At 47.4% G+C, this 71,856-nt stretch overlaps 3 long non-coding RNA genes across 18 annotated transcripts in view; all 3 read right to left on the bottom strand.

The window, feature by feature from the left end:
• Window positions 1–7,474, bottom strand: part of LOC147913648 (uncharacterized) — a 16,324-nt gene extending 8,850 nt beyond the window's left edge. For 2 of the 15 annotated variants that reach the window (XR_015548583.1, XR_015548584.1), the window contains exons 1-3: window positions 4,644–6,126; window positions 4,406–4,497; window positions 1–1,282 (exon numbers count right to left, since the gene is read on the bottom strand). The exon at window positions 1–1,282 is cut by the window's left edge and continues 1,994 nt beyond it. This is a non-coding gene — a long non-coding RNA (uncharacterized LOC147913648). The other 13 variants (XR_015548590.1, XR_015548587.1, XR_015548593.1 and 10 more) reach the window with 13 other exon arrangements.
• Window positions 7,475–37,387: 29,913 nt separating this feature from the next.
• On the bottom strand, window positions 37,388–68,826 carry LOC147913646 (uncharacterized). The gene is made up of 2 exons (XR_015548576.1): window positions 68,388–68,826; window positions 37,388–37,739 (listed from the first exon to the last, which is right to left on the bottom strand). It is a non-coding gene; the product is annotated as an uncharacterized LOC147913646 (long non-coding RNA).
• Window positions 37,777–52,846, bottom strand: LOC147913647 (uncharacterized). Of its 2 annotated transcripts, XR_015548577.1 has the most exons (4): window positions 49,777–52,846; window positions 47,984–48,110; window positions 47,620–47,660; window positions 37,777–38,018 (listed from the first exon to the last, which is right to left on the bottom strand). It is a non-coding gene; the product is annotated as an uncharacterized LOC147913647 (long non-coding RNA). The 2 variants fall into 2 exon arrangements; XR_015548578.1 differs by lacking the exon at window positions 47,984–48,110 and having other exon boundaries at window positions 49,777–52,828.
• Window positions 68,827–71,856: the final 3,030 nt, after the last annotated feature.

Here is a 71,856-nt window from a genome sequence, read left to right as displayed (position 1 = left end):
CCCACTGTGCACAGCTGTGCAGTCTCATGGGTCAGTCTGGGAGGAGGATGGCCACAGCCGGGCAGTGTGTGAGGACCTTCCCTGGCTACACAGCGTTCCCAGGACCACCCCCACTGGATGTCTCTGGGATTATTCTGGGCCTTGTGAGCTAAACCCACGGTCACAAACACCCCGTGTGTTACACGGGGGCTCCATTTAGAAGCGGCTCAGGCAAATACTCCTGCATGGCGGAGCCCTCCAGGTCCCCCCCTCTGCTCTGGCATTTGCAGAGGTGACCCTGGTCTCCCCTGCACCGTGTCCTGGTCACCTGTCCCCAGGGCCAGACTTTGCCACTTCAGGGGTGCCCAAGAACCAGTATCGCCTCAGCCCAGACAACCCCGATGTCTCCAGAAAGATCAGACCATGAGGTGCAAGCTGTGAGCCTGCTCAGCACTTTCCAGCTCCTGGAACCTCTCAGCCCGCTGTGAGCACAGACATGGAGCAGAGCAGGTCCAAGACCAGGAGGGCAGAGGGCTGTGGGCAGGGTGGGACGGCCCGGTGATGGCAGCCACAGTTCGGGTTCTGGAGAATGAGGATGATGAGACAGAAGGGACCATGTCACTGGCAAGGACCACCCTCCTAGCAACAGCTGAGAAGGGGGCTGTGATGAGTCGACCTTGATTAACCTCCACCGTGGATGTTTCTGGCAAGTTGGAAGGGAGCGGGGTGAGAAACATGTTGATTGCCTCCACCCCCCACTGAATCTACCCTGATGGAAGGAAGAGCCCTGGACAGGGAGAAAGGTCAGGAGGGGAGATGGGCCAGCGGGCAGGCGTGCAGATTCCCCACACAGGACCTCAGCAGGTCTGGCTCACTGCCATCGTCTGGACAGAGGAGCAGCCGGCACCCAGGGATGCACAGTCCCCTCTCCACTGAGGGAGCAGCTTCCAGGACAGGGAGAGAGCTCTGGAACCTCAAACTCATCCATGAGAGGCAGTAATGCCCCGGCCTGCGGGCTTTGGGAACGAGGCGCCCCTCCTCACTGGCAAGGGGCCGGGCAGGAGGGAGGATTCAGTCTCTGGCAATGAGAAAGCATAAACACACTTGCTTGTTGCTTCTCACTTGAAAAAACTCACTGTTTTAGCCTCATGCTGTTGGCTTCCAGCTTCTTCCCATTTCAACGGCCCCATTAACCTGTTGAACGGAGTCACCAGGCAGGTGTGGGAAAAGCTGAGGGCGTCTCTGCTCCCATCAGCGTCTTCTCGGAATGGACTGGAGAGTTTGGATTCACTTGCTGAAACGACTAGAAAAAAGAATTAACCAAATTATGGAAAGGTAGGTCACTGCCTGCCTCATATCACGAAGAAAGGCGTTTTCAGGGCAAAAATACTTGATCACTGAGAATGACTACCCCTCAGCCCCAGAGAACGCCTCCTGGAACAGAGCGCACATAGAGCAGAAGGTACACTGGCGGCGCTCAGCAGTGGCACCGGCGGTGGATCCCAACCTCGTGCGCATCCAGCTGGGGGGCCTGCTGGCAAGGGACACCTGTCACCTGTCCAGATGCAGAAAAGCTTTGATCTAAGGCTTCAAAAACAAAATTAGCTTACAAGCAGGCTTCAGGTTAATTGCACATTTTTAAAAAATGAAATACTTTTTGCTGGATTAAATAAGAGATACGGTTTTATCAATCCTGTTTATGTAAGTTTTATTTATGTAAACGGATGGGGTTGCTTTGTAACCTTGGTTACGCCTGTCTTGGGAATTCAGCCAGTCTGGCATGTTGTTTCGGCCACCCTGGCTTCTCTGTGAGTCCTCGGGGACCTGCCGTGACCCCACAGGTTCCTACCAGGGTCTGATCTCCCCCCGCCAAGGACGCACCCTGTGTCACCATGTGCTCAGCACAGACCACGGGGCCGTCTGCTGAGTAAATGAACAATTCGCCACAATTATAAGAGTTCAGCATAATCACTGAAAATCTCCAAAATCCATGCAAATCTGGGCACATCACAAAGTCAGTCTCCTTAGAAACCAGTTGAACACAACAATACCCAAACTTCTCATAATTACAGATATAAAAACTTCAAGAATTTGACATACCAAGATATGAAGGCTGAAGGAAGCAGCCGTCCCAGGGCAGACCCCCAAAGGTGGCCGTGACACGCAGTAAAGGAACAAACACATACATGTGTATATGTATGCGTAAGCTATTATAAATTTTAGTGAAATAAAGCACCCGTAGCACCGTTTACAAATAATAAAAAAATACACAATACTCTTAACTGTAAATTCCATATAACCGACGGATTCTCACAGACACTTCTGCTGATTTTTGGTGAATTCTTGAATCTATAGGGACCTGTGGCTGTAACTGACCAGGGAGGGTCGTTCCCACACAAATGTTGGTGGACGTTTTTATTTGCATTAATGGATAAAACAAAATGAAACCACAAAACCAAGTCTGCTCTTCTCTTGTTTGTCCATGACTTCTTCACTGAGTTGCGTTATAGTTTCCAATACTAGAAGACCACGTCCTCAATCTTTTTGTGCTATTCACAATGCCACGGCTTCGACACACTTCTACATTTAATCTGCGTGGCTAACATCTTCTCCAACACTTTCTGGAGTCAAAACACCCAACAAGGGGCCGGCCCCACGGCTTAGCGGTTAAGTGCGCGCACTCCGCTGCTGGTGGCCCGGGGTTGGATCCTGGGCTCACACTGAATGAACGCACCACTTCTCCGGCCATGCTGAGGCCGCGTCCCACATACAGCAGCTAGAAGGACGTGCAACTATGACATACAACTATCTACTGGGGCTTTGGGGGAAAAATAAATAAATAAATAAAATTATTAAAAAAAAAAAAACACCCAACAAAATGATAAACAAGCCCTGTTGTGTAGTGTTTGCCCCTACCTGGATGTAAACACACCTGCTGTGACCTGGTTCAAGCTGCCACCTTGACGTGACCGACAAGGAGCTGTCACCACAGCACACTGTGGGTGACAACTAAGAAAGGGGGACACAGTGTGGTTATCTTACGTTGACCCTCCAGACCTGCTCTGCCCCCTCCACCCTGCTCGGCGTGGGGGGCTGCCCTGTAGGGACTTTGTCAACGGGCTCCCAGTTCTGCTTTGCTGGTGGGACTCCTGGCAGGACATCGGCAGGAGGCGAGGGTGAGGTCTCGGTTTTATTCCCCTATAGGTCATCTTAGTTTCTCTCTGACTCTCAAAAGAAGAGTGACTCTCCATGGACCACGAATGCTCCCTCCTCACTCCTTCAGACCAGAGTGAGAACAACTCTGCCATCTTTAGACTGGGACGTTGGGCTTTGTTTTGTGGTCTTCCAGCGTTCTGCCAGTGTCTTTGTAAGAGCCCCCTCACTAAACCCTCCAGAAATGATGCTATGTGCCCTGTGCTTCCTGCGGGAACACTGACTCATAATGCAGAACCACAAAACAGCAGAATTCACCCAGGAGTCCCCAAACGAGGGCCATCTGGCAGGCAGAGTGAATGGCCAGTCCAGATGCTGCAAGAACCCGGAGGGGTCCTGGAGGGAGTTTTCCAGAAAAGGCAGTAACAGTAGAAACAACCCTACGTAGCTGCTTCCATAAGAGGAGCTGGATCCATGTGAGCATACGGGAAGGCACCTTATGCTTTCATCAGAAAGAACAGCAATTATAAATGTTAAGAAATAAAAGGTATTAGTATAAAGAAACTAAATGTGGCATGACTTTAAAGAAAAAATGGCACAAAAAGAAAGAGTGGCCTTAACACTGGGCGTATTTCCTTCCACTGGCTCAGGGGTGGCTCCGGGGCCTGCAGGGCGGGAAGTGCCATCCTGGCCCTTAGCACACTGTTCACACAGGCACCAGAGAGCAAGGGAGATTCAATTACATTTAGAGAACAGAACGCCTATCTTATCAGCTTCACATGTGAGAGGAGACAACGGGGAGGAGGCAGAGGGATGGGCCTGGCACGGACCTCCTCACATTGCAGGGTGGGCACCGCAGACACTGTCAGAAATGGACAGGACAAGAAATAGGCCTGTGCATACTGACTTAGTTACAAAGGAGCCTGAAGACCCACTGCGCGTGGGGTGTGGGGGGCTCTCTCCTTAGGAGGCACGGCACTCGCTGCGTGCTGTGGACGTGGGTTCACTGTTGTCTGGTTTTCAGCTGCCCCCTTGGCCCTGGGGCCACCTCCCTCATTTGTCAGTCTCCTCTCCAGTCCTCCTATTTGCCAAGCCCCTCTTATAATGCAGCACTCTGAAACGGCTTTTCTTTACCGAAATCCATTTATGCCAAAGCTCTTAGGCAGTGTTATAAACGTTGGTTTAAAACATTAGCCAGAGGATTAGTGATAAAATAGAAACTATTTCCCAAAGCAATGTCATCTAAAAATGCAGCACCGGCTCCCCCTCTCACCTTACTTTAGGGGAGCACATCAGAGGGACCGCTGGGACCCGCTTCCAGGTGAAGGTCATTTCTTACGCCTCTTCTATTATTCCCAGGAATTCCTCAAGAAAAGATGGAAAAAGAAGTCTATGACAACAGACGGGAGTTGTCTAAAAGGAAATGTGCATATAAACGGGTCTTCCCAGCTGGGGAAAAACAGTTTTCTGCATAAATAATTCAGATAAACCAGGACAAAAAGTGTACTGACCACGAGGGATGGGACCACGCCATGGGGTGGAAGTTATTGCTGATGGATCCTGAATAGAGATTCTGTAAGCTTCATTTACGTCTGCCATTATTCCCTCGGTCTCTGAGAGCCTTCCAGCCCGTGAGAACTGAGTTAGGGGCTTCTGGAGGAAGCTGCAGAGGCAGCTCGATCTGCTGGGTCTTCCTGCCCAGGTGGCTTCACTTAACTCCATTAAAGCTACTGATGACGAACAGATTGCGTTAGTGTCCCATGCACTCGTTTCATTCTCCATCTGCAACAGTGAAAATTGCATAATGGCACTGTTAAATATCCCAGAATTATAATTAATTCTGATTATCTGGTAAAATCTTAGTGCACTAGAATCTTGACTAACCAGAACTGAAATAGCCACAATTGCCACGCTGTATTCCATTTCTAAGAGAAAGAGACAGATCAAGCAGAAATATAATCGAAAACCAAATTATAATGCAAATTCCAGGCAACATTCTGGGATTGGAACTTACCTATTTATGTCTAGCATTGTCCTCATCTGTAATGGACACATACAAATGTGCCCATGGGGACTGGCTGGCCTGCCCACTCCATTCTGCCAGGCCCACACCCACTCTGGGGGTGCCAGGTCCTCCCTCCTCCTCCTGGAGGCCCTCCCCTCCAGACTACACTTCAGCCTGGGCCCAACCTCCTTCTTCTCATCTCAGACACTGGGTTGTGGGCCTGGCCATGACTCCTGGACTGTTGCTCATTGTCTTTCATGAAATACATCCCTCCTGCCTATGGAGAAATTAGGACAGGACATACCTCCTCTTACCCACCCTCCATCCCAATACTCATGCACCCCACAGCCACAACCCCCATATCTCAAGAAACACAACTGGTGACAGGCTTGGGTGTCTCAGGGGGTGTGTGGGAGCTAAGGGGCACCGCCAAGGTGGGCAAAGCCTGAACAGGTGAGGTCTGTCACCCCACAAGGCCCACCTCCCACCCAAGAGAGAAGGAGGCACACTCTGACCCTCAGCCCCAGAACTTATGGGCCTTGTGGCCATGGCTTCCTTCTCTGCCCATTACTGTGCTGGTTAACTTCGTCCCCCCAGGGGGGATGACATAGCCCCTCTGTACTGCACCCTGGCCTTGTCCTCTGCTTCTCCAGTCCGGCCTCTCCCATCCGTGCTCTGGCCTGTGGGTCACCAAGCGTCCACGCAGAAGGGAGGCCGCCGTACTGGGGACAACGGGGCGAGAACGGCCACTCCTCCAGGCTTACCCTGACCAGCAGGGACCCCTCCGACCCTCCTGGTTGATGCCCAGGGCAATTCCCCCAAAGTCCCTGCAGGTCTCTGCCATCAGTGACCTGTCCCCGCTAGGGCCACCCACTCCAGGCCCTGAGGGTCTCCGCCCAGTCCCCAGGTTCCTTTCCCAAACTCTCTCGTGGTGTCCCGACCCCACACTTCCCACAGAGTCCGAGGGCGAGCCCCCCCGCGAAGGACCCCCAAACAACACCCGCCAAGGCAGCAAGGACCCCCGCTGGCCCTGGGCCTTCAGATCCCAAATGAACCTCCGATGACCAGGGTTCCGAGGCCACAGGAGGACATTACAGTGATGACTGCTCCCAAGTGCGCACAAGAAAGATCACCGGTATTTACTTAGAAAAACGTAAGCTGATGACATTCTCGTTCGCGAAAACCTTACACTAAAAATGAAAAAACTACACGTATTTTGTGGCCGTGTGGGCAGTAACCGCACTACAGGATCAAACCGGGACGCTGGACGTGACCTGGCGCGGCCACCAGCTCCCGGAGCCCCGCGCACGCGCAGAACACAGTACGAGAGCACCGCACAACACCGCCGCCTAGTAGGCTGGGGAGGACAGGAGGGGCCCTGCGCACGCGCAGAGCGGAGTGCCGGAGCCCCGCGTGACGTGGCTCCCAGGAGATGTGAGGGGAGCGGCGAGCGAGGCCAGAGGGGGTTCCTGCGCCCTCAAGCGGAGACTTTGGGGGGAGCTCGTTAAGATGGTGGTCTGAGGAGCTAGCGCCTGGCCCTTTTGCCGGCGGAAACCCCGGATAGAGCGTATGCCTCCGAATTGGGCAGTCCGAGAAGGCCTCGACTTCAACTGCCTGGAGTGCGAGGCTGCTTAGTGCGACACTCGCGAGCGCCTGAGGGAAGAAGAGGAGACGACACTGCGCCGGCGCGGTGTGGCAGTCGGGCCTGCACAAGCGCAGTGTTGCGGCGGGCCCTGCGCACGCGCAGACCAGAGGCTCACAGCTGGCTCGCTATGGCTGCCAGGCGGGCTGTGGCGGCCTGTTGTCCTTTGCGTGTCTCGCCCATCTCCTGCGGGTCATTCCTCCTGCAGGTGGTCACTGGTGCCTGCTGTGTGCGGCCTATGACGCCATCAGAAGGCGACCGGAAGCCCCCGCCCCGACTCTCTCCCCGCGCCCCCCCGCCCTCCCCCGCCCTTCCAGGACACCTCGCGAGAAGGTGGCCCCCCTCCCCTCTCTGTCCCCTCCAGTGTCTCCTCTCCTCCCGTCCCCGCCCCTGTGAACGCAGCGCCCGGTGGTCCTGTGCCCCGTCCGACTGACTCCTCTCCCGTGTGGACGCGGAGCCTGCCCCGGTCTCGCCACACTCCCCCCTGCCGGGTGGTCCCGTCCTTGTCCCCGGCCGCGGAGGCCGCTCCGCGCTGAAGGCGTTTCCCGAAAGTACCGAGGTCTCTGTCGTCTCTCTCCGGGTGATTCGTCCATCCTCCGCCCGGGAACCGGTCTTGCGGTCACTGGTTGTTTCTCCCCAGTGCGGATAAGGGTGGCGAATAAGTGACACACTTGTGTCCCCGGAGCTGACGAATGTTAACGTATTGTCTTGCTGTTTAGAGCTGTCTTTGTGTTTTTAAAAGGAAAGCAGCAGCATCCCCCTCACACTCACTTGTGGTTGGTTTCACATAAATTTTGTGTGCTATAATAGGATTTGATGTAATTAATGTTCCCTAAAAGCAACTTGGTTGAGAAAAATACCTCCTGAATAGAAATGGAGGACTCGACGTATTTTCTAGTATATTCCAATTGTGAGCTTACATTCAGGTTTTAAGTAATAAATTTCTTAACCTTTTTACAATTATACCCATCCATTATTAAAACATCTTTCTTACAAATGATGTGGGGCTTCTCGGGGACTCTTGACCTGCCCCCCCTGCAGGGAAGAGCTGGTGTTATTGAGGAATCCAAAATCTTATTGCTCTCTTCAGGAATAAATGGAGTTGTCAGTAGGCAGATAAGCATGTTCAAGTATGTGAATGACTGGTTTTAAGGTGATAAAATTGTACTGGTTATTATAATAATGTTTATAAACAGAATTACTAAGTCATAGAAATCAGTATTTTTTTTTACTAAGTCATAGAAATCAGTATTATCAGAGAAAATACCCATGGACAAAAGTGACATATTTATGCATAGTGTGTGTGTGTAAATACTCTACCCATGCCTTGCTCCTACATTCTCTTTTCTTCCTTAGCCTAAGCTCACACTTGATTGGCTGGTTGTGACTTAGCTTCCTTCCTCCTTTCCTGCCTTCCATCCCCGCCCTCCTTTCCCTTCTCTCTATTTCTGCCAAGCCTCTGCCCCACTCCATGTATTCCAGTTTCAATGAACTGCTGTGATCCCCCTAATTACCATGTTCTTTAGTCCATTCTCCCATCTCCTAAGTGTCTCTTTGGAGGCCCTTTCATATGCTCCCTCATTCCTCCCTCTGCACTTTGTCTTTTGAGACGGCCCTCAGATGCCACCTCCTCTACACAGCCCATCCTAATCCTGGAGAATGCATCGTCCGTTCTTTGTGGTCATGTTACTGCACAAGGATGGGGTACTCTTCCCAATGCGCGTAAAAAGCCGATTATTACACCATCAGCTTTTGAGAAAAGAAAAGATTTTGTTCCAAGGTCGACTAGCCAGGAGACAGGAGGCAGAGCTCTCAAATATGCCTCCCTGATCCAGGGCTTGTGGCGCATAAATTGGGGATGAGGTGCAGGGCGGTCTGAAATGTGGAGATGGATGATTGGAAGAGAGGAGAAGGAAGGTAATTGATGACCTGTGCAAGCACAGTCAAGCTTCATGGCTCTTCGTAGGACACGTTCACAAATGGTGGCGTTAGCATGCTCTGAGGGTAGAGTTTTCAGCCCCATGACGTCAAAGGGTCACCAGTCGGGCATTTGCGCAGGCCCAGTTGATGGGCTGGTGGTCTCAACCGGCCTGAACTGGACAAACGGGGACTCTCAGTTCCTGAAAAACCACTCTTAGTCACTCTGTTGATAAGATCGGGTCAGTTGGTCCTAATGGGCTCGGGGTTACAGTCTCACTGAGCTCTGGTCACTGCGCCTGCAGAACCAGTTATTGATGCTGGTCTGTGCTTATTTCACTCTGTGTCTCTACCCCTTCTAAGATTCGGAGTGGACGCCGTGTCTTACTTGTACTTCCAGCTTCTCCTAAGACGGTGCCCGGGACTGGTAGACACACCGTGAATACTTGCTGCCTGACTGACTCATTGAAGGAATGGAAGTGCTGTGTCCTGAAGTTACTGTCTGTTCCGTGTAGGAGAGACAGCAAAGCTGCAGCTAGAGGATGAGGAGGACATTGGTGTCGTGGAGCCTGTGCTCCAGGCTGTAGACACGGCGAGGATGGGCCCTGGGTGGTGCTGACAAAAAAGAGGGGAATGAGTGAGTGCTGAGGGCTGTTATAAAAACCTAGTCGAAGATGTATTGACCCAGATACGATATTTATTTCTTTTTGAAGATCAACACTATTGGGGTATGACTTATACACGATAAAATGCAACCACATCGTGTGCATCATGACAAATTTCAGAAAATGTAAGCACCCATGTGGCCATGGCCCCCATCAGGATCTGGACCATCTCCTTCACCAGAGGGGTTGCTGTGCGCTCCCTCCCAGTCAGCCACTCACAGCCCGGTCCAAGCACCTCCAATCCTCTCTGTCCCCAGGGAGGGGGTTGTCTTTGCTGTAATTTCTTGTGGCTCTTCACTACATTGTGTGCGTGAGTGGCTGATCCCCTCTTACTGCTGAGTGCTATGTCTATGCAAGTTTTTTAGCCATTCATTTGTTGATGAACATCTGGGTATTTCAGATTTTTGTCTATTGTGAACAGAGCTGCAAGGAACGCTGAGATTCAAGCTTTAGTGTGGACATGTTCTCATTTCCCTTGGGTAAGACCCTGGGAGTGAAATGGCTGCGTCATATGGCGAGTGTATGTGTAATGTTAAGAAGCTACTAAATTGTTGGTGCTGTTGATAAATTGGACCTCACTGCAATCTGGATTAGGCTCACTCTAATAGGATACCACCCCTCACCAACCAAAATGGCCCACGACACCAGGCGTGGACAGAATGTGGAGCAGCCGATTCCTGCCTGGTCAGTGGGGGTGTAAAATGGCACAGCCACTCTGGGAAAAGTTCTGGCAGTGGCTAAGCTGTTTCACATCCATACAATGGACTTTTATTCAGCAGTAAAGGGAAATGAAACACTGATACGCGCAAGGACGTGTAAATCTCAAAGACGACTTGAGTGAATGCATCCTTCAAAGAGTACATGCCATATGATTCCATTTATAGAAGTCTGATCAAAAAAATCTGTGGTGGAGAAAATTCAGGAGAGGGATTGCCCCAAGGCTGAGGGCGGGGATCTACTTGGAAGTGTCCTGAGGGCCTGCGTGGTGATGTGTGGCCTCAGGTGTGCATTTGTCAAGATCCTGGACTCTGGTGCCTGTCACCGTCTGTGACTCTACCTCAAAGGAGACACTGTGAACAGCTCTTGGACTCTGGTTGAGTTGCGCACGCTGCAAGTTCAGAAGGAAGTGTACTGGTGTCAGCGACTGAGATTCATCCAAAGAAGAGACGGGGGATGGGTGCTTAGAGGGACGGAGAGAAGGAGAGTTATGTGACAGACGAGTGTGGTAAAGTATTGGTGCTGGAGTCTAGTGTCTGTGTGAACATCTTGCATGTCTGTGTGAAAATTGTCATAATGTGGAGAAAAATATGTTGTAACCCAAAGGTTTCCTCTTTTATCTGTTGGTTGTCTTAAGGCAGGCACTTCCAGTTTGGAGTTCCTCTACCTCTTGGGGAGGTGAAGAGGTTCACAGAGGGACGCAATGGGAAACACCTCAAGTGTTTCTTCCAATATCTTAAGAAGCCTCTGGGACTCCCGATGCTTGTGCATAGTTAGCCACACTTGCAGCCGCGGCCACGTGTTTTGGTTTTATTTCACCTGGTGGGAGTCACCTTGCTGATCTTGAGCACCAGATGTGCGCAGACTCCGTACGGCGGGTCGTCGTTGGGTAAAAGAGTGGAGACGGGCGTCATCTCTTTAGGACTGTTTGGTGGACATGGTGTTTTAAACTGTAGATGGGGTTCATGGATGAGAAGTAATGAAAGGAGGCCTAGTCCAGGGCATGAGACTAGGGGCTGATGCATGGATGCCTGTGTGACCCTGATGATGACCCTGATGACCCGGTAGTGACTGGGGCGGGCATCCGTGTGTGTGCGCGGGACCACTGGGCCACCTCTGCTCATTCAGATCCTTTGTGCAAGATAGAAAAAGGCCTCTGCTGGGAGACAGGCTGGAAAACGTGCACCCGCTCCAGGCAGGTGGGCCTCCCTGGGTCTGGTGGGCAGAGGCCTCTTGGTAGGAACGATTGTCCAGCTCCACCGGTGGCCCTGGGACAGGACAGGGTTAGTCCTCGTCCTCTTGTACCTTATATTTAGGGGCTGGGGCAGACCAATAAATGGACAAATGAAAGCGCGCTGTGATCTTGGGTATTGTTAAGAGCTGTGGGGGAAAATCAGGGTAAGGGTTGGGAGCGATTTCAGACCTGAGGAGGGGACCTGGTGACAAATGGCAGGTGCAGCATGATGCCGTGAATGGAAAGCTTAAAAGGGTGAAAACCAATTTCACACAGTGGGTAGTTGTTAATATTTTCAGTTCCTTCCCTTTTGGTTTTAGTTCATCCTGGCTTCTGTTGATTTTCTGTGGTTCTTTGACACGATAATTTTGAGCTAGTCAGGCCGAAGGCAATTAGTCCCACTGGGCAGTGTTCATCTGGGAGGGTGGGTGCAGGGCCGTGGGAATCCACCTCTGCACCGGGCTGAGAGCTGTCTCCGTGGACTGGGTCACAGCCCTGCATCCTAATGAAGGGGAATCTTGGCTGCAGAGCTTCGGGCCACGCCCACCAGCCTCCCCATCATGGCCCTGGACAGGCAGGGCCTTGGGCAGTGGGGACGGCGTGGTTCTGACACCGATGGGCTGTGGGTGTGAATACAGCATCTGAGGGGGCTGCAGATCCCTCCACAAACTTAAGGAGAAAGTTCTGAACAAAGCTCTCCAAGAATCGACAGAAATGGGGCGGGCGAGTTGGGGGGATACGTTGAGACTAAAATATGTGTAGAAGCACCCTGGTGTGCACACAGGGTGTTTGGAGGGACTTCAGGCAGCCTCTTCTAGCTGAGGTCAGGGCATCTGGTGAAGAAAGGAGAATGATCATGGTGGTCTTTGAGCTCGGGGTTGTGTCAGTCATGTGTAAAACCTCACGCTGGTTCATAGCCCTCTGTGAGGGGACGCCTGGTCCCCTTTCCCTCCTGTCCCCTGCCCTCTGATTTGGGGGCAGCTGGGACACCAGGGGATGGGGGCTGCAGTGTCTGGGAAAAGAGACCAGACCAGGCCCTGGGATGTGGGCCACCAGGGTGCCAGCAGCTGTCCTCAGTGACGTGAGGCCACCAGGCTGAAAATGAATGTCTATTGTTTTTTCCCCTGAAAGGCCCTCACCGTGTGAGGATTCAGAAACCTTGCAGGGGTGTGGCCTCCTGGTGCCCTGGGGTGCTGAAGGCTGAGATGCCCCTCTGCATGCCACAGAGGGTCCCACAAAGGTGGCCGGCACATTGCTGTACAGCCCGCCTCGCCCTGCCCCCTCACCCCTGCACGCACTCTGCCCTCGTCACCTACCTGCTGGCTTTCCTTCCACAGGCAGCTTCCACACGCTGAGCGTCACCCCAAGTTCTGGTCCCTTCTCCTGCTGATGGACACTGGGTTTAATTCCAGCTTTGGCCTGTTGTGGACTAGGCTGGTAAGGAGAAAGACTCTTTATGAGTCTTTTGCCAACTTGATTTTCATTTGTCTCGAGTGAAGTTGCTGGCCGTTGTCCCCAAAGCCGCTGGACTCCCTTGCTGTCCCAGCTGCAGCAAATGAGGGTTGTTGCCCCACGTCCTCAGCAACTTGTGGTGTCAGCTCTCCCCCTCTGTCTCCCTCTCTCTCCCTCCTTCCCTGTCTCCCTCTCTCTCTCTTCCTCCCTCCCTCCCTCTCTCTCCCTCCCTCTCTCTCTCTCTCTGTTAAGGCAGATTGCTAGTGAGTGTGAAACATACGCATTAACTTTCTTTTATTTTTGCAACTCAGTTCCTTTTTATCTTTTTCCTCTTAATCTGCCAGAATTGGCCTCTGTTTTCTGAAACTAAGTGAACGGCATTGGGCCCTCACCCCAAGGATGAACTGCAGTGGGGGGTTTCGAGCCACGAGTCTGGCCACGGAGGTGAGTGCTGTGGATCAGGTGAGTGGTGCACGTGTCAGGAAGTGAGGGGCGCACCTGTCTGCATTTTGTTTCCACTTCTAACTTAGAATGTTCATTTTAGTGCCGAGGCCTTAGGTCCTAAGGAAATATGTCGTCTGCGACTGACACTTTTAGTCACCATTTCACCGGACTCCTGAAATTCTTGTTCTGGAGCACCGTCCACCTACCCTGCCTCAGTGGGTCCGGTGCCTTGGGCTCCGGCCACCAGCTGGAGTTGGCTGCGAGCTGCAGTGGACACCAGTGGACACCAGGCTGGTCTTCCTTCAGTCACGGAGACCACCCTCTGGTCCAGACGTAGGGGCATGTGGCACTACTGTCCTCGTCACACCCTCGCCGACCTCACCTGGTGACCATAGCTGGTCCTGCCGCTGAGCGTGGGTCCTCCTGTTCTCAGGAGAGGCCCCAGCGATCCAGTCCCAGTGTATAAGGGTTGCCCCTCCACATGCACGCTTCTTCCGTGTCCAGACTCTCGAATGCTGGGACAGGACGCGCTGCAGTCCTGCCACATTCCTCTTCCCCCTCTAGTGCCAAGCTCGGCACTGAGCACAGCAGCGGGCATGTCCGGTCGTGGCCTTGATCTCAGCCATGCAGACTTACAGGCCGTGCACTTCCCTTCATGTGTCGTGTCACAGTTCTGCCAAGATCTTACATACTTATTCCAAATCGTTCCTCCAAACCAGAAGATTACCTTTAACACAGAGTGGTCACCAGCAGTTGGAAAGTCAGAGTTGATTTGGAAACTAGACAGAGGCCCGTCTGAAAGGCCGCGGTCCTGGGGTCCTCACATGCTTCCCGTGTTCGGAGATGCCAGCGATAGAGGACCTGGTGGGATGGAGTGGCTGCCGTCCCTCGGATGTCCACGGTGCACAGCCCCCTCCCTGGTGGGAGGAGTGCGTTACGGCCGGTGCTGGAACGAGGATGACAGTGGCCTCTGCCATATGATGTCCTCCAACAGTGGTCCCAGCTGTGCAAGTGCAAAGAGAACCCCAAGGAAGGGAGGCAGTCACCCCAAGATGAGGTGCTCGTGGTAGCTGCTCTCCTCTGGGATGGCCCCTGAGCAGGGGAGTCCCTGCATGGCAGATGTGGGGCTTGTGCCAAGTCACCACCCATAAGGCATTAGCATGAGAAGACGCCCTTTAGTCTGAGTGTCTGTGTTTTACCTCCATCTCCCCCCCACCTTACCAGCACACCCTGATCTGAATCTCCAAGGGGGCTTCTGGGGTCAGCTCCCTGTGGCCCCTCTCATGGCACAGTGGGTCTTGCTGTCTCCTGGTGTCTCAGTGCATACTCACCTCCATGCTTTCCCTGACCCTTGACCCCTGGATCCTGGATGTGTGGAGATGAACGCAGTGTGAGCCCTGGGCACAGAGCAGATGCAGAGGCACAGGACTGCAGGCCTGAGAGCTGAGCCTGGAGGGATCAGCAGAGGCTCAGGAGCAGGCAGAGCTATGCTGGGTCTACACTGAGCCCTGACCCAGAGAGGGAGGGGGTCCTACACCAGCCCAAGGGACCCCCACTCCTAAAGGGCGTGGGCCTGCTCCAGCACCTCTCAGCAAGTCACTCCTTTATCCCACTTCAGTAAAGTATCTGTGCACTGGGTTTGGTGAAGGCTTCTCTCTGTGGTTCCGGGGGATGTTTCCTCCAGGCACCCCTGAGTCCAGGGCGCGGCCGCAGCGAGGGCTCAGAATCACTCCAGCAGACAGGGCCGGCCTCTTAAACCAAAGTCAGTTGGTCAGTCTCTCCCTTGGGGAGCCTCCTTCAGGGGTCCTCTTGCCTCAGCTCACACAAAGAGGGCCGGTCCCATCAGATCTCCCAGATCTCCAATGGTGTCTAAACCCCAGGGTGGGCAGAGCCTCACACTGGCCAGAAACCCCGTCTCCGGGAAGAGCCCCGGGGAGAGCGTTGGCTCCAGCTGCCCGGGACACCAGCCGGCTCTGTCCACTGCTCCCTGTACCTTGGGCTCAGCCTGGGACTGCAGGCCCAGCTGCAGGCCAGCGTCCGGCCTGAGATGAACAAGGTTCCAGACAGGAGGGCCAACCCGCCCCCGGAGCAGCAGCCGTCTGCCCCTCGCCTCGTTGCTTCCCTTGCGGCTGGTCTCACCCTGTGCGTCGCACCTGGGCGTGCAGGGAAGACAGTGACCATCTCCATGTGTGCACACGCCTCCTTCCAGAACGCAGCACCACGCCCTTGAGCTTGACTGTATCCCAGGGAAGCCGTGAAAGCACAGCAGGGCCTCTGGCGCCCTCAGTAAGAGCTGCAGCCCTCCATCAGCTGGTATCGTGTCTCAGAAAAGGAACGCAGGTTGGGTCTCTCCGACCCACTGGGGTCCCGGGAGGTGGTTTCTGAGCCCAGGGGAGGATGAGAAGTGAAGTAGGAGGCAGATGAGAGAGGAACAGAGATCCCAGTCTGCCCATTTGCATCGATGATCAGCCTGCAGATGCTGTAATCAGGGCGCACGTCTGATGGGAGCAGGTGCAGGGGTGGACTTCTCTCTCAAATGAACAGTGTTTAATAACATTTTCACATGTATATTTAGCATGGCAGCCACCTCCCTGCCCAGCGAGGGGACCCGCCTGGGCGACCCCCTTCCAGGGGCATGGCCCTGGGTGTCCTGTGGGAGAGCTGGAGCTGGGCAGGCTCCTCCTCCTCCTGGGGTCCCCAGCACCCACCGCCCACCGAGAAGGGAGGGGCTGGAGAGGGTGGGTTCCTGGCCTGGCTTTCTCTGCCCTGTTAGAATTCCAAAGGACGGGGCATTTTCTGTGCCTTACGCTCCAGGACATTCATGGGCTGTCAACTGCAGTTAAATTTCTAATCAGAAAAGTTCTTACTCTAACATGGACAGCGTCTTCCTTTCATACAGGATCCCGGGCCCCCCAGGTGATGATGAAAATAATTAAATTTTATTTTATTTAAAATACATTTATTCCTTCATTATGAAAGTAACAGATAGAAGAAACATTTCTGAAGCCAACATGATCTGTTGGTTAATTTTAAAAGCTGGTGAAAATGATAATAAAAAAATAAGGAAGCAGACATAGTTTGCATATATTTTTAACTTAAAACATATAAATATGCATTAATTTTTAATAAGTTTATCAGGTCTACTTTTCATACAATGAAATCTTCAAGTTCTAACTGTACATGTTGATAAATTTTGACAAATGTATACAATCGATCAAGATGCATGACGTTTTCGTGACTCCTCACCCCTCTGGTCAATATCCCACCCAGGGCCACTGCACACCCAGTCTTGACTCTGGATATTTCCATGTAGAGTGGAGACTAGTCAGCCCCGGTCGGGGACTGGAGTTCTTAGTCTTCATTTTTGGCGTAAACCACACCCTTAATTCATCTTCTGAAGATACCCACTTTCAGTAGTTTTTTAAAGCAGACTGAGACTTGAATACGTTTGTGAAGCAATCTAAGACCAGCATTCTTCCAAATATTCACAAATTACTTTCTGCTTTTTGAGGTTTCTTGTCTGCACCTAATTCAGAAGCAATTTTTAAAGCGACTTCAGTTTGCCTTCATCTTGATTTCCCAAACCATTTATCACAGAAACGGCTCTCTCATTTTACACTGATGAGTAGTTGGTTTAGGTAATGTTTAGTTAAGTTACACAGTAAAGAGAACAAGAGCGAGTGGCGTGGACAGGTGTGGGAGCACACCTGACTGTCTGGTTGGTGTCACCTCTGCTGACGGAGTCACAGAGGTGGAGAGTAGCCTGTGTTTTACTGAGGCGCTGAGCCCCCGAGACCAAAATCATGTGAGCTAGTGGAGCAGAGGTTGGTGTGTGATAGGTTCTCACACACAAATAAATAAAAATAGATGAGAACACACACGTACATGGTCCTACACCCCAGAGGCATCTCTTTAAGACATTTGCCACGTAGTTCTCCGGTCTCACAAATGCTCATATGTACATAAAGTTAGCATCGCTGCAGGGTTGGAGAGAGCAGTGCATGTCCACGGAACTGCCCCCACTTCTGACGCTGTTACCACACAAAATTGGGGTTCTCTGCCTGATGCACATGAACAGCTGATTAAATACAGCATCAGCCTTTGGGAAAAGAGATCAGCTTTACTCTGCAACATCGATCTGCAGGGAGAATGGGACGTGTGCCCTCATCTGTCTCCCCAGTTCAGGATTTGGAGCAAAATTTAAGAAGTTAAGGAGAACAGGCTGGCACACGGAAACACTGGCAGGACAAGTTTTGATTGGCGGGCTTCAAGCGTTTATGGTAAAGTTCTAAACATTTATGGTAAGGTTCTAAACATTTATGGTGGGGTTCTAAACATTTTTGAGGTAGGGAAGGAATTTTAACACCGGGTCTTGCTGAATGAGGGACCCCTCACTTCTGGTAAGAGTCCGACTTTCAAGTTCCAGTCGTGTCCCCATCCTTGGGTTCCACGGGAAGGAGGTTCTTTGGTTCTGTGGTCATTTCAGGTCAAGATTTCTTCTTCTGCGCATGCTCTGGCTATGTGACTTTGCACATGTCCTGAAATGCAATTCTTAATCACTGTGTTGAGAAGAGATGGGGTCAGTTGAACTGGTCCTGGAGGGCCCATGGTTACACACCAACTGCAGGCTCGGGGTCCTCAAGACCACCCTCCATTTGACAGCTCTCTAGAAGGACCTCAGAGCTCACTGAGAGCCAACATACTCAGGGCTGTGGTTCAGTAGAGTGAAGGGACGCAGATGAAAACCAGCCCAGGAGAGGCATCTGGGCAGAGTCCGAGTCCCCAAACGCGGAGCCCCCGTTCTTCCCGGCATCCACGTGTGGTCACCCCACAGGCAACTCACTGGGATGGAACTCGGATACTGGCATGTGGATGGGGGTTGGTTCTCCATCAGGGGTTCCAGAAGCAGACTCTGAGATGAAGATTTGTGTAGACGGCATATAAAGGACGTGCTCTCAGGAAACCTGGCCTGGGATTGGGGAGATAGACAAGGACGGGGAGGAAGCTGTGTGCAGCTCCGTGGAAAGTGACCCGGGCTCCATCCCAGGAAGAAGTCTGGACGCTGCAGGTCACAGCTCACAGGAGTCCTTGTCTGGAGGCGAGGGGCTTGGGGTGTTCGTACCCCTGCCCATCAGTCCCTGGTTAAGTGTTGTAAGTCCCAACAATCCCAACCGCCCAGGAGCTCAGGGAAAGGGGATTCCTGTGGCCGGAGGGCAGCCGTCTGTCAGAGGGTCAGATAATCCCCGATGTTGGGAGTGAGAGACCTGGAGCTCAGGGCGTGAGGATGGTGGGTGGAGACAAGGACGTCTTGGCAGAGCACTGATGGCATCCGCTGCAGTTATGGTCCCCAGACCCAGCACCTAGAAGGGCCGTAATGGTCTTCTCCTCAAATAAGTGAAGGATCCTGGTGGAATTCCCTGACCTCATGTCCCATGGGGTCAGCACTAGACCAGGAGCAGAGGCTCAGCAGCCCCCCACCATCACCCCCACTCCGGACTGCATTCACTCGGTGTCACCACCACCCGGGCAGGGATGGGGCAAGTGTTTCCTCTCCTCAGATGCCACACAAGCTCGGACTTGCCCCCAGAGCCTGGGGACAGTGACAAAATGACTGCCGACTGCAGGAATGCCTGCCCATCTGCTCCACCTCATCTGGGTGGTTCCCTCCTCCTTTCTCATTTCTGGTTTGAGAAGCCTGCTTCCATCGTCTGACTCCCCCAGTGAGTCAGACCCTTTGCCCTGCTTTGGGCAAAGGCCAGTGGCTGCTTGGAGGGGTCTCGACCAACGGAAAAGGACCGGCAGATAAAGTGCGTGCCATCCCTCCCTCCCTCCCACCCACAGACATCTCGATGCAGTGGTTCCCTGTGGCCTCCCTGGAGACCTTCCTGAGCCGCCATCCCCTGCTTTCCTCCTAATCTGTAGCCAGCTCAAAACAAAATGAAAGGCACCACTTTGCATTTATTCTCCTTTCTTCTTGGTGTCAACCCCCTCGCCCCTGCTCCCCTGGATTGCAACCCCCACCCCACGCCCAATAATTGATCTCTGCTCAGTTTTCTAAAGGACCCCAGCCAGGACCCCAGGTCACCTCGTGCAGAGTGCTGGCCACACTCAGACATAACTTAGTGTTTGCTGTGAGCAACCTGTTAGAAAAACTGTGAAAGATGAAAATGGGGAAAACAAAAAACCACTGTCGCTGTGTCTAGCTGCCCCCGGTTTGGGATTCTATTGGGGCCTGTGCCTTTCACTGTCTTTGAGCTATTTTACAACTCTTAGGTTGTAGAAAACTTAAAATTATGCAGATAATTCTTGTCCATAGAAATGCAAATAAATTTTGTCTGTTGGAATGCAATTGATTGATGCCCTGTAGGCATGGGTCAATTTTGCATCTATTTGTAAATTTATTTCAGCATTTCTGATTGTCTATATGTGAATGTATCTGAATTCTGCTTTGAACTGGTCATACCATCTTACTGGTTCCCTCATTAAGTCGTGAGTTAAACAAAATATGTGACGTGTTCATTTTATATTTGTGTAAGTCATGATTTTACTTTGAAAAGAAATCATCCTTTTTCAGCCCCCACAACCTGTGCCTGGAGTCGCTCCTGAGAAGGTTTGGAAGGCTCCTCTTGGCTTATTCCTCTTTCACCCAGAAGGCAGCACATTTCAACTGTGGCCTCGTCTTCTGACTTGTCCTCTGGCAAAGGGTGGCAGGATGTGCCACCCCAAAAATGCCACTTGGGCATAAGATTACTTGAGCTAAAGGCACTTGAAAAACAGCAGGTACAAGAAGAGCGTCCTGACCTCCCCTTTCTTCCTGCGAGCAGGAGATGAACCCCATGTGGAAGGTGCGTCCCTGCGCAAGGAGGAAGGAGGCGTTCCTACCACCAGAGAGGGGAGTCGACCGACATAATTCTGTGCACACAGCCCTTGTTAGGATAACTCTCATCCTCCTTTCCCTCCCCAGGGATTTGGTTACTTTCCCACAATTTGCTCTCTTCATCCAGCCAGTAGAAAGCGTTTTGGTTTTGCCACTTCTCCAGGTCTTCATTATCCTTATGAGGACTCACACGACACTAAATCTTACATTAAATGAATGTGCACACTTTTGTCCTGTTACTCTCTGTGTCAGTTTAATTCTCAGGCCCAGCCAGGACCCTAGAGGGTGGAGATGAAGGTTTTCCTCCCCTACACCAGGTTCTAAGCCCGACCAGAGCAGGATCCCGTCTGTCCTGCCTTCCGCTGTCTCAGCCCCTGAACAGTTGGGACCTGGCGGGGACTCAGAGTGTCTCAGCTGAGTGAACAGTCAGTGCCCTCGGCTCCATCTTGTCCCCTAGTCAGCCCAACCCCGGGGGGCCTGCGAGTCTTCCCTTCTCCTCGTGGGCCAGTTCTGCCCATTTGTGTCATTCAGTCCACAGTTTGGGTTCTCAACACACCCGCACTCACGGGTCCCTGAATGTGGCCTTCACCTCAGAATGGGACCCAAAGGAGAAAACAGGAAGGATTCATAAATCTAACCTCACAGTAAAAATAGTGCACGAGCAATGAGCAGAACGCAGAGTAATGACTGATAGGACCATCTAGTCAACATTCACATAAGAAGTCTAGTACCCTCAATGAGTACAGAGCGTCAATAGACAAACAACAAAATGGACCAAAGTGCTTGGACGTGAGTGTCACAAACGAGGAAATTAAACGACCTCTCGACCTGGGGAAAGAACGCTCAGTGCACAAGCCATCAAATAAATACAAATTAAAACAAGTTCCTCTTCTCCCATCAGAGGGGTAGAGATTAAAAGGATCATGCTCGCCCTGCTGGCAGGAGGGCCTGGAAGATTTACGAGTGAGCGTCCTGTCTGCACCAGACCTCAAAGGCCGTCACCTGCATGGGTCTGGACCCTTGTCTTGCAGAGTCACGCAGAGGAACATCAACTCTCATCCAAAATAAGAGAAAAGCAACTCTAGCCCTGGCTACGGCCTTTCAGCCCGAGGGGAACTCCATTCCCGGAACTTCTTACATTTCTTCTGTGCCCTTCACTCTGCAGTCTCCGTCCCTGTCTCCTTCTGTGTCTGTCCGGCAGGCACGGAGGCTATCCCTCACTTCCCTCTTCTCCTGGCTCCTCAGTGAGTTCAGGTGTCTGGCTCATTTTCGCTGTGGGTTCAGCCTCTCTGACCTCTTCCCCTTCTCCAGTCAACCACGGGTGGTTCATCAGGAGAAAGGGCCCAGATCTGAGTTCTTCCTGGGCCCCGGGCAGCAGTGGGGCCTGAGTCAGAAGGGTGAGAAAGACTGAGGGCATCTGTGCAAAATAAACGTGTCAAAATGTTTAATTGCATGTGTTCGCTTTATATTTTTCCTTTCACCCTAATTTCAAGCCTATAGATTTTGCAATTATTTGTTTCAAGAATTCAGGTGAGTTGTAAATCAGAATTCCCCTGACGTTAATAGGCAGCCCGACTCAAAAGGAAAACCTAGGTTGGGGGCTGGGGGTGCAGGGACAGTGCTTTTGAGAAGCTCTGATCTAAAAATATATCCAGAGGACGGTTTCTTACCACCTCCCCGGGTAATTAATACAATCTGGGGAGAGGCCAATATCCTGTTTCTCCTCCGATTTTCTCAGCTGCCAGAAACAATTATTACCATGCTGTTTGCCCAGTGGGGATATTGTTTCCCTCACTCCTACGTTTATGAATAAGAATTTTTCTGTAAGAAAACACTGTTCCTTCTCCCACGTTTATTTATTTATTTGAATATTTATTTATATCAATATGGACTCAGACATTCTGGTCTCTGGGTGATGAGCCAAAAGTGTCATTATTTATTGTTTCCTCAAGTCACTCCAACTTTGGCCACTGGGAGCCCTTTCAGACTCCTTGATATTTACTCTGTGAAATCCTCAGAGCCACCCTTCTTCCTGGACGTCCCGTGGGCGAGGGAGACATGGGGTCAGTGTCCACAAGGAAGAGGGCATTATCCAGATTCTGGCCCCTGGAGAGGTGGTTTATGGCATAGACGCCAAAATCGAAAGATAAACACCGATGATAATAGTAACAGCAACGATTACCATTTACTGAGTCTATCATGTGGTGCACTAAGCACATTGGGCACGTTTCTCATTAAATCTCGCTTTATATAACCCTAAGGTCTTAGTTTCACTGTCCTGAATTTGCACGCGAGGGAACTGGGTCTGGGGGTTCCGGGACCTCAGCTGAGTTGGTTCGGCTGAAGAAGGGGCATCCAGGACGGCGTGTTCCTTCCTCATCTCTGGTGGTTCCCGCTCAGACCTGCATCCATGTCGTCGACAGCACCGCTGTGCCAGCCCCGTGCTTTAACATGCGCTCCACCCCTGGAGGGCTCGAACGTGATGTAAAGAGGACCTTTCTGTGTGCACGTTGGCACACGCAGCCACCCCATTCCCTGTGGACCTCCGGAGCTAAAAATAACCATGTTTTCTGTTTTATACAGAAAAGAGGAAATGTGCCATTTATTGCATAACATTTACTATTTTTGAAAACTTGAATTTTTTCCACATGTATTTAACAAATGTCCTTGGAGGAAAAGGCACAGTGTGGATTTCATGGAGGTCGCTCAGTTTGTAACCCAGATCTTCAGGAAATAACTCCTGGATCAGACGTGGTGTACAGAGACAGAAACCTTCCCCAGCACACATGGCCGAGGGAGGGACTTGCGGAAGGCTGCCCAGATACGCGTCACTGGGGACGCAGGAGCAGAGCCAGCTCTCGAGGGGCCCCGGGACTTCTCAGCCCAGGCCAGGGGAGAAGGGACCTGCCCAGGGTCTCTGCATGCCTATTCCCTGTGCAGGGGGAGGCGTTGTCCCACGGCTATGGCTGACTGTAAGAGAGCCCAGCCTCTGTGCTCCTGAGAGATGAGCAAGAGGCCAAAGTCAGGCTCAGCCTTTGCTGAGCTGGTTCTCCAAGGAAGGAGGGAAGGACTGGGCTTGGCCTTCACTGGCTCCTTAAGGGAGCGAACGCCACCGAGACACAGTGCATGGGGGTCTCAGCTGTTTTTAAGACTCCCCTGTGCGAGACAACCAGGGCTGGTGGTGTTCAGTGCTGTTCCCTGCCCTTCCTTCTCACAGAAACACTGGAAAGTTAAAAAATATATAAAGAACAAACAAATAAAGTCCAAAGAAAGAGACAGAAATCACCCACAGCACAGGAAGCTGGGACGTGGGTGAGGAATCATGAGACCACAGGGGCATGTCCGGTGAGCAAAGAGCAGGAGTGTAGGTGGGGGCATGGGTGCGGGCAGGACGAGGAAGAGGATTCCTGCCCCCCGGGGAAACTCAGGGGCAGGGCTGCCGGACATCATCCAGGGAGCTCTCTCCCAAGGGCGCCTTGGTGGCCCTTCCCATTGAGACCTCTCCTGCCGGATCCACCCCCACGTGCGGCATGGCAGGTGTTGGCAGATGGGAACAAAGGTTCTGGGACATAGAGAGAGTGGTGGGAAATAAGTGGTAGAAGTGAGAGAGTTTCCTGTAGAAAATCAGCAGTAATTTTGAAAATGTCATAGGGACAAACCGAGACCTGATCCCAACAGTAACAACCCAGGAATAAACTTGTTACTGCACAAAGGGCACGATCTGCTTGCCACGAGACAAAAGCCAGTTGTCTAAAGGCAAGATAGTGGCAGAGAAAGGGCAGTTTATTACAGCTTGCTAGCAAGAGGGAAGATGGCCGACTAATGTCCAAAAGAACCATCTTAACTGGGCACAGAATCTCGAAGCAGTTACATAGGCCCGTGGGTTACAGGTGAGGAGGTTAGGAATGTTGACCTTCTGGTGTTACAGACTGGGAGTGGCCAGACCAGATAGACTCTCTGTCTGGGGGTCATCACATTCCTAAGGAACTCAAAAGAGCAAAGTATCGTCTTATTGCAGCTGGGAGGTACATGCACAAGCAGGGGTCATAAAATCTACAGAGCAGTTAGATCTCCTGGAGGGTACATATCCAGCTGGGTTAGTTAGTCAGAGGTCATTCAAAGTTACAACAGGGTTTCTTTTCTACAATGTGGCTTCCCTTATGTCAGCCTTGTGTTGACCTGGTATCAAACTTACCTGGAATGGCAGAGGCCAATCACTGAGGGATGGAGACACTTCACTCTGGAGGCAGAGACAGAACAGAGACAGATGAACTCTTGGGTTTTAAAGATTTAATACAAGTCAAAGAAGAATCATTTCTGGCTCTTCTTAAACCTGCTGATGTGATTCAGAGCTTATCTGGAAGACTAAGCGAACGTGAAGAACCACAAGCATTTTGAGAGAAGACTATTGAGGTTGGAGGTTCTTTATTAGATATTCGACCACAGAGGGAAGCTGTGATCCTGCAAAGATCTGGTGCAGCCAGAACTGTCATCTGTGTCAGCAGAAAAGCACAGATCACTGCAGAGAGAATCAGAAGTTATGTAATAACTGTATGTGTTCACAAAATAGTTTATTAAATGCTAATAGTATCATCATTAATTAATAAAGACAGACTTATTCAGTCAATGATATGGGATCAAGAAATAAACTACATACAATAAAATTAGACCTTCCCATACCCCCTTAGAATATGATAAATTCTAGGCAGATTTGATTTTAAAATAAACCCACAAAAAACAAGAAGACAAAACAAAACAGGACAATGTTCATTGGCTCTAACGTAAAAATGACGTTTTTAGAAAAATATGTAAGAAAAATAGATTTGAGTTGACATGGAAGTTATAATTTAAGATAACCGCAAAAATAGAGATGAAACACCAAGTAGGAGGGTATTATAAACATTTATCACAGACCTACTCCCCTTATATATGAGAATATCTTAGAAATAATGATCATCATATCAATTGAGAAATGGGCATGACATGAGAGGATAAACACAAAAAAGATAGTCAATAAACATGGAAAATGTTTACATCATCATCGATCAAATAAAGCAAATTTAGACAGGAAATCGTTACAGATGTTTTTAAGGATTATATGTGATCTTGGTAATGGGCATTTCCAAGTTCTTTGGGTGGTGGACACATGGCCAGATTTTCTCCAGGTGCTGATTAATGAAAGAGGGCGAGATGGCTCCTCTTCTGCTTCCTCTGTCACTTCATTCTCCTCCTAAACAATTCAGGGCCAACCTCTTAGGTGGGCCGTGCAGGGTCAGTACCTGCCCAGGAACCAGAGCAGGAGCTGCAGTGGCCAGAGGAGCTGGATGTTAGAGCCTGAGCAGGACGAGGGCGTCTGCGTGGGAGCCTGGGCCATGCACGTGCGAGCCTTGACCACTCATGTGGGAGCCTGGACCACCCACAGAGGAGTCTGGGCCACCCACGTGGAAGCCTGGGCCACTCATATAGGAACTTAGGCCCGCACATTGAGTCAGAGGTCAGAGCTGCAGAGGGTGAATCGGGCGCCCTCTCTCTGGCTCTGTGCACTGAGGGCCCTCCGGGCAGGACCAGCCCCATAGCTATGAGCACACTTGCCCCTGAAGATTGGCATAAATACCATTTTAACTAAAAGAAACCAGGACTTTCTGGACCAATAGCTTATTTGAGTTCTGGATCAGGGAAAGATGTGTATGGCACATCTGACTGTTCGAGACAGCAAGGAACTCCTCAAAAAATGGACACATGAAGATTGTCACAGAAGCCAGCATGAAACGGATCCCACCAGCCAAATCTAGGACAATTTGAGCATCAACAAAAGTCAAAGTAGTAACATGCTGAATGTAATAGAAGTCATGCATTGAACCAATGGAAAGAAATACGTGAATAAATTCAAAGTTCGATGAGAAATAGAACATTTAAATGGGCTCAATATACCTCCTCTCAAAACAATTATTACCTGCAAAGGAAATAAGTCGAGAAGCTGGTGGACACCAGCTTAATGGAGTGATGCAAAGGGACGCCATCCGTAATGGGACAAGTTGCCACCTGGTGGGGAGGGATAAGGACACAGTCCTTTCTGCAACGTTCCTGCCAAAGGGCCATCTAACCCTGAGGGGGCATCAGATAAACCCACGTGGAGGGGTCTTCCTCAAAATGCCTGACCTGTAATCTCCAAATGTACCAGGATCGTGAGCCTCAGGACCAGACTAAGAACTGCTCCTGACTCAGAAGCAGGAGGCAAAGCAGCCGACAGACCGGTGGGCACGTGGTTCTGAGCCGGATCCTTGTGCCGTCACAGGCGGAGTCGGGGCACACGGCAGAACCCCGGGCGGAGCTGAGGGTTAGGATTGCAACACATCAGCGTCCGTTCCCTGATTTAATGCTGGTGGTTGACTGTCCTCGTACAGCGCAGTGTCCTGGTTTGTAGGGGAAAATGGAGCCTTCCAGTCAGCAGCTTCTTTTCAAAGCAGGCAGAAAACAATCCTTGCTCTGCACTGTCTGCTTCTCCATCGGTTTGAGATTGTCCCCCTCCTGACACACACGGCCTTTGGGGTAAACACTCATGCTCCGTGGCCCAGCAATTCCACTTGAGGAATCCATCCTGGAAACAACTAGAGTCCCTGCCCAAGCCGTACGCAGAAAGATGTTTAACTCATTATAGCAAAACATCCGAGACAACACGAGTACCTGCCAGTGAAGAGGCAGATCAGGAGACGGCCGTCTGGGGAGATCTCATTCTGTCCTTGAGTTGTGATGGTGAAGAATATTTAATGACAGTGGAATACGTCCAAGGCCACGTTCATGGGGACAAGCGCACGGAAGAGTATAGCGAGAATACTCCAGTTCAAAAAGAAGCACAGTGAACCTGGACGTCAGGGTTCAGGACAGCAGGCCGACTCTGTCGAAAGTGGGGCAGGCAGAGGAGGAGAAGGAATGGGAGCAGGAGGGACTAGAGCACAGTGAGGAGAGAAGATTCAGGAAGCAAGGCCACAGGGACCCTCGAGGACCCTTTGCAACTTTTTTCTGACCTTATTGTCCAGGGGCTGGGCCTTCTTCCCTCAGGACACCAGCCCAGGATTGGTTCAAATTCAGGAGCCCAGTAGCCTTTGGACCCCATGAGCCGCCCCAGCTTGGCTGACTTCCAGGGCAGAGTGAAGGGAAGTGAGCCTTCCCAGGGGTGGGCCGGGCTGCAGGGGGCTCTCAGAGCACATCACCCAGGCCAGGCCACAGGCTCCACCCACCCTCCCTCCGCACCTGCTCCTCCCCCATGCAGCCACTCTTGAAAGAACAGTTGTTCTCCCCAGACTCCCTCCACTGCTCTCTTGTCCTCAGAGTGGACCCCGTCCGCCCCGGAAGGGAGGTCCTTGCAGGAGAGCAGCCTCAGGCAGGCTGGGCCTCGGGGCCCCCCCCGGCGGCAGAGGGCTCTGTCTGAGAGGGAACGTACACGGACAGCCAGGGCCAGCCAGCAGCCGGCGCAGGGCCCTGCTGACAGCACGTGGACAGGTCCGCATCGCTGGGCACGTCCACCCTGATTAATATTTGGGTCACAGCCCTGTGTGTCTTGGGCCCTGTGCGCCCCAGCCTGTCACTTGCCAGGAACAGGAGATGTGGAGACTGTAATGAGAAGGCAGTTGTCAAGCTCCGTTACGCTCTAACACCAGGATCTCTTGACGCAGATTGTAATCGAAACCTAATTTATCTGGAAATCAACCCAAGCTCTGGGGGCTGTGCTGCTTCCTCTTGGGTCTCTGGGTTCAGTGTGTGGGGGGACTGGACAGACAATTTCAGGTGCAAGAGACACAGCCCCACGGAGTACCTGGCCTTCCACAGCCCCAAGTGTCAGGGCCATAGCAGGGCCACCCAGAGGGCCTGGGGTCAGGCTGCCAGGGTTCAGAGGCTGGCAGTCACTTAAGCTCTCTGTGACTCAGTTTCCCCATCTCTAAAATGGATATAATAACAGTACCTACTTCATAGACCTATTATGAGACTTTAGCAACTAAAATGTGTAGAAACACCTAGAACAGTGGGTGGCATGAAGGCAAGACCCAAAACGTCAGCTGGCTATAAAGACCGGCCTTTTGTTCTGATGACAGAAGCAGGACCAGGCGTGTGGCCCCAGGCACTCAGTGCAGGCAGGTGAAGGCTTTGGGGCTGGAGGTGTGTCACTGTCCATCAATGACACAGCCACCCTTCGACTGGTCACTTCCTAAAGGACAGACGGTTAGCAGTGTCCGGGGTCAGCCCCCGTGGACTCAGATGGCACCACCTGCCCTGGTGCACCAGCTGCCCTGTTGTTGGATCTAATCAACCCCGTCCCCGGGAGATAAGGGAGCTGGGAGGTTACCGAGTTTCTGCGGCTGAGGGTGGACGATGGACGTGCCCAGGGAGGGCTGACTAGTTGAGGAGCAGAGCTGGGGCCCAGACCCTCGGCAGCTCCCCTCAGTGGCTGTCCCTGAACCCTAGTCTGGGAACGAGGACAGGGTGGACCCACGGTCCTCACAACACGATTGTTTCCCCTTCCGTGGACTCGAGCAGTGGAGTTGGGTTGTGTCCCTTGATGGTGGCAAATGTGAGGGATCTCTGGGCTCCCACGAGAAAGCCAGGGCCGGGAGCCCCTGCTCCTCCCCACAAGAGTGTCACTGAGTGGACACAGTGTAAGCGGGACCCAGGATGGACATGCTTCCTCATCAGATCTCAGACCCAGGCTCCACGGGACCGGGCCCTCCGTGCACCCCGGGCAGCTTTCCCGGGTGGAGCCGAGCACTCAGAGTCTGGGATGGCAAGGCCGTAGCTGCAGGGAGTCTTTAACCTTCAGTGCAGAGGCTCCAACATGAGAAAACCCAACTGTGGGAATGCGTCAGGGAAATGAAAATTAAAGCTTTAATGTAACACCAATACACAACGAACCAAATGGCTAAAATGCAAAGATCGACAACACCAAGCACTGACAGGGCTGCGGGGCGCCTGGAACTCAGCACGGTCGGTGAGAGTGGCCATTCGTGAGTTCCTGGAACTGTTTTGGGAGACTGTTTATCATATCTATTAAAGCAGAGTGTACACCTACCCAACGGCCAGCACGAAGGTGTGTACCCAAGAAAGAAATCCATACACACATTCACCAGAAGACATGCAGGGACGCTCAGAGTGACACGTCGTGACAGCTCCCGACAGGACAGAACACAGACGTCCATCAGCATCCGATGGACAAATTGCGTCTGGTCACACAGCCCCGCACAACGGGGCACGAGCGCTATGAACACATCTCAGTAACTCAACGTTGAGTGAAGGAGCCAGACACGTACTGCAAACAGCGCCGTTCCCTGAAAAACTCGCAAATGACGCCCAGGACATCAGAAGTGAGGACGGTTGTCCTTCTTTGGGGACCAGTGACTAAAAGAGGCGTTTGAGGGCCTTCTAAGGTGCTAGGATCTTTTTATTTCTGTATCCGAGCGTGGATTACACAGGCGCTTTCAGCTTATAAATTTCCACACCGATCGTATCTGCACTTTTCTCTATGGATCTACACGTCACCCAAAATGTGCATTTAGAGAAAAGAAAATGGAAACATGCTGACAGAGGGCAGCAGTCCCAGTCTGCTCAAGGCCCCTTGTAGAGGGGCTGCAGTCCCCGTCTGCTCCAGGCCCCGTGCGACCTTGAATGGCCCCTTCTCGCTCTGGGCCTCAGGTTTCACAACTACAAAGTGAGGGGCTAGGTGCTGCCGAGGAGGCCACATAGACTTTTCCGTCTAACCTGGTGCAGTGAGGTGGCCCCCATTCACCAGTGTTTCTGTAAGATGACCGATCAACACACACTCTCCCAGGAAACTGGCAAGAGCAGGGCCTCTTCGCCCCTCACCTGGGACCACAGCCCACCTGGGTAATGGGAGATCCTGGTGGATGCCAGTACGTGGTGGAGGAGCCGGGGAGGCAGGCATCAGGGACGGGGGCCTCCAGGCTCTGGCCTGAGGGTGTTAACGTGAAAGCCAGTTCTGCACAGACAATGAGCGTCACACCTGGAGAACAGCGTGGCCTGGTTTCCTCCACGCTCTGGTCACATGGGAAGCTTCCCACACCACCAGTCTTGCAGAAATCTCTTCTCGTCAGTATCATCTCAACCTTCAATTTTCCTCGTTTTGTGCAAGGCGAGGGGAACTGTGTCAGAGGGACGCCCCCAGGAATAAGGTCTGCTCTTGCCAGGGCTCCCTTGGAGGGTCAAGACCCTCTCGGGCTCGTGTGTGTGTACACAGCAGCGTTTCTACCCTGTGTCCACTTCCATCTGGCCAGTGAGCAGTTGGAAGAAGATTCAGCATCTGTCTGCAGGCACCATCACAATGACCTTGACCTTGGGGCTCCCGGGACCCTCAGCCGCATGACTCAGGGTTGGGAAATCGCCAGGTGACTCATAGAGAGTCTTCAGTGGCCTTCCCACCTCCTTCAGCTTGTCTGGAGGGGGCAGGGCTCTGCCGGGCTGACCTCACTTTCTCCACCTGGAGGGAGCAGGGTGGGAGCAGAGCCTCCAAGTGAGTCCCCGCTGCTGGGCGGGTGGCTTTTGGGTGAGGCCATCCACCTGCCCCATTAGCTGCCCCACCTGACCCTCCTGCAGGACATCTGCGCCTCAGTCCCATCCCCTTAGGGCAGCTCCCTGGCCTTGAGGAGCCTCTGACCTCTGCAGAGACTCGCTATGCCAATGGTTCAGGACCCCTCTCAGTAATATATTAACACTCAGATAATGAAAGCAGCAATGGCTTTTAATGTCCTCTGTGTGTCAGGCTGTGCTGAAGACTCTGTTATCTCCTTCACCTTCCAAACGGCCCCATGGCAGGGTGCGTGTGTGTGTGATAATCTCTTAATTACACACGAGTAAACTGAGGTCCTGCTGGCTGAGGTGAGGTGCTCGGCCTCAGAGAGGGGACCTGGAACCTCCCGAAATCTCCAACACCCAACACCTAGAGGTGCTCACAGATCCTTTTCTTTTTCCGTTTTCATTGTATTTATTTATTTGTTCATTCATTCATTTTAAACAGCTTTATTGAGTTGTAATTCACACACCACACATTCACCATTGAAAGGGTGCCCTTTGATGGTTTTGGTTTATTCATAGATACATGCAACCATCACCACGGTCAGTCTCGGGGCATTTTCATCACCACAAAGAGAAACCTGGAACTTTAGCTAACTGTCCCCCAACAGTCGGTTTGACCATAACAGTTGGTGTAGTTTGCGATGTCCAGCGACAGTCACCTCTGGCTCGGCTTGCTGATGCCCCCGGGCCCCGAGCTGCCCCTGCCTCTGCTGCGGCTCTGTGCTGTGTCTTCCAGGCCTGCCCAGCTCTTCTTACAGACTGGCCACTTGGGGCAGGAGTGGGACAGGGGCTTCCTTAAAGTGGCCCAGACCGACCTGATGGAGTTACTGAAAACACGGATATAAAATAGGAGCAGATAGGTGGCCTCTCCTCACCTACTGGAATTCACCTAGATCCCCAAGGTCATGCACACTGTGCCCTAAAATGTCCCCCAGTGGCGGGGACAACTGACCCAGCATGGACCCCACAGGCCACACCCTCAGATGAGTCCACGTGGCCCGGGTTGCACGTGTTGCTGCTGCGGGTCTGGCTCGCTGGCTCTGTGCAGGGCCGACTCCCGCAGCCGTGGGCCTTCACCTGGCGGGCGTCTCCCACTGTGCTCACCGCTGTTTCTCTGCCCCCTGAGTGAAGCTGCAGGCCCGTGCACCCTGCTCCCTCCTTCCCAGAGTCACGCCCTCAACAGGCCGACAGACTGCAGGGCCTGGCGCTGGGTCTGGATTTGGGGGTGCGGGACTTACGGCTGCAGAGCCATCTCCTCTCCTTCATCCAGGGGCCCTGGCTGGGAGGGAGTGAAGGTGCAGAGAGACCGCTGGGCTTGGGCGGGTGGGGGCCCATGGGGCAGGGTGGGCAGAGGTCCAATCTCCATGCCCACCCATTCCCCACAGCCCTGAGCACCCCTTTCCCTCCTCACCTGATCTGCTGTGCACACAGCGGCCCCAGACACTGCAAACAGGGAGAATCCACCCCTAATTACTTGCTGTCCATCATGTTACCAGTCCCTGGTGACCCGTCACTTCCCAGGTGGCCTCCAGAAATGTAAAGAGTGGAGGGAGCTGTGATGGCCGATTCTGTGACCGGGAGGAGCCTCCCTGCGTCGTCGGTCACTTCACCTGGCAGGAACCGGAGTCTCTTCTCCCCAGACGCACGCACCTATCTCTCTGAGTTGGAACCCGGAGCGTCCCAGGATTGCTGACTTTCACCCGAGAGGAGCCGATGGCCTGGCTCCCAGGCCTGGCAGGCGCGAGGGGTCTGGCTGGGACAGGGCCCAGGAATCTGGGGGAGATTCTCGCGAGCTGGAGAGCAAAGTGTGCTCAGGGGCCTGGGAGCTTCTAATCAAGCTCTGGAAAAGTCCTCCAGGCCCCAGGGTGGAGGCAGAGCCGGCCCCCAGAACGGGTGGGCGTTCCAATGGCAGCCGGGTCACAGAGCTTCACTCAAGGGACGTCTCCGAGGGCGTCCCTCATCCAACCTGGGGCTCAGTGAGGTGTGGGCTTGTTCCCAGTCCAGGCCTAGTGCCTCTGGGAGGCAGGAAAGGAGGGAGGAGGGACGTGGGAGGAGGGAGAGGGAAGAAAGCACTTCCCTGGGTCTTTATGAGGCACCAGGCCACCAGGCTCCACCACCTTCTGGTTCACAGTGGTGCCTGAGGTGTAGGACCACCCTTCCTGGCCTGACAGTTACTCAGGAAGCCTTGGGTTCTCTGGGAAGACAACTGGCCTGGGAATGAGACCATCTGGGGTGGAGTTCAAGCTCAGTCATCACCATCCCTGTGGCCTCTTGACCTTCAGGTGAAGCCCCAGGTGAGCTCCAGGTGAGCCCTGCACAGGGTCCCCACCTGCAACTGTCTGTCCTCTGCACACCCCACGCTCTGCCCCGGGTGACGTGGGCAGAGGAGGGCCTCACAGCTCTGGCCAGGGAGGAGGCCTGCCCCCGAGTCTCAAGGTTACCATGGAAACAAACAGAAAGGGGACAGGGCTGAGCTCCTCCTCCCTGGCAGCTTGGAGACCACCACGAAGGCAGTGGCCCGTGTGTGCTGACATGCCACTGGCAAAGGGCAGAGGGCTGCCTCTTGTCACCCAGAGGGACAGGGCCCTGGGCTCCCACGACTGTCGCGCATGTTCTGGACGCTTCAGTGCTGCTGATGGGGAGAGCTTCTGGGGGGAGGTGTCAGACCGTGGACGTGTTGAAGGTCAGGGGTGTGAAATTACTGCACACGGATAAACCCTGGACACAGTTGCCGAGAAGGCTCTTTATGTTGGCAAATGTGCTTTGAGGTCATGAGTCAGGGTTTTATAGGCCATTTCTTAGCTGGGCCCCAGGAGGGCTGATGGCTTTGCAGAAAGGCGGCGTCATGTTTAATGAAAGACAGATGCTATCATCACCCGCCGCACTGTCGTTCTGGTGACAGGCCTGTGGCAGCCCCTGTGGACGTGGCCCCGGGTGGTACCTACAGGCAGAGCCTGGGGTCTGGCCTGGAGTGAGGATCCCTGGACAGTGCTCATGAAGTTTGTACCTCCCTCTGATGTTCCTGCTGTCAAGTCACCGCAGCGAGAGCATCCCTGGGGCCCCTGGTGTCTGGTGTGGCCCTGACATAGGCCGGCCTTGCAAGATTGGCTGTTCCTCAACGGGACCTGGAAGGGCATCTGTCCCAGGCCCTGGTCGTCCCTCCTCCCTCCTGTCTCCACAGGCGTCTGCAGGAACATCCTTGTCCAAATCCCATTCTCCTCGTCCATTCTTATCTTTTGTTTTTTCTCAGCCCCATAATCTGGGCCTGACATTTAGGGGCGAAGGCTGTACGTTCTGCTCTCTGCGGCTCACGCTGATCACGGCTCAGATCTGCCCCAGTCCTGCTTCGTTGCAACAGAATTATTTTTAATAAACAAATTTATTTCTCAATCTGGGAGAAATCACTGCATTTGGCCAAAACAGACATGATTTATGTTTTTAAGATCAGCTCTGCTCTGCTCAAAAAATGTTTAAAGGAAAGATGGGCAGAGACATCTGGGCTCTTAGGGTGAGACTCCAGGGAGAAGGCGGGGATGAGAGCCAACCCAGGACCAGAGGGTGGTTTCCGAGCGGGTCACAGGGTGATGAGTCAAGGAGCAGAGATGCGATGAGTCAAAGCCACAGCCTGAAAATCTAGCCTGCATCAGCTGCTGTGGTGCTGCTAGAGCCCGGCCCAAGGGGAGCAGGGGTCGGGGGTCAGGGGTCAGGGGTGTAGAGGGGTCAGGGGTGAGGGGGTGAGGGGGCAGGGGGGCAGAGGGGCAGGGGGTGGGGCTGCGTCTGTCTGTCAGGTGTGAGTCAGTGTCCTGTACGGAAGCCAGTGCCCAGGGCACCAGCAGGCCTGGCTTCTTCCCTGAGTCCTGGCCAGCAGGTGTGGGCAGGTGAATGAAGCTATGGGGACACTCCTGTCCTCTTCGTCTGGGTGGGAGAAGCACAGAGGAGTCTGTTCAGGCCAGGAGAGAGCTGCTTCAGCATTCTGGTTAGTTCCGTTTTTTTCCAGCACCCCGTGAGTCACACGGTCAGCACGGCATGGACCGCCTCTGACATCCTGCTCTGAGCCTCCCAGACCACCCCCCTAACAGCCTGGTGACATCTCCCGGCCCCTCTGAACAGGGCCTGCTCCAGGCCGCTGCCCCGCAGACAGGTCTCACCGTGGTCCTCGTGGGTGCCGTCCAGAGTGGTCTGTATTTTCTCAGTAGAGCCAGGGAGGGGGCCCTGGACAGGCTGTGGGGACCCCAAGTCCTCTGTAGAAAGTGACTTGGCCAAGCCCTCAGGGGACCCGAGAGGGCCCCAGCTTCTGCCTCAGAGACGGGGCGCTGTTCTCCTTGACACCTCCTGGAACAGGCAGTTTCTCCTCTCCTGGTTCTGTCCTCTTCTCTCTCCTTGTCTCAGCTCACGCCCTCCAGCTGCATGTCCGGGGTGACAGAGACCTGGACACCGGCCAGGGCTGGGCTGGCGTTCCCTCGGGAACACTTCTGGTGAAAGGGAGCTGTGAGTGTGCGTGCGTGCGTGTGTGTGTGCATGTGCGCACATGTATGTCACTTATAAGCATGCCTAAGCCAGCAGTGGCACACAACACACACACGTGCTCATTCTGAGGGTGGACCCAGTCCCCCTCACTATGCCCAGCGTTTCCCACCGCCTTGACTGTGTCTGCCAGCTTCAGACAAGTGCAGTCAAACTTCAAGAAGGAGAGAGAACTTGGGTCAAATAGCTGCTCTTGAGGGGACCAGGATGCAGACAGTTGGAGCAGAGGCTCTGCACGCATGTTCCAGGAGCGCCGGAGTGTGGCCAGTCTGGCTGCTCCCCACTCAGGAGCCACATGGCCGGACCAAGTTCTTGAGCGGCTCCAGTCATGGCGTCGCATCTGTATGGGGGGCAAGCACCCCCACGAAGCTCGTGTCCTGGCTCTGAGTCCTGGCTGTGGTGTGGCCAGCAGAGCCAGCAGCAACCCCCTCATCTCCTCCCACCGTGTCACCCTGTCAGCTCACCAGGACCATCAGACAACCCCATAGGGTCTACAGGGTCACAGTACTGTCAACCCTTTGTTGGAGATGGGGAAGCTGACCCTCTGAGGTCAGGGATGATGGAGGTGACTCTGCATCTAGGCTTCCCGTGGGCCCCATGTGTTCATCTCAAGCTGGACCCTGATGGCTGCCCCACACCAAAAACGGAGAGGAATCCCCACTTCCGGGAGGTGGTCAGAAGGGGAGGTGGTGCAGGTGAAGCACGGCAGGAGTGTGCGCTCGATGCACGGTGGCTGCTGTTACAAGATTTACTGTCTTAACAACAGTGTGTCAGGGTTCTGGGGCCCTGCCACCCCATCCACAGGAACTGAGTGTGCAGGTGAGAGCTCCAGCCCTTAAACCATCCCTGAACACCGAGCCCCCAGGACCATGAGCTGCACCCGCTTTCTTGTCCTGGTAATGTCCCTGGCTGGGCTCCCCGTCAATTCCCTGCTTACCCCCGCCCTCCCATGCTGGAGCTCTCCACCTCCTCTCAGCTCCAAACCCAAGACCACAGCCCTTCCCCTGGCACTCGGTAGGGAAATACTGCTGCCGGGATCCTTCTGGCTCGCGTCTGCCCCTCTCTGGAGACGCACTGGGCGTGCCAGGGGCGGAGGCTGGAGGGGAGCTTGTTAATGCTGAGTGAAACGCAGTCGGATCACAACGCTCCTAGCACAACACTCCTCGGTGCCCCAGCTCCTGCTGCCTGCAGAGTGAGGACCACCCTCCTTCCGTGGCACAAGGGGGCCCCCCAACTTCCCTCAGGGGTAACCTCCTCTGTCCTGACCCTCACCCATCTCCCTGTCACCTGGCATCTGTTAGCACGACTATCTCTGCTGAGCTGTGAGGCAGAGACCAGACTGCTCAGTGGTGTGTCCTTGGATCCTGGGCCCACTCTGACCAGTGGGCATGGTGTCAGGATGACACTGAATGACTGGTGGGCGTGGTGTCAGGCTGACACTGAACAACTGGCGGGTTGGTGGGGATGAGGGGGGAGAAAAGGAGGTTGGCTTTATTTTTCCCTAAGGACATAGAAAGAAGGAGGGGAGGTGGCTTCTGGGCAGGAGCAGACAGCTGTGCTGAGACGGGGACTCTGAAAACAGAATAGGCTCCAGCTGTCCTCTCCTCCTCTCTCCTGTGGTAGCCAGCCCCAACCCTCGTCTAGTGCACCAGTGGCTATTCAGGGGTTCCATTCACTATGCTGCACTCATGTCCTCTGGAAGATGGTAATCTATTCAAGTCCCCTGCAGTGAAGCTATCTCGACCTTTGAAACAGATGAAACGTACACTTTTTCCAAATGTGACTCAAAGGATGTGAGGTTCGCGCACAAGGCAGTTCTAAAAGTGGACAGGTAATTGCTGGTTCTGCTTCCTGTAATGATTTTGTAAGATCACGCCACACTGCCTCCCCCACGGAGAACAACTAGAAAATCTGTACATAACGCAACCAGGAGCCGCTTGACGGCATTGGGGAGTGAACAGCAGCAGACAGATTGCGGGGGAGTGGTTTGAAGTGAATTCCTGTGGCTTCCAGTCTGGGGCCATGTGCAGTCAGAGCAGGGCATGGGAGGCAGTGGCTCTTGGAAAACCACAGTCTTCACAGCCCAAGAACAAGAAAAATGAAACTGGGGGGCTGTGGTTGTTACCGAACCATGTGGGCTTGTTACCAAACCAAGTGGGCTCACCTCCTGGTGAGTTAAATAAGACTATACCAGTGGAAGTTGTCTCACAAAGTAAACTGTATTTGCAGCAAATAGGAGGCCATGAGGAATCATTTCCAAAGTCATGGCGTCCCAGAACTAAGGGAAGCAGGAACTTTTATTTCAGATGGGGAATAATATTCAAAAGGGAGCAGTGGGTATTCACTTCCACAGGCTCAGTTCGAGAACATGCTTCCACATAATGAGGCCTAAGCTCCTCCTGGAGAGATCTTTGCATTAAAAATAAAGCAAAGGTCATGGGCATAGCTCTTGTGGTGTGGCTTGGTCAGTTTCAGGATGGCTGGTGGTTACATCTCCCTTGAGTGCCTCATTTGGTCAGTTTCAGGATGGCTGGTGGTTACATCTCCTTAACCTACAAAAGGAAAAGAAACAGCTTGGAAAAACAGTTAATTGCTTCCAAACCCACCTTTGAGTTTCTCCAGGCACCTAGTCCCGGACACGGTCACTGAAGAGGGAGGGGGATTGCAGGAGGGGAAGAAATGTGCAGGGGAAACTTCAGACTCTGCCCCCACATTTCTGACGGACTGAACCACCCGTGCGCAAGCCACCCGCTAACAACAGAAGATCTGAACTGAGGCTGGAGCTGCAGCCAGGAGCCAGTTTGCGGTTCAAGACCAGCTGAGATCACTACCTGCTGAACCAAGAGACACAGTCATTGGTGGAAAATAACAGAATCCAGAATTTCCACCACACCACATTCATAATGTCCAGGACACAGTGCAAAATCACCCAACATCCAAAAATCAAGTAAATGGGACACATTATTAAGAGAAAAGAGGATCAACTGAGATAGATCCCAAGATGACCCAGGTGTTGGAACTGGCAGATAAGGATTTTTCTTCATGTGCCATGAAGCTCGGTTATTAGGTGCATAAACAGTCTGTATTATGTCTTCTTGATAATGGACCCTTTTGGATTTCACAACGACCTCCTTTATTCCTGGTCATATTCACTGTGCCTGAAATCTGCTTTATCTAGTATTAGTATAGCTTCTCCAGCTTTCTTTCAACCTTTGTTAGCATGGCATGTTTTTTCAATCTCTTTATTTTAAATTTATTTGTGTTTTTATATTTAAAGTGGGTTTGGGGTAGGCAGCATATAGTTGAGTTTGCTTTCTTATTCAATCTGACAAATTATGCCTTTTAAATGGGGTTTTTAGACCACTGTCATCTAATGTTACTGCTGATAATAGTTAGATTTGAATATATCCTGCGATTTGTTTCTTATTTGACCAATCTGTTTTTTGTTTGCTTTTTCCTCTTAGACTGCTTTTTTTTGGATAATTTAAGTATTTTTTATGATTCCATTTAATCAGCTTTTTTGGCTTATTCTGGATAAGTCTTTGCTGTGTGTGTGCGTGTGTGTGCATGCCTTAGGGTTTACAGTACACATCTTTAACTTATCACAGTTTATCTTCCAATAATATCAGACCACTTCATGACGCCTGAACAACCTCACAACAGTACTCTCCCACCGACACTGCAGCCTCCGTGTCCATGTTGTCACACGTTTTATTCGACATGTTACATACCCCACAGAAAGAGCTCTCTATCCCTTTCTTCACATAAGGTTTCCATATTGTGTCATTTTCCTTCAGCATCTCTCAGCGCTGATCCGCTGGTGACCGTGAATTATCTCAGCTCTTGTGTGTCTGAGAAAGTTGATATTTTATCTTATTTGTACCCTTTGCTGCCAGGCATAGAATCATAAATTAGCAGCTTTTTTCCTCAATACTCTGAAGACCTTGCTCCACTCTGCTCTGGCCTCAGTTCCAGTAAGAGATCTGCCTTCATTCTAACCTTTGTTCCTCTGCACTCAGCAGGTCTTTTTATCTCCTGTCTGATTTCATTCATGATTATCTTGTTATCACCCTATTTAAGCAATTTAATTATGACGTGCCTTCTTCACACTTCTTAGACTTGGGGTTCATTAAGTATCTTGGATATGTGGGTTTACAGTTTTTTTTTTTTAATAAAATATGGAAAATTTTCAGTCATTATTTCCTCAAATTGTTTTTTCTGTTTTATTCTCTTTCTCTTTCTGGGACTCTGATTACATATATTTTAGGCCATTTGAAGTTGTCCTGCAGTTAACTTTCTGTTCATTTTCTTTGGTCTATTTTCTCTCTGTATTTTATTTTGAATGGTTTCTATGATATGTCTTCAAGTTCATTAATCTTTTGACTGATTTGTTCTTAATCTCATCTAGTAAGTTTTTCATTACAGATGTTTAATTACAGACATTTCATCTCTAAAAGTTTTTGGGTCTTTTTCATATCTTCCATATTTCTACTTAACATCATCAGCCTTTTCTTTTTTTTAATGAAGTATTGACATACAATTTTATGATAGTTTCAGGTGCACAACATAGTGATTTGACATTTATATACATTATAAAGTGATCACCATGATAAATCTAGTTCCATCTGTCACCATACAATGTTATGACAATATTGTTGACTTTGTTCCCCATGATGTAATCCCATCCCCATGACTTATTCATTTTACGACTGGAAGTTTGTAACTCTTATCCCCTCACCTATTTCACCCACCCCTGACCCCCTACATTGTCAGTCTTGTCTCTAACTTCTTGAACATGTGGAATATGATGACAGTAATAACATCCCATCTTTGTCTATGAATTACGTCATCTGTGCTATTTGTGGTCAGTATCAATTGAGTGATTTGTCTCCTCATTGCACGATGTGTTTTCCTGCTTTTTTGCATACCAGGTAATTTTTGGTTGGCTGGTAGACATTGAGTATTTTTCCTTGTTGGAACCTGGATAGTTTGTACTCCTAAAAATATTCTTGAGCTGTTTCCTGGGACAGAGTTGTGTTACTTTGAAACAATTGGAAACATTCAGGCTTATTCTAAGCTTTGTTAAGTGGGATCTGAGTAACCTTTAGTCCAGGGCTGACTGTGTTCCACCACTGAGGCCACTCTGAATACTGGACACAATCTCCTGTGAGTTATGGGGCTTTCCTAAGCCATGTGTGGACTGGTTGAACCCAAACCATTCCTGTCTGTGTGAGCTCCAAGAATTATTTCCTCTAATTTTTTGGTGTTTGATTCTGTAGTGTTGGGTAGTTTCCTCACATGGGTGCACTGGTCATTACTCAGTGGAAGATGCACTGGGCCCACGGAGAATCTGTGAAGTTCTCTCTTGCTGCAGTTCTCACTTCTTGGGTGGTCTTCCGTATGTGCTCTAGTCACCTCAGCCTCCCAGGACACCCAGTGCCACCTCTTCAACTCAGGGAGAGCTCAGGGGTCCACCTGTGTTCTTCATCCCTGTGCTGGAGCCTGGAATTCTCTCTCCAGGCAGCAGGGCCATCACAGGGCCCACCTTGTCAGTTCCAGGTCTCTCAGGGTTCACTGAACTCTGCTGCCGGAGACCCACAGTGTGAAAACTACTGTTTCATATATGTTCCCCAAATTTTCAGTTGTTGTGGGAAGAAGGGTAAATTAGTTCCCTGTTATTTCATCTTGGCTGAAAGCATAAGTATTAAACAAAGATTTTAAAGTGATTGTCATAACTATCCTCCGTGAAGGTAAACAAACATGCTTGTAGCAAATGAAAGAGTAGGAAATCTCAGCAGCAAAATTTAAAAAAGAAAATTTTAGAATTGAAAAATACAATATTAGAAATAATAAATTCTTTACATGGAATTTAAGTAGAGCAATAGAAATTAACATGGAAAATAGAAAGAAAAAAGGGTGGAAAAATAACAGAGCCTCAGACACTCTTAGGTAAGATCAAACTTTAATATACATGTGGTCGGCTTCAAAGAAGGAATGGAGAGAGAGAATGTGCAGACAAAAATACTTGAAGAAATAGTGGCTGGAATTATCCAAGTGATGGAAGATAGACATTTGCAAATATGATGCTCAACTAACACCAAGCAGAATGAAGACAGTCCCACATAGAGACACATCAGATCAAGCAGCTGGATACCAAGGCCGAAAAGCAAATGTTGGAAGCAACAGAGAAAAATGACACTTCACACAGAGGGGAATAATGATTTGATTAATAGCTGACTTCTCATCAGAAACTATGGGGACCAGAAGAGAATGAGAAAAGAGATTTAAAGTGTTGAGGGAGAGAGAAAAAAAGACCTGTCAATCCAGAATCGTATATCCAGCAAAAATATCCTTCGAAAATCACTGTTGACAGACAGCATTTTCAGATTTAGAGAAACTAAGAGAAATTATTACCAGCAAATCTCTACAATAGAAGATGCTAAAGGAAATTCTTTAGGAGAAGGGAAATTATACCAGAAAAGGAATCTCAGATCCTCAGAATGGAATAAGTAGCTTCAGAAATGGTAAATATCTAGGTAAATGTCAAAGGCTACTCATTTTTTCTGCTTTCTCCTTCTAACTTTTGTATAATACACACAACTTAAAGTAAAAACTGGAATATTATGGGGAGGGTAGAAGGATGAATAGGTGAGCATAGAGGGATTTTAGGGCAGTGAAACTATTCTGTATGACACAGTAATGGTGGGTACATGTCATTAGACATCTGTCCAAACCCACAGAATGCACAACAGTGAGAGTGAACCTGGTGTAAACTGTGGACTTTGGGTGATGATGACATGTCAGTGCAGGTTCGTCATCTGTAACAAATACACCATCAGATGGGCAATGTTGATAGTGGGGGGGCTGTGCATATGGGAGCAGGGCAGATATGTACCAAACACTCAATTTTGTTGTGAAACAAAAACTGCTCTAAAAAAATAAAGTCTTTAAAAAATGATAATATTTTCTTCTGAGGTTCATAAGATATGTAGATGCAGTACATACAGTTACTACAGCATAAAGGATGGGCGGGGTGGCCCAATATGGCTGCAATATTTCCATATTTTACCTGAAGTACTAAAATGTTCATTGTAAGTGGAACAGGAAAAGTTAGAGATGGAGATTGTGAACCCTGGAGAAATGACTGAAAAAAAAATAGCCAATAGGACAAAAAATAAAACAATGTAATCCACCACATCACCAGAGTAAAGAAGAAAATCATGTGACATGCAGAAAATGCATTTGAAGAAATTCTACATCCATTTATAAAAGTCCAGGAAAGTAGAAGTAGAGGGAACTTCTCTAACTTGATACAAGGCATCCATGAGAACCTGCAGTTATCACAGACAGTAAGACTAAAGGCTTCCCCTCTAAGTCAGGATCAAGGCAGAGACATCCACTCTCATTGTCCCCAGTCAACACCACACTGGATTCTTAGTTGGTGTGAAATAGCAAGAAAATCACATAAAAGGCATACAGATTGGAAAGGAAGAAGTAAAACTGTCTTTTTTCACAGATGACATGACTGTCTACATAAAAAATCCTTAAGAATATAACAAAAAAAAAGGCTACTGGAATTCATAAATGAGTGTAACAAGGTCATAGGATACAAAGTCAACATACGAAAATCATTTGTATTTCTATACAGTGGCAATAAATGATTGGAAATTGACATGTTTTTTCTTTTGCTTGAGGAAGATGGTCCCTGAGCTCACACCTGTGCCAATCTTCTTCTACTTTGTATGGGATGCTGCCACAGCATGGCTTGATGAGCAGTGTGTAGATCCATGCCCAGGATCTGAACCCGAGAACCCAGGGCCGTGGAAGTGAAGTATGCGAGCTTAACAACTGCGCCACCAGGCCGGCCCCCAGAAATTGACATTTTTAAAGTGCAACTTACAATAGCAACAAAAATCATAACATATTTAGGAATAAATCCTATAATATGCCTGTAGAATCTCTATGCTGAAAACTACAAAACACTGATGGAAGAAGTAAAAGAAAACTTCAATAAGCAGGGAAATGGTCTTAGTCTATTCGGGCTGCTATAACAAAACCCACAGACTGGATAGCTTATAAACAACAGACATTTATTTCCCACAGTTCTGAAGGCTGAGAGTCCAAGATAAAGGCGCCAGCATGGTCACCTTCTGGTGACAGCCGCTTCCTGGTTCATAGCTGGTGCCTTCTTGCTGTGTCCTCACATGGTGGAGGGGACAAGGGCTCTCTCTGAAGCCTCTTTTGTTATAAAGGCACTAATCTTGTTCATGAGGGCTGGACCCACATGACACAAGCACCTCCCAGAGGCCCCACCTTCTAACACTCTCAACCTTGGGGGTTAGGATTTCAACATGTGAATTTTGGGAGGACATAAGCATTCAGACCCCAGCAGAAATATACAGTGTTTGTGGATTGCAAGACTCAGTATTTTAAATATTAATTCTCCTTAAGTTGATCTATACCAATTACAATTCCAGCATATTTTTGGTAGAAACTATGAAGTTGATTCTACAATTTATTTGAGTAGGCAAAGTAATTAGAATAGCCAAAACAATTTTGAAAAAGAAGAACAAAGTTGGAGGCCTTAAACTACCTGCTTTCCGGCGTATTATAACATTACGATAATCAATAGTGTGCTGGTGAACGAATAAACACACAGATCAGTGGAACACAGGAGAGAATCCAGAAACAGAACCACACATGTATGAGCAATTGATATTTGACAAAGTTGGAAAAATAACTTAATGGAGAAAGAATGGTATTTTCAAAAAGAGGCACTGGAAGAACCGAATATTCATATGCAAAAATATCCACCATAAAGTATAACTCAAAACAAAACAAAACCCCCGAATCCTTGGACCCATGTCTCACACCACATACAAAAATTAACTCAAAGTGAATCATAGCAGTAAGTGTAAAATCTAAAACTATAAATCTTCCAGGAGAAAATACTCATGACCTGGGATTAGGCAAAGATCTCTCAGGTGTGAAACCAAAAGCACACCCATAACCAACTGTGTTTAGTTAAACTTTATCGAAACTAAGAACTTCTTCTCTTCAAAAGACACTGTGGAGAGAAGGAAAACAAGTCAAAAACTGGGAGAAACCATTTCTGCAACACATATCTGTGAAGGCTTTTTATTCGGTGTATATGAAGAACTCTTCAATCTGAATAACAAAACTAACAACCTCGTAAAATATTGGCAAAAGATTTGAAGAGATACTTCAGCAAAAATGATACACAAATGGAATGAAAGTACAGGAAAAAATGCCCAACATCATCAGTCCTCAGAGAAATTCAAATTAAAACCACAATGAGATACATGTGTGCACCTTTCAGAATGGCTTAAAAAATTAGCAACAATATCAAGTGCTGGCAAGGATGCAGAGCAACCAGAATGCTCATACACTCCTGCTGGGAAAGCAGAATGTTTCAGCCATATTGGAAAACATTTTGAGAGTTGCTTGTAAAGTTAAAGAAATGTTGACCATGTAATCTTTCTGATCCAGTAATCTTATTCTTGGATATATGTCAAAGAGAATCAAAAAGTTACGTTCACACAAAAATCTGTATGTTGATGTTTATAGCAGACTTATTCACAATTTCCAAAAACTGGAAACAACCCAAACAGACAAACTGTAGTTATAAACGTTCTTCAGCTACTAAATAAGTGGCACATCCATCCAATGGAATATTATTCAGTAATGAAAAGGAATAAGCATTTTATATGTGAGACGAAATGGATGAATATCAAATACAATCTGCTAAGTAAAGAAGGTAAAGCTCAAAAAGTTGTTACATAGTGTGTGATCCCATCCCTGTGAGATTCAGGAAGAAGCAGAACTACTGATAGGGAGCAGATCAGTGTTGGCTAGTGGGGAGGAGGGGCTGCCACAAGGGGCAGACAGGGAATTTTGGGAGCAGCAGAGCTGTTTTCTGTCTTGATTTCTGTGGTGGTTTATGAATGTATGTGTTCATAACAAATAGTACTGTAAAATAAAAAAACGACTTTTATGGCATGTGAATCACGTCTCCATTACTTCCTTTGAAAAAACCAGTAGGAGTTTTAAAAAGACAAATAAAGGGGAAAAAACTGGAGGAAACGAATAGAAAAAAGAAATAAAGTTACAGACCCAAAACTATGTCAATAGCTATTTATTTTTAATTTTATATATTTTTAATAAAAATTATATATTTTAAAGTATCCAATGCTGATTTGATGTACATATACGTAGTGAAATAACTACTGCAGTCAAGCTAATTGACACCTCATCTCCTCACACAGTTACCATTTTTCTGTGATGAGAGCACCCAGCTACTCTTTTATCGGATCCCAAGTATCCAGCACTGTAGTATTAACTGTGGTCATCGTGCTGTACATTAGATCTCTGCAATTATTCAACCCACGTCACTGCAGCTTTGTACCCCTGACCACCATCTTCCCCCCCAACCCCAGGCCCTGAAACCGTTCTAATCTCTGCTTCTATGAGTTCCATGTGTTTTTTAGAGTCCACGTATAAGTGAGATTATACCATATTTGTCTTTCTCTGTCTGGCTTGTTTCGTTTAGCATAATGTCCTCCAGGCTCGTCCGTGTTGTCACAAATGGCGGGATTTCCTTATTTCTCCTGATTGAATAATATTCTGTTGTGTATATGTACCACATCTTCTTTATCCATTCATCTGTCAACGGACACTTGGGTTGTTTCCATATCTCGACTACTGTGATTAATGCTGCAGTGAACATGGGGGTGCAGATATCTCTTTGAAATACTGATTGCATTTCCTTTGGATATATCCCAGGAGTGGGATTGTTGGATCACGTGGTAGTTCTACTGTTAATTTTTTCCCTTACGTTCTTTTATTTATCATATATTTGCAGATCTGTTTTATGTACAATGATTGGTTCTATCAATCATACCAAGGTATTCTATTGATACTATTGCTAATTTTTTGAGGAACCTGCATACTGGTTTCCGCAGTGGCCACACCAATTTACATTTCCACCAATGGTGCACAAGGGTTCCCTTTTCTCCACATCCTCAACAAGACATGTTATTTTTTGTTTTTTTGATGATGGCCATTCTAACAGGTGTGAGGTGATATCTGATTGTGGTTTTGATTTGCATTTCCCTGATGACTAGTGATGTTGAGCACCTTTTCATGTATCTGTTGGCCATTCATATGTCTTCTTTTGAGAAATGTTTATTCATATCCTTTGCTCATTTTTCAGCTGAGTTACTTGTTTCTTGCTATTGAGTTGTATGAGTTCTTTATATATTTTAGATATTAACCCCTCATCAGATTACGGTTTGCAAATATTTTCTCCCATTCTGTAGGTTATCTCTTCACTATGTTGATGATTTCCTTTGCTGTGCAGAAGCTTTTTAGTTTGAATGAATCCCATTAGTCTACTTTTACTTTTGTTTCCTCTGCTTTTGGGGTCATGTCCAAAAAAAGCATTGCCCAGACCAATCTCAAGTTTTTCTCCTATATTTTCTTCTACTAGTTTTATGGTCTCAGGTCTTAAATTTAAGTCTTTAATCCATTTTGAGTTAATTTTTACATACGGAGTGAGGTAAGGGTTCAGTTCTTCCATGTGTGGAAAACCAGTTTCCCCAACACTATTTGTTGAAGAGACCATCCTTTCCCCGTTGTGTATTCTTAACAACTTTGTCAAAGATCAATTTACCATAAATGCATGGAGTAATTTCTGGGCTCTCTCTTCTGTTCCATTGGTCTGTGTGTCTGTTTTAATGCCAGTGCCATGCTGTTTTGATGTCTATGGCTTTGTAGTATATATATATATATATATTTTGGTGAGGAAGATTAGCCCTGAGTTAACATCTGTTCCCATATTCCTCTATTTTTGGTATGTGGGGCACGACCATAGCATGGCTTGATGAGCAGTGTGTAGGTCAGCACCCAGGATCTGAACCTGTGAACCCTGGGCCTCTGAAGTGGAGCAGGCGAACTTAACCACTATGCTACCGGGCTGGCCCCCATAGCTTTGTAGTATATTTTGAAGTCAGGAAGTGTGATGCCTCCAACTTTGTTCTTTTTGTTCAAGGCTGTTGCTGAACAACCTGTGCTTGGAACTCCTATCCCACCATCTTGTTTGCTCATCATTTTACACATTAGTGGACCGAAGAGTTCAGTTAAAGGCCGAGATTCTCGGGAGGGATATAAAAATAAGACCCAAATGTATACTATCTACAAAAATTGCACTTTAAATATAAAGGCACAGACAGTTTGAAATAAAATAAAAATAAAAATCACAACAATTGGAAATGCAGTAGAGTTGCCTCTTTATGCCTCTTTATGCAGATAGAATCATACATGAGGAAAAATCCGAAGAAACCCACAAACAGTTAGTACAGGTGCTGGAACAACTGGACACCCACATGCAAAAGCGTGAAGCTGGACCCTTACCTCACACCATCCACAAAATGAGTTCAAAATGGATCCAAGGCCTACATATAAGAGCCAAAATTATAAAACTCATAGAAGAAAACATAGGAGTAAATCTTTGTGACTTGAATTTGGCAATGATTTCTTAGATATAACACCAAAAGCACAAGCAACAAAAGAAAAATTAGACAAATTGGACTTCTTCAAAATGAAAAAATTCTGTGCATAAAAGGAGAATATTAAGAAGAAAAAAAGATAATCCACAATCCAAAATGGCAGAAAATCTTTGCAAATCCCACATCTGATAAAGGTCTAGTGGCCACCAGGCCAGCCCCCTCTGCCTGGCAGGATGCCCTGAGTGATAGAGGTCTCAACCCCACAGCACCTGGACACTGGTCATCTTCCGCATTGCCAAGGAGTGAGTGCTGGACTGTTCTGACTTATTCAGAAACAGTGACGGAGCCCAGATTCCTTTCACAATCACCCTAGAGGTCAACGGCTTCAGTCTGCTCCTAAAGAACACACGGTGGGGGCCGGCTCCGTGGCTTAGCGGTTAAGTGTGCGCGCTCTGATGCTGGCGGCCCGGGTTCGGATCCCGGGAGCGCCCCGAGGCACCACTTCTCCGTCCAACGTGAAGCCGAGTCCCACGTACAGCAACTAGAAGGATGTGAACCTATGACATACAACTATCTACTGGGGCTTTGGGGGGAAAAAACTGAATAAATAAAATCTTTAAAAAAAAAAAAAAAGAACACACGGTGTTTGCGAGTCTGAGAACCAAAAGAATTGTCTTCACTTTTCAGAAAAGTATGTCTTATTATTTCATATTAGTGATCGTTTTCAAACTGGCTCCCAGTGGTGCCCTCCCACTTTGTTTATTTCTCTGAAAGTGGCCGTGGCGACTTGGCTGTTCCCTGTTCCCAACCCCCACGGTGTGACAAGGTCGATGACATCCGATTCCTGGGATCCTGACCCAGGTGGAGATTAACTCAGCCTCAGCCTGTGATGGGAAGTGATAGATCCAGCTCTTCCTCCTCTCCCTCCCCTGTTCTCATCCTCCTGCTCTGCACAGTCTCAGAGTTGCCTGACATCACCACTGACAAGCCCTGCAGAGCCCAGAGATTTCTCTTTGAAGAAAAGAAAAACTCTGGAGAAATCAGAGGGATAAATAAGGAATGTACCCAATTCCTGCCTTGTCCTTCTCCCAGACTAATCCTGCTGATGGCCAAGAGGATGAACAATGAGAGAGAGTGGTTTCTCTCATTAGAATTTTAAAATCCTCCAAGTAATGGATCGTTTTGGAGCATCCTGTGTTTTCCTGCTTGTCCCAATAATATGTTATTACTAAACTTGAATAATTTTAATGGGGGAAATTCTTTATCTCATAAAAATGCTGAGCAGGGGATCCATTTAAAAAAATGTTATCAAGGTAACTCCAGGGGTTTACAAGGAACAAGGAGCCTACACTCCTGTGTTCCAGACATCAGCTGAGACCTTCTTGCCAGGAGCCAGGGCCCTTGGAGGGAGGGGTGCCCATGACCCTCCTCCAGCAGGGCGGACCTTCTCAGGTGCGTCCCCCAACATGGGCTCACACACCACAGGATCCTAGGTTGGCCAGTGGCAGGCAGCTGGCTAGGGATATGGGGACAGCACAAACTGCTCACTCGGACTGGGACACCCCTGGGCTAAACTCAGGAGCAAGGTGTGATCCAGGCCTGTAGACCCACAAACCTCAACATGAGTTCTTTCCATCTGGATATGGCAGTGGAAAGGAGAAGGTGCTGTGCGGGGAAAAGCATTACGCTGAAAAGAGCTCCTGCCTCTGCCACCCGCCTGGAGTTTGGTCTCCAACAAGCATGGGTTTTCTCACCTTTAGAGAAACGAGGGGTGGAAGCCATCGAGTTTCCTCGAGTGCTTGAGGGGCCTCGTTTTCAGAGCTGCTCAGCTCCCTTCCCTGCCCGCAGTGCATCCACGGGACCCCAGCCCACGGCCCCTCCCTTCCGATCTTTCCCATTGAAGCTTCAGATGTGCCCACTCAGGCACCTAGTGGTTTGGGGTCCTGAGCTGATGCAATTTTGAGTTTCCATCATTTTCAAAGGGAGAAATGGGAGGGAGGTGGCTTGTTACTGAGACAGATCGCAGTGCACCTGGAAGGACAGGACATTCATTTCCATTTACCTCGTCTGATGACCCTCCAGTTCCATCAGTGGTTGAGTGAACACGGCCTGTTCTTCCCAATCACGGTGCAAGTGTGTAATTTCTCCCAGTGGAATTTGATTTTAACGAGAGGCTAGCTCATAGGAGAGAGTCATTATTTAGATAGCATGCACGCATCAGGTTAATTTTAAATCAGCTTTAAGGTCAATCTGTCTTAATTATTCCATTAACTGTTTTCGACTAGCAATTTCAATAATTGTTTTAGCATAATACTTGGCAGTGTAATTGCTTTTTGGAATCTGTTCATTGTGATGTCAGAGTCAGATCTGGGGCTCCCTCCCTGTGCCCGAGTTTGTGTGTATGTGTGTGTGTGTGCATGTACAAGCATGTGGGGGGTGCTTCCGCTGTTTATTAATGAATGCATTTTCATAAGGCTTATTGATATCAGGGTGCCCTGCCTTTATTTTTAAAAAATTGTTAAATAAAATTTTAATGTTAGAATAGTTTCAGATTTACAGAAAATTGTGATGATAATACAGAGTTCCCATATACTTCACACCAAATTTTCCCTGTGATTAGCACCTTACATTAGTATGGCCCCTTTGTCACCATTAAAAAACAGTAGAAAAGATCAATGAAACAAAGAGCTGGTTCTTTGAGAAGATAAACAAAATTGACAAACCTTTAGCCAGACTTACTAAGGAAAAAGGAGACAAGGCTCAAATAAATAAAATTAGAAATGAAAGAGGAGAAATTACAATGGACACCACAGAAATACAAAGGATTATAAGAGAATACTATGAAAAACCATATGCCAACAAATTGGACATCTAGAAGAAATGGATAAATTCTTAGACTCATACAACCTTCCAAAACTGAATCAAGAAGAAATAGAGAAACTGAACAGACAAATCACATGTAAAGAGATTGAAACAGTAATCAAAAACCTCCCAAAAAATAAAAGTCCAGGACCAGATGGCTTCTCTGGAGAATTTTACCAAACATTCAAAGAAGATTTAAAACCTATCCTTCTCAAACTATTCCAAAAAATAGAGGAAGATGGAACACTTCCTAACTCATTCTATGAGGCCAACATCACTCTGATACCAAAGCCAGGCAAGGACAATACAAAGAAGGAAAATTACAGGCCAATATCATTGAGGAACATAGATGCAAAAATCCTCAACAAAACATTGGCAAACCGAATCCAGCAATACATTAAAAAGATCATACACCATGATCGAGTGGGATTTATACCAGGGACACAGGGATGGTTCAACATCCGCAAATCAATCAACGTGATACACCACATTAACAAAACGAGGAATAAAAACCATATGATCATCTCACTAGATGCAGAGAAGGCTTTTGACAATATCCAACATCCATTTATGATAAAAAGTCTCAACAAAATGGGTATAGAAGGAAAGTATCTCAACATAATAAAGGCCATATATGACAAACCCACAGCCAACATCATACTCAATGGGGAAAAACTGAAAGCCATCCTTCTGAGAACAGGGACAAGACAAGGGTGCCAATCTCACCACTCTTATTCAACACAGTACTGGAGGTTCTGGCCAGAGCAATTAGGCAAGAAAAAGGAATAAAAGGAATCCAAATAGGCAATGAAGAAGTGAAACTCTCGCTGTTTGCAGATGACATGATTTTATACATAGAAAACCTTAAAGAATCCATCAGAAAACTATTAGAAATAATCAACAACGACAGCAAAGTTGCAAGGTACTAAATCAGCTTACAAAAATCAGTTGCATTTCTGTACTCTAATAACAACTGACAGAAAGAGAACTCAGGAATACAATCTCATTTACAATCGCAACAAAAAGAATAAAATATCTAGGAATAAAATTAACCAAGGAGGTGAAAGACCTATAGAATGAAAACTATAAGGCATTGTTGAAAGAAATCGATGGTGACATAAAGAAATGGAAAGATATCCCATACACTTGGATTGGAAGAATAAACATAGTTAAAATGTCCATACTACCTAAGGCCATCTGCAGATTCAATGTAATTCCAATCAGAATTCCAATGACATTCTTCACAGAAATAGAACAAAGAATACTAAAATTCATTGGGGCAACAAAAGACCCCAAATAGCTAAAGCAATCCTGAGAAAAAGAACAAAGCAGGAGGCATCACAATCCCTAACTTCAAAATATACTGCAAAGGTATAATAATCAAAACAGCATGGTACTGGTACAAAAACAGATGTACAGATCAATGAAACAGAATTGAATGTCCAGAAATAAAACCACACATATATGGACAGCTAATCTTCAACAAAGGAGCTAAAAATATAGAATGGAGAAAGGAAAGTCTCTGCAACAAACGGTGTTGGGAAAATTGGACAGTCACATGCAAAAGAATGAAAGTAGACCATTATCTTTTGCCATACACAAAAATCAACTCAAAATGGATCAAACACTTAAAAGTAAGACCTGAAACTATAAAACTCCTAGAAGAAAATATAGGCAGAACTCTCTTTGAGATCGGTCTTGGAGGGAACTTTTCAAATTCCATGTCTACTCAGACAAGGGAAACAAAAGAAAAAATAGACAAGTGGGACTTCATCAGACTAAAGAGCTTCTGAAAGTCAAAAGAAATGAGGATCAAAATGAAAAGACAACCGAGTGATGTCAGCATCATGGCGGAGTGAGCTTCCCACATTGAATTCTCCCCCTCTAAGACACAACAAAAAGGGCATTCATATTCCAACAGAAGCTATTCACACAACACAGGGGACATCTGAGGCACTCAAGCAGCCATACACCTGAGGACGGAGGTGCTGGAATCCCCAGAGGAATTGAACGGAGGTTAGAGGAGCTCCTTTCCTTCCCCAAGGACTGTGTCTCAGAGACTGAGACCACGCGGCTCTCAGAGGAGGGGGAGGGGCGGCTCACCGCGTGAAAACCGGCACTCTCCAAGACCCCTCATGGCCTGAGGATATACCCCTACGGAGGGAGCTGAACTGTTGCGAGGGTAGTTTCAACCAACTAGCCCCTTAGGAGAGCAGAGAGTGACAGTGAGGCGAGAAACCTCTGAGATAGGGGAGGCGACAAAAGCGCCCCTCCCCCATGTGGCCCGCCTGATTGGCACTTCAGCACAGTGGTACTTCAGCTCAGCCCCCTCCCCAGAATCAGCAGCCCCCAAGAGCCCAGGCCCCACCAGCAGGGGCAGCGTGACCATGCCCCACTCCAACAGGCAGCGGTCCCTAGGTGCCCGGGCCAACCAGCAGCAAGGCGAGCCTGTGCCCCCACACCAGAGGCAGCGGCAGCTCAGGCCCCACAAGGCCACAGCCCCAGCTGCTCTGGCTGGACCAAGCCATGGCCCCAGCTTTCCCAGCTTCCCCGTGTCACAGCCCCAGCTCCTTAGGCTGGACCACCCCTGTTCCCTGGCTCCAGTGGCTTTGGCTTGGCCTGTGCTCGGGCTCCAGCTGACTTGGCACCAGCAACTTCAGCCCACAGCACTCCAGTTCCAGCTTCTTTGGCCCACTGGTGCCCCAGCTTCTCCTTCTTCGGCTCAGCGCACTCCAGGTCCAGCTTCTTTGGCCCAGTGCACTCCAGGTCCAGCTTCTTCGGCCCAGCGGCACTTCAGCTGCAGCTGCTTCAACCCACCTGCACCCAAGCCCCAGCTGCTTTGGCCTAGCTGCGCTCCAGTCTCAGCTGTTCCCATGCTCCAGCTCCAGCTGTTCCCACACTTACCCCCCAGCAGCCTCCACTCAGCCACGCCTCAGATCAGCCAGGGGCCCATGAGAGTGCCCGAGGATTGAGGCAGGGCAGAATACACGGCCCTTGACCCCCAACCAGCAGCAGCAAGAGGAAACTGAGACCATATATTTTCAGTATGAGGAAAAGTAAGCCAACACCGACAGGCACGATGCAAATATATATTAAATCTCCAGACCGAAAGGAAAATGACAAGCACACAGAAGTCAACCCAGAAAGCACAGAAATGTATAACCTTAATGGCAGAGAATTCAAAATAGCCATCTTAAAAAAGCTTAATGAAATACAAGAAAACACAGACCGGCAATTCAATGAAATCAGGAGTTTCTTCACAAAGGAGATTGAAACCGTAAAAAAAAAATCCAATCAGAAATCTTAGAGATGAAAAATACAATAGAGGAAATAAAGACAAATCTGGAAACCTTAAGCATCAGAGCCGACAATATAGAGGAAAGAATTAGCAATATTGAGAACAGCAATGCAGAAATGCTCCAGATGGAGGAGGAAAGAAAACTAAGACTAAAAAGAAATGAAGAAACTCTTCGAGAAATATCCAACTCTAGGAAATCCAACATAAGGATTATAGGTATTCCAAGGGAGAAGTGAGGGAAAAAGTAACAGAGAACTTGTTCAAAGAAATAATATCTGAGAACTTCCCAAACCTGGGAAAGGAGCTGGAAATAGCAGTGAATGAAATCAATAGATCTCCTAAATATATCAACACAAAAATACCCTCTCCAAGGCATATAGTAGAAAAGGTGGCAAAAGTCAATGACAAAGAAAAAATATTAAGGGCAGCCTGACGAAAAATAAATAAATAAATAAAATAACATACAAAGGATTTCCTATCAGGATCTCAGCTGATTTCTTGACAGAAACTTTACAGGCTAGGAGAGAGTGGAACGATATATTCAAAATTCTGAAGAACAAAAACTTTCAGCCAAGAATACTGTATCCATCAAAAATATCCTTCAGATATGATGGAGAAATAATAACTATCCCAGTTAAACAAAAGCTAAGGGAGTTCATTGCCACAACACCTCCACTACAAGAAGTGTTCAAGAAGGCCCTCATACCTGAGGAAAAAAAGAGAAAGGGGATTCAAAGTTTTGAACAAGGAGGAAAGTAGGTCAACAAAACCAGAAAAATTGCAGTCCTCTATCAAAATAGATTAGCAAACACTTCAATATAAAACCAAAGATCAGGGGCTGGCCCGGTGGCGCAAGTGGTTAAGTGCACGTGCTCCACTGCAGCGACCCGGGGCTTGCCAGTTCAGATCCCGGGCGCACACCGATGCACCGCTTGTCAGGCCATGCTGTGGCAGGCGTCCCATATAAAGTGGAGGAAGATGGGCATGGATGTTAGCCCAAGGCCAGTCTTCCTCAACAAAAAAAGAAAAAAAAGAGGAAGATTGGCAGATGTTAGCTCAGGGCCAATCTTCCTCACACACAAAAAAAAGATCAAGGGAAGGTAAGCACCAAGCATAAATATAACCTCATCATGTTAAACACAAACTCACAACACAAGAAGGACTAAGATGTGACAACAATAACTTAGAAGGGAAGAGGAAAGAGATCAAATCGACTTAGTCTAAGGGAATAAGAGGCCATCAAAAAATGGACTATCACATACAAGATATTTTTTTATACGAACCTCATAGTAACCACTGACCAAATAATCAGAATAGAATCACACTTGATAAAGAAAGAGAAAACTAAGAGAACTCCCATACAGAACTACCAAACTAAATTGGTAGTCTGAAACACATGGGGCAAGAAACAAAAAAAATGCAAAAGAACCAGAAAAAGAGCAATAAAATAACAACAACAAGCCCCCCAATACATCAATAATTACCCTAAATGTAAATGGACTGAACTCTCCAATCAAAAGACACAGAGTGGTGGGATGGATTAAAAAACAAGACCCAATAATATGCTGCCTCCAGGAAACACATCTCAGCTCTAAAGACAAACACAGGCTCAGAGTGAAAGGATAGAAGACAATACACCAAGCTAATGGCAAACAAAAGAAAGCAGGTGTTGCCATGCTTATATCAGACGAAGTTGACTTCAAGATAAAACAGGTAATGAGAGACAAAGAGGGGCAATATATAATGATAAAAGGAACACTCCACCAAGAAGACGTATCACTTTTAAATATATATGCACCCAATAGAGGAGCACCAAGGTACGTAAAGCAACTATTGACAAACCTAAAAGGAGATATTAACAACAACACAATAGTAGCAGGGGATCTTGACACCCCACTCTCATCAATGGACAGATCATCCAGACAGAAAATAAATAAGGAAATAATGGACCTAAACAAAATCTAAATGAGATGGACTTAATAGACATATACAGAGCACTCCATCCAAACACAGCAGATTACACATTCTCCTCAAGCACGCATGGAACATTCTCAAGAATAGACTCTATGTTGGGAAACAAGGCATGCTTATATAAATTTAAGAAGATTGAAATCATAACAAGCATCTTTTCAGACCATAATGCCATGAAGTTAGAAATCGACTACAAGGAAAAAACTAGGAAAGTGACAAAGCTGTGGAGACTCAACAACATGCTACTAAACCACCAATGGATCATTGATGAAATTAAAGGAGAAATCAAAGCATAGCTGGAGACAAATGAAAATGAAAATACACCATACCAACTCATATGGGATGCAGCAAAAGCAGTCCTGAGAGGGAAACTCAAAGCAATACAGGCCCACCTTAACAAACAAGAAAAAGCCCAAATGAACAACCTCAAACTATGCCTAACAGAATTCGAAAAATAAGAACAAACAAAGCCTAAAGTCAGCAGAAGGAGGGAAATAATAAAAATCAGAGCATAAATAAATGAAAATGAAATGTAAAAAACAGTAGAAAGGATCAATGAAACAAAGAGCCGGTTCTTTGAGAAGATAAACAAAATTGACAAACCCTTAGCCAGACTCACCAAGAGAAAAAGAGAGAAGGCTCAAATAAATAAAATTAGAAATGAAAAAGGAGCAATTACAACAGATACCACAGAAGTTCAAAAGATTATCAGAAAATACTATGAAAAACTATATGCCAACAAATTGGACAATCTAGAAGAAACAGATAAATTCCTAGACTCATACAACCTCCCAAAACTGAATCAAGAAGAAATAGAGAACCTGAATAGACCAATCACAAGTAAAGAGACTGAAACAGCAATCAAAAACCTCCCAAAAAATAAAAGTCCAGGACCAGATGGCTTCTCTAGAGAATTTTACCAAACATTCAAAGAAGACTTAATACTTATCCTTCTCAAACTATTCCAAAAAATAGAGGAAGATGGAATACTTCCCAACACATTCTATGAGGCCCACATCACTCTGATACCAAAGCAAGGCAAGGACAATACAAAGAAGGAAAATTACAGGCCAACATCGCTCATGAACATAGATGCAAAAATCCTCAACAAAACTTTGGCAAACTGAATCCAGCAATACATTAAAAAGATCATACACCACGATCAAGTGGGATTTATACCATGGACACAGAGATGGTTCAACATCCACAAATCAATCAATGTGATACACCACATTAACAAAACGAGGAATAAAAACTATATGATCATCTCAATAGATGCAGAGAAGGCTTTTGACAAGATCCAACATGCATTTATGATAAAAACTCTCAACAAAATGGGTATAGAAGGAAAGTACCTTAACATAATAAACGCCATATATGAAAAACCCACAGCCAACATCATACTCAATGGGGAAAAACTGAAAGCCATCCCTCTGAAAACAAGGACAAGGCAAGTGTGCCCACTCTCGCCACTCTTATTCAACACAGTACTGGAGGTTCTGGCCAGAGCAATTAGGCAAGAAAAAGGAATAAAAGGAATCCAAATAGGCAATGAAGAAGTGAAACTCTCACTGTTTGCAGATGACGTGATCTTATATATAGAAAACCCTCAAGAATCCATCAGAAAACTATTAGAAATAATCAACAACTACAGCCAAGTGGCAGGGTATAAAATCAACTTACAGAAATCAGTTGCATTTCTATATACCAACAACGAACTTGACAGAAACAGAACTCAAGAAGAGAATCCCATTTACAATTGCAACAAAAAGAATAAAATATCTAGGAGTAAATTTAACCAAGGAAGTGGAAGACCTATACAAGGAAAACTATAAGACATTACTGAGTGAAATCAATGATGACATAAAGAAATGGAAAAAGATTCCATGCACTTAGATTGGAAGAATAAACATTGTTAAAATGTCCATACTACCTAAAGCCATCTACAGTTTCAATGCAATCCCAACTGGAATCCAAGGACATTCTTCACAGAAATAGAACAAAAAATACTAGCATTCATATGGGGCAACAAAAGACCCCGTTTAGCTAAAGCAATCCTGAACAAGAACAACAAGGCTGGAGGCATCATAATCCCTGACTTCAAAACATACTACAAAGTGATAGTAATTAAAACAGCATGGTACTGGGGCCGGCCCCGTGGCTTGGTGGTTAAGTGAGTGCGCTCCACTGCTGGCGACCCGGGTTCGGATCCCGGGCGCGCACCGACACGCTGCTTCTCTGGCCATGCTGAGGCCGCGTCCCACATACAGCAACTAGAAGGATGTGCAGCTATGACACACAACTATCTACTGGGGCTTTGGGGGGAAAAATAAATAAATAAAATCTTTAAAACAGCATGGTACTGGTACAAAAACAGACACACAGATCAATGGAACAGAATTGAAAGTCCTGAAATAAAACCTCATATCTACAGGTAGCTAATCTTTGACAAAGGAGCTAAGGACATACAGTGGAGAAAGGAAAGTCTCTTCAATAAATGATGCTGGGAAAACTGGATAGCCACATGCAAAAGAATGAAAGTAGACTATCTTCTTTTGCCATACACAAAAATTAACTCAAAATGGATCAAAGACCTGAAGGTGAGACCTGAAACTATAAACCTCCTGGAGGAAAATATAGGTAGTACACTACCCGTCATCAGCCATAAAGGGATCTTTTTGAATTCCATGTCTACTCAGACAAGAGAAACAAAAGAAAAATTAAACAAGTGGGACTTCATCAGATTAAAGAGCTTCTACAAGGCAAATGAAACCAGGATCAAAATGAATAGGGAACCCACCAGCTGGGAAAAAATACTTGCAAACCATAAATCTGACAAGGGATTAATCTCCATAATATATAAAGAACTCACACAACTGAATAACAAAAAAACAAACAACCCAATCAAAAAATGGGCACAGGAAATGAACAGACACTTCACCAAAGAAGATATACAGATGGCCAACAGGCACATGAAAAGATGCTCAACATCACTAATCATCAGGGAAATGCAAATCAAAACCACACTAAGGTATCATCTTACACCCGTTAGAGTGGCTATAATCACCAAACAAAAAGCAACAAATGCTGGAGAGGCTGTGGAGAAATGGGAACCCTAATCCACTGCTGGTGAGAATGCAAACTGGTGCAGCCTCTATGGAAAACAGTATGGAGATTCCTCAAAATTAAAAACAGGGCTGGCCCCGTGGTGTAGCAGTTAAGTGCGCGCACTCTGCTGCTTGCAACCCAGGTTTGGATCCCAGGCACGCACTGACACACTGTTTGTCAGGCCATGCTGTGGCAGCGTCCCACATAAAGTGGAGGAAGATAGGCATGGATGTTAGCTCAGGGCCAGTCTTCCTCAGCAAAAAAAATAAAAAAATAAAAAAGAGGAGGATTGGTATGGATGTTAGCTCAGGGCTGATCTTCCTCACACACACAAAAAATTAAAAACAGGAATACCTTACGATCCAGCTATCCCACTACTGAGTATTTACCCAACAAACCTCAAATCAACAATCCAAAGAGACTTATGCACCCCTATGTTCATCGCAGCATTATTCACTATAGCTAAGAAGTGGAAGCAACCCAAGTGTCCATCGACAGATGACTGTTTAAAGAAGATGTGGTATATATATACAATGGAATACTACTCAGCCATAAAAAAAGACAAAATCATCCCATTTGCAACAACATGGACGGACTGGAGGGTATTATGTTAAGTGAAATAAGCCAGACAGAGAAAGACAAGCACTGTATGACTTCACTCCCAAGTGGAATATCAGCAAATACATGGACAGAGAGAACAGTTTGGTGGTTACCAGGGGGAAGGGAGTTGGGGGATGGGCACAATTGGTGAAGGGGCGCATTTATATGGTGACCGACAAATAATAATGTACAACTGGAATCTCACAATGTTATAAACTATTATGACCTCAATAAAAATTTTTTTAAAAAATGATAGAGTAACTAATCAATATATTATTGCAAAAGACTGTCATAAAAAAGGCCTTTTTCTGGAGATTCAAAACATTATAAAAAGAAACAAATTACAATGGAACAAATTTTAGAGTTTATATTTATAGAAAACAATTTTAGGACAAAAGTTAAAAAATTCAGCAAAATAGTAGTAAATTATATAACAGTAAATTATACGCTACCATATTATAGGAATTATGTAAATTGCATAGCAGTGATTCTTAAATTTCCATGTTATCGGATGCCTTACCAAAAGTATTATGTTATTGGAAGTGATATTTAGATTAATACTTTACATACATTACTTTCCTCTAAAAAATATTAAAAGTTGGAGGTACATCATGGGGTAACATTTTAAAGAACTGCTTATCTTTCCAGATACACCTCACTAGTTACGAGATCCGGGTACCATATTGCTGTTATTTACTTGGTTGGAATTCCAAAGTGTCTGGACATGAGTGTGCACTAGTGTTTGTAAGATGGCACCCCTACAACATCTCCCGGCTCTGGAGTGTTCTGGGTAAGGGACAGGTGCCTTAAGGCCCCATGCTGACCAGAGGCAGCGATGGCAGCGTGGCGATGGCAGGGGTGGTGGCAGTCGTGGTGGGGGTGTGTTACATGAATGAGAGAGGGAGATGCAGAAACCTCCAGGGGTCTGAAGTCTGTCAGGGGAATTTGTTGTTCAAATATCAAGAGGTCCAAAGAAATCAGTTAGATAAACTAGAAAGAAAAGACAGTCTAGAAGTAGAAAGTGGGAAGAATGAGGAGTTGGCCCGTTAGTATCTTCCTTGTTCTGTTGCTTAGAAGCTGAGCACTGAACCTGGGGTCTTTTGCCAACCCAAGTGGCTGCAGGCAAGGAAGGCTGGGAGGCCTTGCCACAGATCGCCCCTGATTCTCCCGGGGGCAGAGTGGAGCCAGGAGCCAGTTTGCAGGTTCCCTTCACAGGTGAACACCTGTGGGGATCAGTCAGCCCTGCTGAGGCTGTTCTGAGAAGTGTTCGTGCTGTCACACAGGCTGCCCTTGCACTATGGGGCTGGGGCAAAGTGCAAATAGAGACCACGTACCATATAGCTAAATGTTCAAATATATATACATATAATTCAAGCAACAAATGGTTGAATAACATATGTCACTCCTTTTTCTCTGGATAAACTAACCCTTCACACTGACCAGGAAGGCCAGGTGCGAATGTAATTCTCAGGCTCCTTGGAGTCTCGCACCAGACATGGTGAGAGGAGGGGAGCCAGCCCGGCTAGCTCTTTGCCCCTTCTCTTCTCACTCTCAGCTCTTTCTGACACTGCGAAGGCCCCACCTCTGCGTTCAAATCTGTCCACATTCCTCAAAACTGCCACCTCCTGGGCACACGCAAGCCTAGAGAAAGGCACTCCCTAGTGGCAAGATGCCACGCCTCACGATGGCAGACCCGGGGAAGAGAGGCCCTCACAGGCCAACTCTGGGAACGGGGCTGAGGCTGTTTGGGTGTAGAATTCTGGAGTTCTTGGTAGCTGGGGCATGGATTAGAAGAGGGGTCAAGCAAACTGACTCATGGGCCAAATATGCGCCCTCCACCTGTTTTTATAAATAAAGTTTTATTTGAATATAGCCATGCTCATTCATTTACACATTATCTACGGCAGCTTTCTTGCTACAGTAGCAGAGCTGAGTAGTTGTGACAGAGATCATATGCCTGCAAAGCCTAAAATATTTACTCTCTGGACCAAGTGGGAGTGGGCAGGCTCCAATGGGCTTGCCTCCTTGGCTCCAGGCTTGAGAGATGTGGCTAGAGGAAGGCCAGAGTGGAGTTCCCTAAAGGGTGGAGACTCCAACCTGAATCTGACCGTGAGGAAACATCAGACAAATCCAAACTGAAGGAAATTCTGCTAAAACAATAGGCCTGTGCTCTTCAAAATGTCCCTGTCATGAAAGACAAAAAAGGGTTAAGGAACTATTCTTGATTAAGGAAGAGTAAAGGGACATGACAACTAAAAGCAGTGAGATGACTACAAGACTGGATCTGGGAGCAGGGAAAAAATATGCTATAAAAAAACAATATTGGGACAACTGGAAAAATTTTCACAGGTCTGTTAATTAGGTAATAGCACTGTATTCATTTTCATTCCCAATTTGAGAATTATGCTGTGATAATGTAAGTAGATGTCTTGTTTTTTAGGAAATACACAATAAAATAATAAGGATAAAGGGATATGATGGCTGCAACTTACTCTCAAATAATGATAATAAAAATGCATACATGTAGAGAGAGAAAATAAAAATAAAGCAAATGTGGAAAAATGTTAACAGTCAATCTCTGTGAAGTCTTTCTAGGAGGTCTTTGTATTCTTGCAAGTTTTCTATAAGTTCAAAATTATTTCCAAATAAAAAGTGGAAAAATAAAATATAGGGCCAAGGCATTCCATCTTCCCTCCTTACTCACTGCACCCCTCCTCCCACCATTGTGCTCACTATCATTCAACACTATAACAAATAACAACTGAAAAGGACATGAGTATAGTTATGGAAAGGAAGAAGAAAAACAAGTCATTTTTGGCAGCGGATGTAATGACCTCTGCAAGGCCCGCAGCGGTCTTCTTAGGTTTTGTTGACTCACAAGATGACCCAGGCCTCCTCGGCGCAGCTAGAAGGCTACAGGGCAGGAGCCGCAGCAGCCACAGAGCAGCCTCAGGTGTTCTTTGCAGCGAGGTCCTTGCTGCACTTCATTCAGTAGGTGCAAGGAGTCGAGATCAACACTGGGGCCTTTACGAGAGCTGCTTTGATGTAAAGCCCCATGCCTCACAGAGACGATCTCACAGTTCCACAGGCGTAGCTTCCAGGGTCTCTGCACGGGTCGTGCCCAGTTACAAGAGTTTCACACGCAGGAAGCTCAAAACAATCGTTTCCCCATCGGGTAGTTAGAGGTTCGCCAGTCCAGATGCAATTGACTAATGATCATTTTTACCAGAAGCAATGTTGCCTAGCTAAATAGTTGACACATACTTTCGGGGAGATAACCTAAGGTTAGATTCCAATGCGGAAGTGTTTGTTAACCCTTTGCCCATAGTCCACCTCCACGACTTTGGCTGACATTTTCAACATAGAAAAGGACAAGTTAGCACATTCTGTGATCACAAGGATTTGTATTAACCAGTGGGGTAAGGATGGCCCCTCCATGTCCTGTGCAACTGGAATAGTCTTTGGCTATCTGTCTTTATAATGCCTAAAAGACCCCCTTGATTCTGGGAATTCTAGGCATTTTATATCAAATGATATTACACCATAGTTTTCAGCAAATCAAATATACTACAATGAAATTTATTTAACCTTTTTAGAAACAGTGTAGTTTTTCCCTAAACACTAAGTGCAAATCAAGAGTTTCATCCAGTCTAATAGTACAGCTTAGGCCTTTACAATAACCAATGATTGCTTTAAAAATCTGCATCGCTTTTGAAAATGTTTGCATTCCCATAAATTTTCACTAGATGGCAGCAGAGGACACTGCTCAGGCTCCAGTGCAGCCTTAAATTGACTCAAGCATTCTGGGTCAAAAGCTGTGGTCAGACTCCAGGATGCTGTTTAGGTGTCCTGGGGTTACCCTTTCCCACACATGGAGAGCTTTCTTTAACCTTGTATTGGTGACCCCAAACCATATTAAACTGCTGTCATTGTAGCTCTGCCTGGACCTGCTGGCCACCGCACAGCCCTTTGTCTGCTTAGGTGCTCTCAAACCTCTCTCCATGTAGATTCAAGTTTAAGGGGAATTGCAGTCAACTTGGCAGTTCCGCCTGCTTTATCAGGTGGCAGCGCATCACATGCATGGGGTCTTCAGGTTCATTCTTTTGTCTTTGCAGCCCCCTCCAACCCTCCCAGCGAGACATTAACCTATCCCGGTAGCTCAGCTGCAGTGGGTTTCGGCCCAGGTCCCCTTCATAAACAGTGAGCAGTGTCTCCTCTTGGTGTGAATCTGGTTTTACTCCAGCCCGCTTCTGCCCTAATCTCTTGTCATATGCCGCAGAGTTTTCAACTTCAGAGAACGGGCAGATGGACTCTCCCTCTCAGACATTTAATGCCTTGTCAGCTTTCCTTCCCCACCCCTCTATCTCACAGTCCATTGGTCAAACTGCATCGAGGGTCCGAAAGTCTAGCCCACTGCTCCACCACTCTGCAATGCCCATGGGGGCGGGTCTTCTTAGATTCAACTAATTCAGATTCACAAGACCACTGCGGGCCACATACCATCCTGGCCTATTCAAGGCCATAGGGCAGAAACCACACATGCTAGCAAGGCAGTGTAGATATTCCTAGCAGTGGGAATCTTTACTGCAGTCCACTCAGCAGACGGCTCAGGTGCAGGAAGACAAGAGCTACACCAGGCAGTCACTCCGATTTAAAAACCTCATGCCCCCGACCCCCGCGAAAATATCTTTGGTGACAACTCCATAGGCATGGTTTCCAGGGTCCCCACAAGGGACTTGCGGGTTAGAAAAGGAACCTAAGGCCATGGTGACTCCCAGTCCAGACAAAAGTTACAAACCAGGAGTCATTTTTATTATAAGCAAAGTTGCCTAGTCACATAGTCTACACATACCATCTTTCTGTTTTCAGGAAAACATAGTTAGGAAACTAATCAGAAGTCAGATTCTCATATAAAGGAGAAAAGACTTTAATACATTACTCACAACCTAGAAATTAAAAGAATCGAATGGAAAACTCCTAAAATGAATGAAGGAGTTCAGCAAGGTGGCCAGATAGGGGGAAAAAGAGCCTTTTTATATACCAGCAATGATTAGAGAAGTAATGGGACAAATATTTCTCCTATAATAGGAACAGAAACCATAATGACTTAATATACATCATATACATAATATACCAAAACATGTTCTAGCCCTACATAAAGAATACTTGAAAACTTGATTGAAAATTCCTGAATAAACGAACCATGTTGATTGGATGGAAAGAGTCAATACTGGAGAGATGTAAGTGCTCTTCAAATAAACTACAAATATCACATAATCCCAATAAAAATCCCAGTAGAATTTTTCTAAGGAATTTGAAACACTGATCCTAAAGTTTAGCTTGGAAGCATACAGGTGCAAGAAAATTTTGGAAGAAAAGACTTGAACTTATTTTATAGATATCAAACCTACTAGAAAGTTATAGTGATCAACAGTGATCAAAAGTGCAGCTTTGGCTCTGAAATATGTGTACATATCAGCAGAGCTGAATAATTATGTTCAGAAAAAAACACTTCAGTTTTCTTTTATGTTGACATAACACCTATACATAAAACACATAAATCTTAGGTGCAGAGCAGTGAATTTATACATGTGTCTACATCTGCTTAGCCACCACACAGATCAAGATATAGATCATTTCTGGTACCCCAATAGGTTTGCTGGCGCTCTCTCCCAGTCGTTATCACTCCCCCCATCAAAAGTAACCATGGGTTGGTTTTGCCTGTTTATGAACTTTATACAAATAGAATCATACAGATGTAACCTTTTGTGGTTGGCTTATTTTGATCAACACTGTATATGTGATATTCATCCAAGTGCGTGCATGTAGCAGTAGTTGTTCTTTTTCCTTGTTGTAGTATTCCATTCCATACAATAGTATTCTATTATATGAATATAACATAATATAGTTATCCATTCTAATGCTGATGGACATTGGAGTTGTTTCCAGTTTTTGGTCATTATGTATAAAACTGCTATGAACATTCTCATTCATGTCTTTTGGTGGACATAAGCACTCATTTACGTTGGGTATATACCCAGAAATGGCACTGCTAGGTCGTAGGATGAACATGTAAGTATAGTTGTAGCAGATACTGCCAGTTTTCCAAAGTGGCTGCACCACACTGGGGGTTGAGAGTCTTGGTTTGTAGTGGTATCTCAATTGTGGTTTTACTTTGCATGTCCTTGATGACTAAGGATACTGAATGACTTCTCATCATGCCTTGCCCTTTGGCTATCCTCTTTTGTAAAGGTCAGTGCAAGCCTTCTGCCCCTCCTCTCCTCTAAAAAATTGATTCAGATGTTTTCTTATCAATTTATAGGAGTCCTTTGTCAGATACATTTCGCAAATATCTTCTCCTGGCCTGTCATTTACCTTTTACTTTCTTAACGGTGTCTTGATGAATACAAGTTCTACTAATTCAATTAATGTATAAGTTAATCCTATTTAATTTATAAATTAAATTGAATTAATTTGTTACCCGTTTATAGCTACTGTTATTTGTGTCTCATTTAAGAAATCTTTGCCTGCCCTTACAATTAACATTGTCTTATGTTTTTTTAATAGTATTATTGTCTCATTTTCCACATTCAGGTCCATGAAGGTTCTGAAATTAATTTTTGTGTATGGTGTGAGACAGGGGTCAAGGTTCATGCTTTCTCGTATGACTATCCAATTGACCCAGCCTCATTTATTGGAAAGACCATCCATTCCCCCACTGAATTGTACTGGAGGTTCTAGCTAGTACAGTTAAGGTAAGAAAAAGAAATAAAAGGTCCAGATTGAAAAGGAAGAAAATGGTCTTTATTCACTGATGACATGATTGTCTATGAATAAAATCCTACAGATTGTGTAAAAAGCTACTCAAACTAATGAGCAAGTTTAGCAAGTTTTCAGGATATAAGATCAATATACAAAAATCAATTGTATTTCTATATATTAGCAATAAACCATTAAAAATTTATAAGTAGGGGCCGGCCCGGTGGCGCAAGCGGTTAAGTGTGCGCGCTGCCCTGCAGCGGCCCGGGGTTTGCTGGTTCGGATCCCGGGCGCGCACCGACGCACTGCTTGGCAAGCCATGCTGTGGCGGCGTCCCATATAAAGTGGAGGAAGATGGGCACAGATGTTAGCCCAGGGCCGTCTTCCTCAGCAAAAAAAGAGGAGGATTGGCGGATGTTAGCACAGGGCTGATCTCCTCACACACACACAAAAAATAAATAAATAAAAAATTTATAAGTAATACTATTTGCAATAGCATAAAAAGTATGAAATAATTAGAGTTAAATCTGACACAAGATGTGCAAGGCCTGTACACTGAAAACTACAAAACACTTCTGAGAGAAATTACATAATACATAAGTAAATGCAGAGACATACCATTTTCACAGATCAGAAGACTCAATATTTTTAAGGTGTCAATTTTCCCTAGGTTTATCTATGGATTCATTGCAATCTCAATAAAAATCTGAGCAATTTTTTTTGTTAAAACTGGCAAACTGATTCTAAAATTCATTTTGAAATGCAAAGGCTATAGGATAGCCAAGCCAACTTCGAGAAAAAAGAACAAAATTGAAAGATTTAAATGACCTGATTTCAAGACTTATTATAAAGCTATGGTAATCAAGACCATGTGATATCAATGCTAATACAGATAAATAAATCAATGAACAGAATAGAGATTCCATAAATAAACTCACATTTATATGATCAATTGATTTTCAAAAACGTGGCAAAGGCAATTTGGTAGAGAAAAACTAGTCTTTTCAACAAATGGTTGAAACAACTGGGTATCTACATGCAAAGAAATTAACTTCTACCCATATCTCACACTATATATGAAAATTAATACAGCATAGATCGCAGACATAAATTTAAAATTTAGAACTATAAAACTTCTTGAGAAAAAGTGGACAGAATCTTTGGGGCCTTGGGTTAGGAAAAAATTTCTTACATATGGAACCAACAGCACAATCTAAAAATAAAAATTAATAAATTAAACTTTATCAAAATTTAAAAAGTTTGTCTTTGAAGTATTTAAAAAGTCTGCTTCTGAAACATGCTTTTAAGCCACAGACTGGAAGAAAATATTGAGTCACATAACTGGAAAGACATATCCCGATAATGTAAAGAACTTTCAAAACTGAATAGTAAGAAAATGAAGAACCATGTTGATAGCTTTGTTTGTAAAAAAAAAAAAAAAACCAGAAACTGGAAACAACCTAAAAGTCCAACAATGTGTGAATGGATAAACAAACTGTGGTATATCCATGTAATGGACTACTACTCAGTGATAAAAAGGAAATGAACTATTGATACACTCAGCAACACTGCTGAATCTCAAAATAATTAAGCCCGACTCTCCTCCTCCCAAAAAAGCACACAGTAAACATTCATAATACAATTCTATAAAATGCAAACTAATCTATAGTGACGGAAAGAAGATCTATGGTTCTCTGAGTAGTGGTCATGGCAGACTGTGACTGGGAGGAGGAATTGCAAATGGGCAGAAGGAAACTTTTGGGGGTGGTGGCTACGTTCACTCTTGATTGTGGTGACGGTTTCAGGGGCATATACATACATACATAAAAATCAAATTGTACACTTTAAATATGTACGGGCTTTTTGTAAGTCACCTCAATAAAGCCATTTCAGACAAAAGGTGTGGAGGAACACAGAGGCCACATATGGTGTTTTAAATGGCCCAGGTTTTGCCACGAGACAAAGCTGGGCTGACAAGTCACTGAGACTCCTCTGTAGAGATAATACCGCCCTCGCAGGGCTTAAGAAACAGCGAAAACTCAGGTAAAGCCCATGGCACTCGGCTAGGCACTCACCTTGGGCGCGCCATGCGAGGTGGAAGGGCGGCGGCAGGCAGCCTGCAATCAACTTCAAGCTGGAGCGCATTTTGGGTCTGTGACTTGAAGCAAGTTCCTTCACTTCTTGGTTTCACTGTCTCAGCTGCAGAGGTGATTAAAAGACACGATACACCTAACCAGCCAGGCGCCAGGGACACAGGCGAGGAGGCGTCACGGCGTTCTCCGAAGGAGCAGGTGGAGGTAGGCTGACCGCGCCGGGGAGACTCCGGCTGGCTGCTGGCACCCGACGCAGGCGGGCGGAGGGGCGGCAGGAGTGACCAGAGTTGGGCGCCATGACGGCTGGAAAGCTCAGAGGATCGGAACAGGAGGGGCGGCAAACACCCGGGCGACCCACACCAGCACCGACCCCCACGGGGACACGTCCCACCCTGCCCCGCGCCCTTGGGCGCAGGCGCAGTGAGGTGGGCGGGGGAAGAGCCCCGGCCCCTAGCCCCGCCCCGCCCTAAGCCACGCCCCTCTCCCCGCCTCCTGGTCGGGGCCGCCCGGGGGAGGCGAAGCGGCCGGGCTGCGAGCTGCTGTGCAGCGGCAGGTGAGTGCGGCGAGGCGGTCGCCGGGGCCCCAGGTTATTTGCACCGGCTTGTTTGCAGGAAGGGAAAGCGGGGCGTTGCTGGTGCTGAGTGGGACGGGGTCCCTCCGCTCACTTAGGACCGAGCCCCCAAGTCCCGTCGGGAGTGGGACAACGACGCGGGAGGTGCTTCCTGCATCCTTGCGCCGGCGTCAGGGGCACTGTTGCAAAGCCAATGCAGCCCCTGGGTGGTTTGCTTCTTCCCGGGTGGAGAGTTTTCCGTTTAAATACAGTTGTTGCTTCCCGAGCTTGTGAAAGATGACCTATTTTAAAGTTAAAACAAAGTCCCCAGTCCCATCTAGAAATGACTTCTTAGGGGCACCTCCATTAGATTGCCCCAATAAAGGTATGTTCTTGTATTTTTTCTTGAAGCAAAACAAAATAAAATACATTCTTATCAAAGTATTGCTCTACTACTCAGTTTCATTTCTGAAAACCCCTGTAAAATGTAATGTATGAATGCCAATATAGTGTGTGAGCACATGAGGGAACAGGCACAGAGAAGCAAAGTCGCCTCCCAAAGATGTCACACCTATGACGGGCAGAGTCAAGGTCGGAAACTCAACATTCCGGCTTCAGAACTCTGCGCTTCTTGCCTGTTCAATATTGCCTCCAGGCTACGTTCTTGTCAAACTGTGGTTAGACATTTATTTACCTCAATTGCTTTTTTTTTTTTCATAAAGAATAAAATGGCTGGATCCTGGATACTAATTTGCCTCACTAATAGATGAGGCAAAAGTCACCCAGGGTCACCTGATGTGTTCCATTCATACCTGAAATTAAAAGTATGTTAGGAAATTGTTATTTTACTTGTGATCACGTTATGAAAAACTTACTTACTATTGAAAACACTCATCTATTTCATCCTTGTCTTAAGGTAGTCAAATCTGTGTGTGAGAATACTTGTAGTTTTATAGTAGCCTTTGTCCATTCCTTAGAGTTACAGTGGCTCCCTTAAAGAGGAGACCCGTCTTCACTGCGAGCTGGCCCACAGTCCTCTCCAGGGCTGCACGGTGGCTGCCAGCCAGCTGAGTAGACTCATAAGTGGCCGTGACTGTCAGACTCTCTTGATGCTTGGCAGGCTGCTGAGTTTTATTTCCCCACCATAGCAATATCGAGCACTATAGGAACAAGAATAAAAACTCTCTATAGATGACACACCAAAACACAAACTTTGCTTACAAAATAGTACTACAGCTTTTCTTCTGTGTAGGCAAAGCCTTTTAGGTGGACTTGAGAGGTTCTGTCTGTGTTTAATTTTGGTGGGGTGTGTTTCACATGTTGTCAGGAACAGATGCACAGTTTTATGGATGAGTTGTCTCTTTCCCTCCTGTCTAGCGGTTTTATGGTTTGGTAGTTGCCACCGTGTGTTGTCCTCCGCCTCCAGCCCAGAACCAGATCTTATGATATTTTGATGCTCTGTTCTGTGATCATATTTGGGAATCTCAGACCCAGCTTAGTTCGGATTCTGTGTTCTTCGCCTCCCCAAGCCCACGGCTTCCTGTGAAGTCAGGGCACCTAGCCCCAGTTGGCAGCTGTCTTTTTCAGCTTCTTTTTCAGAAGAAGGGCCTCTAGCCTCAAGTTTGGCTTGAGACTATTGTCTTGCAGAGAGCAAGACTCCTTTACCCCATAGGAATTGAGTTATGGCTGCCAGTGCTGGGCTCCATGCCTAGGTCCCAGTAGGCGTGGGGCTGCCCTCCTGCCACCACTGCGTACATGTGTACCTTGTGCACTGAGACCATTTTTTAATTTTGAGCCCAACTGGGGCTTATTGGCTTTTCTCTTTTTATATTTTATCATTCATTGTCAGCTCCCAGAGGACAGGAACTGTTAGTTTTGTTCGTCGGTGTAACTCTAGCATGCGGAGTGGAACCTGACACATAGTAGATATCCAGTAAATATTCATTGGATAAATAAATATTCCTTGCAGTTTTGTAGGACAGGAATTCAGACAGAAGACAGTGAGGAAGATTCATTTATGCTCCGTGATGTCTGAGACCTCAGCTGGGGCAGGCTGGGCATCTCTCTCTATCGTGTGGTCTCAGGACCTCCCTACGCGCGTCTCCAGCACGGCGGCCTTAGGACAGTTGGAATTTTTACATGGTGGCTGGGGGCTCCAAGAGCAACTGTTTCAAGACACAAGAAATGGAAGCTGCTTGTCTCTTAAGGGCTGGGCCTGGAAGCTGGCACAGCATCACGCTTGAAGTATTCTGTTGGTCAAAGCAGTTATAGAACCTGCCCAAATTTAAAGGGAGGCGACATAGACTCCACCTCTAATGGGAGGAGTGTCGATTTATGGCCATCTTTAATCTGCCACCTTGAATATTAGAAAAACATCTGTGTTAGCAGGCATCTCAGAGGTAATATCTTCTCACCTGCCATGCTCTGGACATTTCTTTTATAAATAGCAGCCCCAACAAAGGCAGTTCAATTTTTGCTGAGACATTTTCAATGACATGAAAGTAAGCCTTTGCTGGGATGTTAGGCCAGCCTCTGACGTTAACTTTGAGATAGATAAAGTGAGTCATAAAAATGGAGAGTTGATTTGATCACTGGGAGTCCTCATTTTTAAGCTAATCTTTGTGAAATTTGTAATACAAAACTCCAAGTAAAGCAACAGTTATAGTGCTACCCAGGGAAAGTGGGAATCTCTGGGATGCTGAAATCTGAACCATGCAGGATGTTAATGTGTCGGGCGTAAGTCCTCTAAGTTGCATTTAAAGTGGAGAAAACCGGTTGAGAGGCAACAGCCTTAATTAAAGAGGGGTGCCACAGTCCTGACGTTAGAACAAGGCAGCCAGTCGGCTCGATGGATGCTGTTGAGGCGAAATGGGAAGGACTTTTGTGTCTCATCTGGTGTGG

This window comes from Ceratotherium simum, chromosome 26 (assembly GCF_057802395.1).
Source record: "Ceratotherium simum simum isolate JZ-2026a chromosome 26, ASM5780239v1, whole genome shotgun sequence".
NCBI classification, from domain to species: Eukaryota; Metazoa; Chordata; class Mammalia; order Perissodactyla; family Rhinocerotidae; genus Ceratotherium; species Ceratotherium simum.
Note: the sequence above shows the minus strand (reverse complement) of the source record. Positions and strands in the feature narration are given on the sequence as shown.